The 60,948-nt window shown below is 45.4% G+C and overlaps 1 non-coding gene across 1 annotated transcript; it reads right to left on the bottom strand.

The window, feature by feature from the left end:
* Window positions 1-40,585: 40,585 nt before the first annotated feature.
* On the bottom strand, window positions 40,586-40,664 carry TRNAC-GCA (transfer RNA cysteine (anticodon GCA)). The gene has a single exon. It is a non-coding gene; the product is annotated as a tRNA-Cys (tRNA).
* Between the last annotated feature and the right edge of the window lie 20,284 nt (window positions 40,665-60,948).

Consider the following 60,948-nt stretch of genomic DNA (forward strand, 5'->3'; position numbering starts at 1 on the left):
GGGTTGCTGGTTTGATTCCCAGTCAGGGCACATGCCTGGGTTGGGGGCCAGGTCTCCAGGTGGGGACATGCAAGAGGCAACCACACGTGGATATTTCTCTCCCTCTCTTTCTCCCTCCCTTCCCCTCTCTCTAAAAATAAATAAATAACATCTTTAAAAAAAAAAAAAAGAGGGAAGTGGCTATGCGCCATCCAGGTACACCCACCTCATGGAGCATGATGTATAAACAAGAAAGAATGAGCAAATTCATGATACGAAGTTCGAAGGGCTGGCAAATCTAATTGCTAAGCGAGGCACAGGAAGCACACACAGCGTGAGTCATTCATTTTTAAAAACAATAGCCCTGAACGTGGGTGTGTGAACCGGTGCCTTTGTACATGTGTGTCTAGCTCTGTGCATCTGTGCAGAAGACAGCCAGAGGGACTCCCACTGGAGTGGGGAAGGTGTGACAACAGGACAGAAGCTGAGCCACATGGAAAGGGGTCCTTAGGCCTGTGTTACAGGCTATCTGGGCGCAGGGCTCACGCATGCCGGCGTGCCTGGGTGTTCCCGAGCTATTTGCCAATGCAGCTCAGATCAATGGCCCTGAAATCGGATGCTGTCGGTGTAAATCTATTTCCTGCTTCTAAAAAATAATTTTGTGATTCAAATTTCATCCTTCATTGGAACGGCCGGCTGGCCGATTGGTGGCCCTTTCATCCCCCCCCAGAAAGTGGTGACTAGACGCAGCAGGGTGTAAATGCATAGGTCCGGAGAAGATGAACTCTTACACTAGCTCTGTGTTTTCAGCTTTCTGAAGTGTGGACCTTACCAATTTCTTTGACCTGCCTCCCCCCACCCCACACCCCATTCCAATGCATGGCGGTGACAAGGCATTGAATTACCAGTTTGTCACTAACGCCATAGGCTTTATTATTCCTTTGAACAGAAGCTGGGCTTAAAAAGAAGTTTTTCTTAATAAGTAGCTGTTCATCCTTTGATATGCACATCTGGATCCTGGTCTTATCTGCTGCATGCTAATGCTGCTTCCTGCAGATAATGATAAAAGAACAACTCAAAATAACAAAAAGAGGAATAAAATGGGCCAGATGTCGAAAAAATAAGGAAGACAATGCATATAAAAGCAATGGATTTTCAATTCCAGAGAAGAAATTCTATCAACAATTGAAGTAATCATTTTGATGCTCAATTGATGCAAGAATTTTTTAAAAGGGATTAGGAAAAAAAAAGAAAAGAAAAGCAAACATCACCTGACAGCCACCAGCACATTCTGTTAGAAATTAGGAGGGAAATAAACCTAAGTATGCTATAAATCACTTTGGGGTTTCATTTTGTATCTGCCCTGCTACATTGCCCACCCGCCCCCAACCTTTTCCTCATTTTTGCTGTGACTTAAAACACCATTAATTAAAGGCCAAACCGAAACAGTTAAATTTTTTAGTAATTTTAAGTATTTCAAACATACAGAAAAGTACCGAGACTAACGTAAGAAACAGCCGTGAATCCATGTTTGACCGCTTGTCAGTTTTTTAAGAATAAATTTCCTTCATTCTAACGATTCCTTCCAAAGATGATTTTTTAAAAATTTATACAGCCCTTGTGTTCACTGAAAGATGGTGCTCTTCTTATAAAATCAGTATGATTTTTCTCAGTTTTAGTAATTCTCAGAAAAGCTTTCTTCCTCTACCGATGGTGCAAACAGGTCGGATGTTTTCGAAGTTAGTGTTGTGTAGACACTAACTTTGTAGTGCAGAATTGTTACATATTCAATCTGCATATAGGATTTATAGATATTATGTATGATTAGTGCCTCGATGTTCTTGGTTCTTTACAGCGTCTTTTCAGAAGAAGCCGTGGTTGGCCTGCCTTGTTGATCTGTGCACACAGCATCGGCGGTTCTGTGGCAGACTGTAACGGATATGTGACGTTAATAGGCACATAAACACTCCTGCGTTCTGTGACTTGCCCCATCAGCTGGGAGCGGAGGGCCCGCGGGGAGAGCCAGGGGCAGAAGCAGCCTCTCGGCCGCAGCACGACTGCAGAGTGTGGTTTGGACTTTCTTCCCTAACCAGATAACGCTGGGGAATTGATCCTGCATTAGCATGCAGCAGGCATGGGAAAATGATAAACTCCTATTAGCACTGTCATGGCAACTGAAAAAAATGGCTGCTTTGGGGAGCAAGGCCCACGGGAGAAGAAAAGCAAAGACCTCGTCTCTTTCTTCTATTTGACATCTGTTGTTTAACATACAAAATTGTATTACCACCGACGCCGGCGAGTCAGGCGGGACTAAAGCCTGCCCAGGGATTGTCCGCGCTGCGCGCCAGCCCCCAACCGCCCCCCACTCCTCCTCCTGGCCCGCGGGGTATATAATCTGACCCTGAACGTTTTCACTGGGGGCTGTAAATTCCCTCCCTTTTCATCCCAGGTACAAAGTGTGAAGTGCCCGGGGAAGGTGGAAAGTGGGGAAAAGGGTCTGGGGTGGGGGTGGAGATGGGGGCGGGGGCAGGTGATCCGTATTAAAGCAGAAATGACGCTCTTTCTTCTGTAGTTGCTCTTCTGTGGTTCCTCTCTCCTCCCGCCCCGCACCCCATCCTTCCCTCAGAAACATTTTGGGTTTCTGTATGACAGCCATTTATTTGAGTGGATCCTGGAACCCTGAGGACAGAGAACGCCAGCAGGAATGGTAAACAGAGGCGCAGGCTGAAGGTTTAGCAGGGAAGCACACAGGTGCTACAGCTGAACCTGAGGGGTGGGGTGGGGGTGGGGGTGGGGGTGGGCACGAGGTGCCTGCTTTCTCCTTTGTGCTTCCCCGATCCGATTTGTTTAATAAAGCGCCTGTATCACTCTTATAACGAACGAGCAAAAATATCCCATGAGTGTTTCAAAGGAGGCTACAGAGATCGGTCTTTAGAAGTATGTCAGGGCCAATACTCATGCAAAAATTTCATATTATCCTAATGTACCATGGGAAGCAAGCCCTTTGTTCATATATGTAAGCATATATACATATTTTATATATTCAATATTTACATGTGTTTTAATACAGAATATGCATGTGGATTAAAATATTGCACAGATATATTTTAATGAGGACATTTGGATGAAATGACTCCCCCCCACCTCTTCACAGTTGTGTGAATAGAACAAACCAAGTAGCATTTTGGGTTTTTTTCCTTGACAAAGCACTTAAAGCTTTGTTCGCGGCCATCCTGACGTGGTCTAAAGAGAGACGCTCAGTAAGCCCACTGATCAGGGAAAATCAGCTGCGTTCTTCCAAAAGGAAGCACGTTTATATCATTCCCGCAGGTCGTGAGCGACGCCGGCAGACGCAGGTGGGAGAACAGACGGAACCTGTTGATGAGAGCCTTGCCGCAGCTCAGTGCCGGGCCTGCTCCACAGTTTAAGAGACAGACTGTAACAGGCTTGAGAGCAGATGCAGAAGCGAGAGGACTCGAGGTCTGAGTGAACTGATGCTGTACCACCCGGTGAGCCCACCAGCTGAGCGTGGGGATCAGGCGCGCGGTAACCACGGGGACTTCTGGGACACACGGGAAACCCGGAGGAACCTGCGTGGGGGAACGGAACGTGCAGGGTTGCTCGGGTCTTGCTTTTAACCCTGCAGACCTCTCTTTGAGGAAGGTATTGTTACTCCTGGGTGGTGTACTTCTCAGATATTCCAGTACCAAGTCATTTAGGCTCCGGATTTCAGCTTTCAGCGCCAGCAGCATCATTTCTGTTCCCAGGGTGGGAGCTCCACATTTGCAATTCTAGATTTTTCTTGCTGCTGGGCTTCCCGGCAACTCCCTGCTGTTTTTACATATTTACTGCACATCAAATGAGGGAAGCCTTAGAAATAGTCCTAGGGTGTTTCCTGGGGGTGGACGGTGGGGGGTACCTGTGGGCTTTCTCTCTCTGCCCGTTGAGATTTCGAAAGGCATGCCTTTTTGGAGGAAGGGGTGGTAAGTTCTCTGAGCCAAACTTTTCAATTCAAATGCTCACTTACCTCCCTCCCTAGTCTTCTCCCTGGAGCTTCAGGGGTCAGCCCTGCTTCCTGACAATCCTCTAATAAAGCCATGGTCAAACCTGGTGAGTTTTCCCAAAATGGGGTTACTCTGGCTTTGCTTTCCATGTACACAATCAGACCCTGAAGGTCTAGAAACGATACTGATTGCAGAAGTGCCTTCACTCGAGTATCAAAGACTGGAAAGAACTAAAGACCGGTGGAAATACACACTTTACGTCAGGAGCATCATTTGATGACTGACCAGGTCATACCTCAGTGCACACGTGATCAACCTGGAGACCTTCTTGGGCACCCTGTGACTGCGCACCCTCTTCTCCATGTGGAGCTGATACTGTTTCCTTGTCTATTATTCACTTCTCCCCACCAGGACCCCAGCTCCCTGAGAGCTGGAGCCGTCCAGGGCCCAGGTTGGCGCTTGCCCACCGCAGGCGCTCAGGCAGTGTGTGCGGGCCGATTGCACGAGTGAACGAACGATTTGACTGTGAGACTCGGTCGGCAGGCAGGGCCCTGGGTCCATCTCTGATCTGCCCCTCGTGTTGTACAGAGGGTGGAGGCTGCTCGGAGAGCAGACTGGGTTAGCCGCCGGCACGCCTGCCATGGTGGCTGCTGGCAGCAGCCTTCTGCTGCTCCCATGACACCAGAGGCTGTTTTTTTAACACTCAAAGACGTGTACTGCAGCATTGTTAAAGGCAGCAAAAAACCAGAAACAAAGAATAAGCACTGTCACATTTGTCGGTGGCGGCGGCAGCCGTCCGTCTCGAGAGACGATGGTGTAGCTTCTTAAGAGTCTATCTGCACCGCCGAGAATGGCTGTGCAGTCCGACTCGGGAGTGACACGGTATCTGTCTCCTCCCGTGTTGAATCGACATCTTGCGATGACGCTGGAGTGTCCTCTCCAGTGAAGCTGAAGCTACAGAGCCTGGGCAGGGTGATATGGAGGGTCTGCTGTTGCCCATGCAGCAGACCCCCCCTCTCTTCGCAGCTGAAGGGTCCAAGGGAAAGACGGAGTCAATACAGCTTGGCTTCAGGTGCGCCGCAGGAGTTGCCGGTGTTGACTACAACGTCAAACCGCCTTAGGGACTCCGGCTCTGGATTTTCTGTCGGGGTTTACTCCCTTAGCCTTTCCCCTGAAGAGGTATGCCGCAAGGCAGCGGAGGTTTTTTGGAGTCAGAGTTTTCCTTCTCTGATGTGCCCTGACTGGAAGATCGAACCAGCGACACTTAGCTCGCAGGCCGAGCTCAATCCACTGAGCCAAACCAGCCAGGGTACTGTCACATTCACACCGCAGAATATTATATAGGCATTAAGCAAAAGTGAAATAAAACCTGTAAGGATTGTACTGAAGGAATTTCCACTAAGTAGTGTTGAGTGGCAAGAGTAAAATGCACTGAAGGGCAAAATACAACCCCGTTTTGTTAAAACAAACTGTGATAAACCATTCTTGCCCGGGATTACTTGAACCTGGGGAAGAATACAGAATGATACGGACTTAGCCACAGAGGCAGGTTTAAATGGGAGGCAGGGGTATTACGGGGAGGGCTGGGGGGACGCTGGCACAACTCAAGAAAAAAAAATTTAAATGACTGTGATATTAAAAAACGTATGATGTTTATGTATTTATGAAAATTACATAATTATGTATGCATACGCATGAACATGAATTGCTTTTTTTAACAATGGGTGATGCCCCTGAAGTGATAAAAGGACAATAGAAAGCCTCAAGAGTATTTTTGGAGAGAAGGATTGAAAATTAATAAGCTTTCATTTCCCTTAAGAATTTAGTAAAAAGAGATACAGGGTAAATACAAAGAAAGATGGAAAAAAAAGGAAATGTCTGGGAAGTTAAAAAAAAAACACAGAAATGTCCTAAAGCTAATGTGAAACGTTGATATGTAGTTTATTAGGGGTGAAGGGTCCAGGGAGGCTCAGTGTCTCAGGGTTTTCTACTTTTCTAGATTTTCTTTAACTTTCCTGTTAGAAGAAAACAGGTCAAAAGACAGATTCAGTCAAGTGTCCACCTGAGGGTCATTTATTGCAGCAGGAGGCTTGGTCCCCTGGGTGGACGGGGGCTCCTTCTGTAATGGGGTGCAGAGCAGGGCGGTCCCCTGAAATAGTCCCCACATCCCTTGGTTGGGGGAAGAGAAAGGGATGGGGATGGTTTTGCATTTAAGATACTCTGCCTAACAATGGCAAGTGAATAGGTTAATAGCTGTGCCTTCGTTGATCAGAAAGGACTGCCACCCAGGGAGAAGGTGTACATGACTCTCAGAGCATATAGTGGCTCATGACATGCCAGGGGAGGTGGATGCCCCTGGGTCATGGGGCACTCTTGCCCTGACTAAAGATGGCGGCTGAAAGAAGGTAAAAGATACGGGGGACTGACAAAAGCAGCACATCACAGGGGGGGCCCAATATGAGATCACATAGGAAGTTCTGGGCCGGGCTGAAAGGGGGGTGGGGGGGTCCGGTCCACCATGAGGTCTGATGTGTAAGGAGACGCCACGCGGTCTGGAGTAAGAGGGAGAAGACAGCGGCAGAGCTGACGGGTGCGTGGGAGATGCTTGGAGCTGGACTGTGACCAGGGATGTTGAGCTGCAGATTTCTGCTCTGAAGGACGGATGGTGAAGCCACTCCCCTGGGACGTGTGCCTGCAGGGCCTCCACCACGACCCACTGCAGCACTGCACATGGTTCCCTGGGCTACTCCGTGAAGGCTGAGGACAACGTCCCTCAGATCCCGAAGGAGAGAGCTGCTGCCAGGGGACGGCGACTCTGAGACCCACAAGTGCCCGTGCAGAGGGGGTGGAGAACCGTCTGTGCAGCCGGCCTAAGGACAGATACGAATAAGGGGAATTTCTGGGCTTGGTTTTGGCTTACAGTCTTTTGGGGAGCAAGGGAAGTGCTGGGTCTTCTGGGGGATAGGGCCCCGAGCAGGAATGCTCCCAGCCCCCCCAGGCAGGAACCCTGTAAATGAAAACCTGTTTCCTTCAACACCAATTGTTGGGTCACGTGTCACAGCGCCACGTGGCCGAGCCCCCCGGTGTGCTCCGTTACACGCCCCCATTCTTGGAGAAGCTTCATCCCAAACCAGCGGTTCCTCATCCGTGGGGAATAAACATCAACACGGGACACCCAGTTTGGACCCTCCTCTACCTGACTTCACTCCTCTGTCCCCTTACAAAGGCATTTGCCAGAGTTTTGTCCCATTTCCTGTCTCAGTGGTCGAGCGCATTCTGGACCCGGCCTGGGTTCAAACTCCTCGGTAAAGCGCTCAGGATGGCACCTGGCTCGGAGAGCGGAGCCTTTTTCCTTCTGGGCCCCTCGCTCCCGGTGCCTGGCCCGTGGATTCTACTCCTGCACCTGAGCAGGTGCTTCTGAAATCCGTCTCCACTCCCAATATCGAATTCAGAATTTTTTGTATTGATTACACGCTGGAACAATATTTTAGCTATACTGGGCTAATAGAATATATTATTGAAATTAATTCCCCCCATTTCTGTCTACCTTTTTAAAAGAAAGCTACTAGCAAGTTTAAAACTTCATACATGGTTCTCATTGCGTCATTGCATTGCTCCGGGACAGGGGACAGCGTGCCTGCCTCCCTCTGAACCTCTCCAAAGACCTGCTGATACCACAAATGATGTGATTTACATTTAAAAAGGGCATTCCCAAAGACACTTGGAATCTTCCAAAAACTCCGGCAGGAATTATTATTACCGCTCCCCAGTTAGCAAGGGTGAAGTAAAATGCTCCTTTAGGGTCCACTGTACTTTCTTTCAATTCCATGTTTATCCCAGAGCCCCGAGCCCATGAGAAGGAAGGGGAGGGCTGTGGAATTAATGCATGAGGACCGATTCCTTACAGTTTCTTCGCAAGAGCTGCGAGTGACAGAAAAACTCTGGGTAGCTGAGACTCATGATGTAAATGGTACTTGATAAATTACCTACCATGTGTCTTTTTTTGTACTATTGAGTGGTTTATCATGTGGCAGTTCTTTTCTTCCTATCAAGGACCCCTTTTTGTTTTAAAATTTTAAAATTTATTGATTGATTTTAGAGAGAGGAAGGAAGAGAGAGAGAGACAGAGACACAGACTGGGAGAGCGAGAAACAGATTTGTCGTTCCACTTACTGATGCATTCATTCACTGGTTGCTTCCAGTGTGTGCCCCGACTGGAAATCAAACCCGCAACCTTGGTGAATCATATTACAATGATGCTCTAACCACCAGAGCTAGCCAGCCAGGGCTCAAGTCCTTTAAAAAAAAAAAAAAATCCTCACTCAAGGACACTTTTTCATTGCTTTTAGAGAGAGAAAGTGGGGTGGGGGGCAGGGAGAGAGAGAAACATCGTGAGAGAGAGAGACACCCATTGGTGGCCTCCTGTACACACCCTGACACGGATCAAACCCATAACCAGGCATGTGCCCTGGCTGGGAATGGAACCTGCAACCTTTCAGTTGCAGGATGATGCTCCAACCCAGCAAGCCCAACAGGCTAGGGCACAAGGCCCTTTTTTATAGCTAACATTTCCAATGAAAGTTCCGGCATTGCAAACAGTTATCTTTTGGGGGCTGGGTAGTGATGCTGGGGCATGGAGTTTCACCAAAGCTATTCGATGGTAACGGACAGGTGCACTGGTTTGTTTCTACTCCCTGACCACCAGGCTGAGCTCCCTCGGTCCCACTTGGGCTTGATTTTCATGGCTGGCTTCGAAGAGGCAGCAGAGGTGGTTTCCCTTTGCTCTGCTTTGTCTCCGAATGAACGCCGGTTTCATCTAAGGAGCATGCGTCTCTCCTGAGCATCCTACCTTTCCTCGGGATACAGGTGAGGGCAGCAAGAAGAAAAATATCTACTACGGAAAGATTCAGCCACTGAGAGACTGGTGGCCCTGCCTTGAATGAGGAGCCGAGGGTAATCTGAGTTTGGAATACGTTCCAACAAACGAAATATTTAGGGAGCGGACGAGGGAAGCTAAGACGGAAATGGTCCTGATGCTCGCTGCTGACGTCCGCAGTGGACTTTAATTCTGGGCCAGGGATGAAAGCTGGCATTTAAGGCGCCAATTGCATGTACCATGTCCTTATTCCATGTGTCACTGCAGAAGAGGAGATGCTTTCCATTCAACGATGAACTCCAATGGACCCTAGATGTATTCTGGTTTCCGGGAGGTTAAAATGCGGCTGAAGTGTCTAAATGGGAACCAGTGAAATACAGGGTCAACATGCGCTCTGCCACACCTGGGTGCCTGGTGGTCGGATGTTGGCACCCGGAAACCAGGCTGCTGGAAGGGAGGGTGGTGCCAGAGGCCCCTCCTCCAGTGTCACATCAGGGCCCCTGAGCAGAACGGCCTGCGGGGTACATTTCTCTCATTCATTTTCCCAGCTCCTGCAGGTGCGCTTTCCCATAAATATTCACGTGATGCAAACATTTATTCTTGCCAGGCACCGCGTTAGATACTCCTTACATGGATTAAATAATTTAAGGCTTCCATATCCTTATACGATGGTGCCCGTCATACTCCTCAATTTATAGACGAGGAAATGGAGGCACAGAGAGGTTAAGCAACAAACCAAAAGGGACACAGTGGGACATTTCAGAATAGGTTGAGCAGGTCCAGAGCTTGATGCTCCATTTAAGGGAGATGGTATCTCGTTTCAATGCAAACGAATCAAAGTCCAAAAGACAAAACTTAGAGAGAAAAAACCTTCTGTCTACAGCCCTTCACAAACAGTTGAGGAATTGCGGCCAACTTTAGGGCAGGACTGATGACATTTAAAACGTTTTAGGCTGACCCAACCCGAATGGCTATCTGTCGCCGGCCCGGAGGAAACGTTCTACTTTTCTGTACTTACACAATGGCTCTGTGTTTGAGTTTCAGGAGGTTACTAGCCTCTCAACAATTTGCTTACCCAGAGATGACGCAGACAAGATGATTTTCAAGTGACGAACTGAGATTGTGAGATAAGAGCCGCAGGGCTAGAGTTTAAATTATATACAAGTTTTCCATGGAAGAATTTACAGCTGGGACCTCGGCCATGTAGCTGTTGGCAGGCTCAACAGAAATGAATTGGGGGTAACTTTAAGGATATGCTTTCTGGGGAACTCTGAGTCCAGGTTAACTCTGTAGTCAGTCACAGTATAGAGAATAATAAAAGCAATCTGCTCTTTGCATTCCCAAGGAGGAATCACAGAAGCAGCCAACAATTACCATCAAACCTCAGGTATCGAACATCTCCCGTCTCCTCGACCAAACTGTTCACGGAAAAACTGTCTTGGTTGCCAAATAAGACTTCGGTTCTCTCCTGACAGCCCTTTTGTGCCGATACCTGCAGCATCAGTCACTTGTACGATTCAGTTTTTGAACAAATTGCTTCTCAAATAGCCTTCTGGAGTGAATTAAGTTTGAGAACCGAGGTTCTCCTGTCCATATATATAGCTCTTTGATTTTCCCATGAAGAAACGGTAACTTTCTTCTAAACTACAACTTGAATGCTTTTTCATCTCGTTGAGTGCACTGATGTTTAAAACCCAAAGAATCACACCTGTGGGAAGCATGCTGTTTACTGTACACTCGGCTCAGTTCTTGACAACCAGTAGCTCCCCGATTCCTCCCAGTAACCCAGTAGAGGTGGGAACGTCAGGAAGAATATTATCTTTTTTTAAAAAAAAGATTTTATTTGTTTAATTTTAGAGAGAGGAAAAGGGAGGGAGAAAGAGAGAGCGAGCGAGAGAGAAACATCAATCCCTCGCCTCTTGCACGCGCCCCAGCTGGGGACCAGCCCGCAACTCGGGCCTGTGCCCTGGCTGGGAATCAAACCAGCAACTTTTTGCTTTGTAGGATGATGCTCAACCCACTGAGCCACACGAGTCAGAGCAGCAGAGTGTTATCTTTATTTCATGGATGGGAGGACTTAGACTCAGAGAAGCTCACCAACTTTTCCAAGGTCACACAGCTAATAAGTGGTAAAGCTGGGATTTGAACCAGTATCTATCTGGCTGCGAAGATCTTTCATTTATTTATTTTAATATTTTTCCCTACATGGTCTCCCTGGAATATTATACAAACCATCCAGCCCACGTGCTCCATTTGTTTTGAAAAAAACATAGCCTTTCAATATATGCCTCAAGGAAAAATTATGAAATTTTAGAAAACTAGAAAACAGGTAGCTGTTTTGAACTGACTTGTTTGTGTCCCTGCAAAGTTCTGCTGCCAAACGTGACTGTATTTGGAGATAGGACTGTGAAGGCCTTGAAGTCACAGGGCAAGCCCTAATCCCCTAAGCACTTGTTTCTTTATACGAAGAGGAAGAGACACCAGAGCTCTGTCTCTCCACATGCATGCGGAAGAAAGGCCAAGGGAAGACACAGCAAGAAGGTGCCCTCTGCTAGCCGAAGAGGGGGGTTCCCACCAGAAACCAACCTTGATCTTCGACTTCCAGCTGCCACAACTGAGAGAGAATACACTTCTGTTGTTAACCAGGTGGTTGACTCGTATTTGAGGTTTTGCGCTTTTTTTTTTTTTTTAAATACAGCTATACTTATTCATTTAAAAGAACTCCCTTTATTCCAAAATTGTCCTTCTGTCCTAATTTTTGGTATTACAAATTCTTAAGTGAAATGATGCTGCTCTTTTGACTTAATATTTTTTGGTTTGTACAATGAAATGTTAGGAATCCTAGCCCTGGCTGGGCTGCTCAATTTTGTTAGAGCGCTGCCCTGGTATGCCAAGGTTGTAGGTTCGATCCCTGGTCAGGGTACATACAAGAAGCAACCAATGTATAAATAAGTGGAACAACAAATCGATGTTTCTCTCTCTCTACCTTCCCCTCTGTCTCAAATCAAAAAATAAAAGAAGTTACCAATCCTGTATCTTGCAACACATTTCCTTGGGAAAGTCTATTGGTCGGAGATACCCACAATTCTCGGAGACCCACTGGAAGAGGTTATTTGTCCTCTTTCTTTTGATTCTAATGCTGCAGACATGTTTCTGCACCAGTTGGGCCACAAGATCCTCTGTGACGGTAACATCTCTACCCTAAGCATTTCCAGGACACGGATGAAGGACCAGGGCAGGATAATGTCTACATAGACCATCAACTATATCAAGGATGCAGTGATTCTGTTATATTAAAAAAAAAAGAAAGAAAAGAAAAGAAGATGGCTTGTATAGTGCCAGACACCAAGAACTAACTACCACTCAAATTTTGATTTTTGTTTATTCACATTTTAAAAGTTTATTTATCTGTTCATTCATTCAATCATTCATTCATTCATTCATTCATGCACTCATTCATTCTGCAGCAACCATTTTTGGAGCCTGTGCTTATGTGCATTAGGGCTGCTCACTGAAGTGCAGAAGAGAAGGTAATGATAATAGTTCAAATTGCCTGTCCTGGCTCATGTGGCTCAGTGGATTGAGCCCTGGCCTGTGAACCAAAGGGCCGCCAATTTGATTCCCAGTCAGGGCATGTGCCTGGGTTGTGGGCTGGGTCCCCAGTTGGGGGCACATGAGAGGCAACCACACATTGATGTGTCTCTCCCTTTTTTTCTCCCTCCCTTCCCCTCTTTCTATAAAAAAAAAAGTTATTAAAAAAAAAAAGTCCAAATTGCCAAGTCTCCCAGGCACTTTACATGTATTTACTCATGTAATCTCTTCATGATCTCTGAGGTAGCTACTATGGTTATCATCTATGTTACAGATAAGGGACTAAGGTACATACAGCACTGAAGGTACTGATGGAGACAGGATTTCAACCCAAACAGTCTAATTCCAGAGTCTACACTTTAAGCCACTTTTCTACACCAGCTCTCTGTATAGAACGAATTATACCACAAGGTAATATTTGGTTACCTTTTTTTTCACCAGTTATTATTGCCAAGAATACGCTTTGTCACACCAAATTCTCACGGCAGCTGGAGGGAAAGATACTGTTTTACAGAGAAGGCTGAGGTTTGGGGAGGTCACGTGTCCCAGCCCTGAGAGGTGCTTAAACCACCAGCCAGCTGGGTTTACTTCCTGCTCTGTCATGTCCTGATTGTGTGGCCTCGGTCAAGTTTTTCAGACGTTCTGAGCCTCAGTTTTCCCACCCACAAAATGATGCAAAGTAATTCCTACTTCCTGGCTGTTGAGAAGATAAAATTAGAACAGAACTGGACAAGCTATGGCCCGTGTTGCAAAATATGTTCCACCATCCGTTTCGGTACATCTGTGAGCAGCTAAGAATGGTTTTTACATTTTTTGAAAAGAGATTTTATTTATTTACTGTTAGAGAGAGCCGAAGGGAGGGAGGAAGAGAGGGAGAGCAACAGCAATGTGCTAAAGATATGTGGATTGGTTGCCTCTTGCAAGCCTTCAGTTGGGAACCTGGCCCACAACCCAGGCACACGCCCTGACTGGGTATCGAACCAGCGACCTTTTGGTTTGCAGGCCGGCGCTCAATCCACTGAACCACACCAGTCAGGGCGGTTTTTACATTTTTAAATGGTTGGGAAAAAAATCAAAAGAAGAACAATATTTTGTAACACATAAAAACTATATAAAATTCAAATTTTGGCGTCCATATGGAAGTCCTATGGGCACATAGCCATGCCTACTGACGCTTCGCCTCTGTTTACCTTCGCCCTAGAAGGCGGATGGAGCAGCTGCCAAAGAGACTGTATGGCTTGCAGAACCTAAAGTATCTGTTCTTTGTCCCTTTACAGATGAAGTTTGCTGACCCCTGGATGAGAGGACAAATATAAATTCCACACGAGCTGCTCCATAACTATTAAAAATCCTAACAAATAGGATGACGTATCATTGAACTGTCCTGTGGGTCTGATGTCAGTGTTTAAAATTATAGTAAATTCTGGGTGAATTTGTCATTATCTGGAGGGAAAAGAATGAGGTTTTTATCCATTGAGTGACTCAAGAGTCCAAAGATATTGGGAATCAACACTTATTAATTAAATAGAAATGTAACAGGAACAAATAGCTTAATCCCCAAAGTCTATCACTTCTTTCTCCTCCCACACCCCCCAGCCAGCTCTTATCACCTGCAAATATGTAGATTTTTTTTCTCGTTATAAGCATTTCTATAGATTTTACATTTTTTAAAGTCTGTATGTTCTTATCAGCTGCCCTAAATTAAACTTCTGTGCCCAACAAGGGGACAATAAATAGTCAGTAAAATCACATCTGCTTCTACCAAGGAGAATTAAGGAGACTTTGTAGCAACATGGGAAAGTAATTATAATATAATGATAACTGACAAAATACAAACTAGATTTTGTAGAAAGAGAAAAATATCTTATTTGTATAATATGAATGTAAAATATATTCTAACGTTTGTTATATATATTAACATATACTGTAGCAACCATTTTTAGAGCTACATTTATAAAGTTAATAACATTAAATTAACGTTATTTAATTTTAATGTTATCTTAAACAAACATTAGACAGAAATATCCCTAAAAATGTTAATAGAAATTATATCTGATAATGTAATAATTTTAATTTTTCTCATTATAAGTTTATAAGTCTCTGCATTTTTCTGGTTCTTATAACAAGTATAATATGTTTTTACATCAGGGGAAAACATTAAAAGAAAAAGTCAGAAACATCATTGTAGGATTCTGTAGGTCTAACTGAATCACATACACTTAAAAAAAAAGACTATATATGAATACACTAAACCAGAGTTGTTTCAGATACAGTGAAATTCAATAGGCCATGTTGTTATTTTCTCTTATAATGTAAAAAGTAGAAAATTATATTGTTACTGGTCCTGTATCTTTCCATTTATTAAAAAAATGATAATTCTACATATTTTACTCATAGAAAAGTTTAATTGTTTAAGACAACATAGCTTTAAATAGGAACTTTAAATTATGCTTACATTCCGGAACCCCCACATTATTTAAATAATACCTTTTTTCTTACACAATTACAATAAACTTGCACGTAGCGGTTCCATATTTTTAAAAAGCTAACTTGTGCATCTAGCTTGCCAAGTACTGCCCCACATTGGAAGCAAGGATGCTTTCTGAGTTACCCGTTGTTACACTTCTGAACTGACTCAAACCAGATTTTCCAGCTTATAAGTAACCTTTTCATTATGCAAATAAAAGAACAACCTAAAAAGTAGGTCAGGAGAGGAAACTCTGACTAATTAATTCAGGTAAACATAACGAATGTTATCTTTCCACGTGAGCGCGTGCTTCACCAACCAGGTGATATTCAAGTTAAAACCAGGCGGGTTTATCGGCCAACAGAATTCAAGACCTTAACATCCAGTTGGACTGAACCAGAAAAGAATTTGTGTTTGTTTTTTTAATCAATGGGCATCCTGAATTGAGCTTATGACACTCTAGAACCTCAAGGTTAAAAATGATGCTCATCAGTGTTCACAGAGAACTCCGATCTTTTATACTATTTTAATTTAATTTAATTTTTAGAGAACGGATGGGAGGGAGAAAGACGGAGAGAAACATTGATGTGTGAGAGATACATAGATCGGTTGCCTCTTGCACGCTCCCAACTGGGGACCCGGCCCACAACCCATACATGTGCCCTGACTGGGAATTGAACCGGTGACCTTTAGGTCCAATAGCCAGTGCTCAATCCACTGAGCCATACCAGCTAGGGCTATTTTTATATTTTTATACTATTTTTAGTGTCATGGATTACTGCTTAAATAAACATGCATATGCATTAAAATGTTAAGTTATTGTTGAGTGGTAGGATTTCAAGTATTTATCCATTTTGCTTGTCATTTATTTCTAATATTCTTCTATGAGCATGTAATATATTTATAATAAGTTAAACAACATAAAAATGAAATCCTTAATGAACATATCATTTAGTTCATTCAGTTACTCAGTATGGATCACGTTGGGGACCCTCTTACCTTGCTCCTCTCTTTAGAAGAGGGTTGAAAGCCAGGTAGCAAAACCAACATGGTCCACCCCAAGCATTTTGGGGAGTAATGGACAAATGAGCTCATAAATAGAAAAAGCATTTTGTAAAGTACAAAACCTAAAACAAAATAAGGGATTAATAGTCTTACAGGCCTAAGCAGGGTATTTTTCCTCCTGGGCGAATCCCAACAGAGGGGGCAAACCACAGCTTTGCCTGTGGCTGGGTACGTGCCCACTGGCAGCTGATTTTCACTGTCTGGGTACCGCTGCATTGAGAGAGCAACTGTCCTGCATAATCAATGTGTGCTGCTTGCAGCTGGGCACCAATAACAATTTATTTATGGACGCTGAAACTTACATTTCACGTGAGTTTTATGTGTCAAGAAATATCATTCTTCTTTTGATTTTTTTCAACCATTAAAAAATGGAAAAAGCTATTCTTCGCTCATTTAACATACGGAACAGGTGGGGGGAGAGTTTGCTGACCATACCTCGAGAGTTCTCTCCTGAGACACAGAAGGGGGGCAGTCAAGGGGGGGCGTTTCCCAGGATCCATCATGGGTGTAGCACAGTCCCTGTTTCTACCAAGTCTGAGTATTCCGTTACCTCATTCATAGAAAACAATTTAACTCCTGTCCTTTTAGTTTCACAAGTGTATTTTCAGAGGAAACTGTGTACTCATGTACCACTATCACAATGGAGCATCTCCTTTCAGTTACCATAAATAGAAGATAATGGTACAAATAAATTTGTTTAAAATTAAATTCTTGTTAGGCAACTCGATCCTGCTAATGGCTCTGCCCCTGAAGCATGCCGCCTCTTTGTTCCACAGGGCAGATTAGTAAGTGGGGAGAGGCATTCAGGAGCAATTAGTACCCACGTTCAGTCGGACCGAAGGCGAACCCTTTCCTCACGGAATGTCATAACCAGGTGTCCCCTAAATGATCCATCATAGGAACTACAACATTCTCCAGACCACCGCCTAGAACCCACTCCTCACGCTGGGAAACTGACATCACCGAAGTTTCTCTAAGTGCGTTCCATGGTAATGGGCACAGGCAAGACTTTCTTCAATTCTTATGTACTGAATGTAGAGCAGCTTCATTTCTTTTTAGGACTAAAGGTGACTTGTCAGTTAACTTACGTGAAACTAATGTATGTGAGTGTTTGAGCAAAGGCAAAGGTCATAAAACCTCAGAGCCGTCCAAGAGAGCCAACCATGGGCCTGAAGGACAAAATAAGAATTCTTAATTAGCTTTGTTGTTGTTTGGGGGAAGATATATCACCAGGCTGAGAAAGTTCATTTGCAATCACATTCCTGTGAGTTTTGGGGTTCCTTCCATATCTATTCTCCTGCTTTGGGGCTTTTAGAGTTGAATTTACTGCCTGGAGGTTCTCCTCTATTTCAATTTTAGGGCCAAAGAATGCCTCCCTCTCTGCACCCCCAAGGCAAATAAGATTAAATTAGTATTTAAATTTTGTATTAAGTTTACCAACATTTTCCACTCCTCGTTTTTGCTGTTGGTTTCAGAGCAAAAGCGTGTCTTGTTCTTTTATATCATAATTGCCACTAGGGATTCTAGGGTGTAATTTTGCTGTTACGTAAATTACATCGTTTCTGTGTAAAGCCCAGTAAATAGTACTTATTTCCTTCCTCTGCCTTGGAAACGGACTCCTTTGGAAATGAAACGCAGAGACGAGTGAAAGCAAGGCCCAGTGTCTGCCCAGATCTGGCTGATCTGACTTTCAACCAGTTCATGGCGGAACGAGCAGATACAACGAAGGATGCAATCAATAGCCGCCGAGCGATCTTGGCTGTTTCTGAGGATCCAGAAGCAACGTGACTCACGTGCCAAGGGAAGCTATACTTCCGCGATTCCAGTTACAATAACGTATTATGTGTAACAGCACGGGGAGGGTACCTGGCTCAGGTTCCAGCAATATTAGAATCTGGTGGCTCGGCAACGTGACCAGCTGAAAGGGACAGCTACGCCCGATGGGGTGCTGCGGGGTCAGGGGTGGGAAAAGCTTGCCAACTGTACACTGAGGTTCGACAGAAGCCTAACTTAACTTTTATTCCAGATTAAAAGAGTATTATGTACTTACAGCTGAGAGGGAAACAGAAAACCCTAAAAAAAAAAAACAAAACAAAACAAAAAAAAAAACAGTGTCTTGAACAGACAGAAGTTTATTTTCTTTCCATTAAAAACTAGGTGGGTGGTCTAGGGTCCATGAACTCCTTGGACCCAAGTGGCCTTCCTCTCTTATTCACGGCCGGGCAGACTCACTGACCTCAGGCCGAGGTGGCAGCAGCCAAGTTCGGAGCAAAGCTACACACCAGACACTTGACACTTGACACTTCGATTTACATCCTGCTGCCCAGAACTTAGTCTTATGACCTTACCTAAACTATAGGAGGCTTGGAAATACAGTTTTTCCCTCTGGGTGGACACTTTCAGCCCAGCTGGAAGAGACAGAATCTTGAGGGACAATGAGAAGTTTCTACCGCAACAAAGTTGTCTTTCTGGATGGAGCCCCAAGTTTTATGTGAGTGAAGAAAACATTCATTCATCTCTTCAGTTATTCATGCAGTTGTTTAACCTGACAGATATTTATTGTGCACCTACTATGGTACCAGGCACATTTCTATGGGCTGAGCTACCTTGTGAATAAAACATATAACTCCCTCCCTTCATGGAGCTTACATCCTACCAGCGAATAATAAATCTAAGTCATTAAATTACACTGTATATTAGAAGGTACAATATCGCAAAAAAAAGAAAAAAAAAAGAGGCGGGGTGTAGAAGTGAGTAAAGGTGGCTGCGATTTTATCTTGGTGGTCAGGGACTGGCCTCTTGGAGGAGGTGACATTTGCGCAAAGGCTTAAAGGGCATGAGGGAAGGAGCCTTCAGAAACCTGAGGGAAGAGGCTCCTAGGCAGAGGGAACGGCCAGTGCAAAGGTCCTGAGGTGGGAGTGTGACCGATGTGTGCAAAGAGGCAGGGAGGCCAGGGTGGGCTGGAGCAGAATGAATTTCGAAACGAGGCAGAGAAATAGTAGGAAGCTTGCTTGCTCAGGGAGGGCTCCTGTGGCTACTATAAGCACTTGGGCTTTGACGCTGAGTGAAATGAACTAGTATATAGTTTGGAGCGGTGGAGTTCTAAAGGCACAGGATTTATAAATAAATCAATGTGCCCACCTCAAGGGATGCCATGCTGCCAGGGTGCACGGCTTAAAGTCTGGAGGTCACTGGCTGGACCTGTTCTGCAGCTTTGCAAGAAGCACGGAGACATACTGGCATCATACCAGATTACGTTTTATTCCTGATCAGAAGAGTCTACTGGGCCATCGTGGGTGGCAATAATCATTTCAGTCGCTAGCATTTATTAGGAACTCACTGTGGCCAGCACTGATCTGAGCCCTTATTCAGGTTAGCCTCGTAATTCCTGTCCTCTGTTTTACAGATGAGGGGACAGAGAGGTAAAGTGTCTCGCCCAAGTCACACAGCTGGGAAGTGGAAGGTGGGCTGGGACCCCAGGCATGTGCACAGCCCACAGTCAGACTGCCTCTGAGACAGGTCAGGTGTGACCTGCAAACCCAGTGACTTGGGAAATGTACCCACTGCTGGCACCTGGTTAAGCCAGTGGAAGAGAACAGACTGCTCTAAACAGCCAGGTGGGCGGCCACCTGCCTTCTCTGGTCTGTCAGTCTTTACTTTTAGTTTTTAAAGATTTTACTTATTTAATTTTAGAGAGGGGGGAAGGGAGGGAGAAAGAGAGGGAGAGAAACATCAGTGTGCGAGAGATACATGGAGTCTGCCTCTCACGCGCCCCCAACTGGGGACCTGGCCTGCAACCCAGGCACGTGCCGGGACTGGGAATCAAACTGGCGACCATTCAGTTCACAGACTGGCACTCAGGCCACTGAGCCGCACCAGCCAGGGCTGGTCTGTCAGTCTGGAGGTTAACGTGAGTTGCTGGCCCATCACCCAAGTATTTTCGTGGAGAACTGGACAAGTCCACGAGGGCCATGATGATGGTTGTGTACCCACCGGCCTTCCGGGCAGGGCGGCTGGCACATGACCTGACACAGGGACTCGCCGTGAAGCCACGCCTCCTGCAGCTACCTCACCCTGTAGCTTTTATACTGTGCTTGCTAATAGCACCATGTCCGACTCCAGTGTAAAACAGAAGGAAGAATGAGGCCTAACCTTGCGCCGGGGAAGACCTGCGTTCGGATCTCAGCTCTGGCACAGGAAAGCTGTGTGACGTTGGGCAAGCTGCTTAACCTCTCTGTGCCTCGGGTTCCTCCGCGTGGCTCCTCCCTCGGTGGTTCTGGGGAGGGTTAAATACGATCGCGCATGTGAAAAGCACACGGTAGCTGCTCCACAGACGTCTGCTATTCCCAGCTTTAAACGTACGGAACCCACCTACTACTTTCCGGTAAAACCTACGCGATAACTGTTTGGAAAAGTACCAAGGTCAAGTGATAATCTAGAAATATTTGTACATCAAAAACTTGGAAAGCTGTTTCTGAAAACACAAATTTGTCTAATAGTTGATATATTAGAGTGCAATTTGAACATAACACAAATTTTGTATTTCTTTATGAGCAGTTTCCTTCCCAAGAAACGCAAGTGAATGCTGGAAACGGCACCCAGTTGAACAAGACAGGTAGGGACACCCAAAAGGCACACAAGCACACCTGGATTCCTTCCAGCTCCCTCCATGTGTTATGAGCCACACCCACCCACACCTGGTGTCAGAAAACCCTCTCCTGTCACCGAAGGGTAACTCCTGGCTACGCCCTTCCAGTGCCCACATCCACAGCAAGCTTGAGGTCTTTTTCAAGGTCAAGTGCTATTGTAGGATGTTTATGCAGTATATGAGGTCTATCCAGAAAGTATCCAGCCATGTAATATGAAAAATAGAGATACTTATTGAAGAAGATACAAGATACAAGAAACATTGTACATAGGACAATGATGCCCTAGTCCCCTTCAAACTAGGCACCTTGGGACCTCACACAGCTCCCCCAATCGCCATCAGGTGCCCCGTCATATTTTTCTGAATCTCATTGATGGTCTGAAATCTCTTGCCTTTCAAAGGTGGTTTTAGTTTTGAGAGAAGCCAGAAGTTGCAGGGAGCCAAATGTGGGCTATAAGGAGGCTGAGTCACCTGGGATAGTTGATGTTTTGCCAAAAATCTTTGCACAAGATATGGCATGCATGAGCAGGAGTGTTGTCATGATGAAATCACCAGCTGCCCGTAGCTGCGGCCTCTGAGTCATCCCAATAGTTTCCACAGAGGAACGTTCAAGCTTAACACAAAATCTGATGCAGATTCATTGCTCTACTCACTCAGGCATTTTGAATGCGACGACCACACAGCACACATGCTCACCCAACAGCATCTACCGCCCCACTGACTAGTACAGTGAAGTCGTCATTGTTCACGTACGCACGTTCCAGTCCACACTTGTTGGCTGCCAGGTTACATCGATGTCACACAAACCGTTCTCATTATTTTAACAATGGCTGGACTCTTTCCAGACAGACCTGGTCTATATAGGGTGGGGCAGAAGTAGGTTTACAGTTGTATGTGCAACACAGACTTTATTCTTGTCTTATTATTTATTAATAACTGTATTATTTTCCATACAAACAACTGCAAACCGACTTCTGCCCCACCTGGTCTGCCTCCTAACAACTTAGTATGTGTAAAACTGTGCTATCATTTTTACTCAGTTCCTAGCTTTTCTTTGACACTGATGAGGTTTCCCATAAGCCACGTGGTGTTTATTGGGCAACTTGGTAAAGGACACTGGTTTATAGGGAGGTGCATGACTCCTTACGGAACTGACTCATTACAAAGTGAATTACATGCTCCCTGAAGAAAATCTCAAAAAAGGTTAATAGGGAAAAAAAGGACACCAAAATCACCCCTTGTTCCACCTCTCAGAAGACATCACGTTCCCTAACTTGTTTTCTCTGCACCTACACACAACCACGCATAACATGCAACTACCCACAATCACACACAACATACACAGACCACACACAAATGCCTCCGCCCTGCACAGCCACACACATGCATACGACCGCCTCCCACACACCACTTGGCCAGCCCTCTGCCTCTCCAGACATGACAATACGCCTTCCATGTGTTAAATCTTTACCCACAACCTGACGTTTGTAGGCTGCACCATATTTCATCGTATGGACAAACCATAATTTGTGTTTAAAATCATCACCGATATTTGTTTTATTTAAATCTCAAAAAGAATACATTTGATGTAAATGAACCGAGACATTGTTTTCTATCCCGTAGGAAGGCAAGGTTTCCTGTAATCTCACGCCAACCGTCCCTCTGGCAAATACTTATTCAGAGTCCTTTACCTGCTGGTTCTGAGCTATCCTGACGACTCGACAGAGGGGAGAATCAGGTGCAGAAGCAGCTCTCAGGGAGACAGTGGAGTCGTGAGGGAGAAAGAGGGCAGGCAAACCACCTCACTAGGCAATACGAAATCGCAGGATGTAATCAGCGCCATGCAGGGAGCAGACAGCTTGCAAGGAGATGCTACCACGGGGGACCGCGGGTGTGGGCGTCTGTGTGTGTGCGTGCACGCATGTCTGTCTGGGTGCCCCTCTCAAGCGATGCCACCTTGGTTTTTCCACAATGTAGACATATTATTTTTCTTTTCTAGAAATGGAACGGTGCTTATTCATTTGTACGCCTGCCTCTTTTTGCCTAACAATGCACGCAAAGCAGCTTTCCAAATCCAGGGAGCCCAGTAGGTGAGACCCCGGCTTCTGGGTTCCAATCCTGCCTCTGCTTTCCAATAGCTGTGTGTGGGCAAAGGCCTTAACTCTGTCCGCCTTAGTTTCTTCATCTGCACAATGGGAGCGATAGAAGGGGCGTTAAAAGGATTAAAAAGAGATTATGTATGTGCAACCCTGCACTCAGCAAATGTTAGATATAAGTTTGATTGCTGCCAAGTGCTAATTTGTTGAAATTAGGGTTTCTCGATCTCAGTAACATTGACATTTTGGTTCAGATCATTCTTTGTGGTGGGGGCTGTGCTGAGCATAGTAGGATGTTTAGTAGTTTTCCTGGTCTCTACTTACTAGATGACAGTAGCAGGACCCTAGTGATGACAAGTGAAAATGTCTCCAGACATTGACAGATTTCCCACAGGGAGTCTGGGGACAAAAATTGCCCCTGGTTGAGAACCACGGCTTTAAATATATATATTCACACACATATAATACAGAATATATTATATACTTATATATTTAAATAAAATATAAATGATTATTTATTAAATACGAATACTTTGTCTATATATACTTAATATACATTAATATGACTATATTACAAATACAAACATTCGCTTATAATATATATTTATATATTATACATTATATATACATTTTGTATATTGGAAATACAAATACAATCTAAAATATGTATGTAAACATATATAAAAATATAATTTATTTATAATTAAGGCAAGCATTGATGAGGACAGTAAAAGTTAAAAAGTGAACAATAAAGCCACATATATAAAAAGGAAAAAACCAGAGGAAACAAAGGGCAGTCCAAAATGCAAGCAAATGTGGTCTGGTTTCTAGTTTCCACCAAAGTGAAATGTGGACCAGATGAGGGTAGGGGATGAGTTGGCTCCACAGAGGAATGCAGTTTGCTCTGGGGAAAATAAGCTAGTGTGTGTGTGTGTGTGTGTGTGTGTGTATTTGTGTGTGTGCGTGCTGCAGGAATGGGGTGGTCGACATGATTTCTTGGTCACTGAACTCTTGGCAAAGACTCAGGCAGGCTGCAGAGGGCTGCTTGGGAGGAAGACTGAAGGTGAAGGCCAAGGAGCTTTGGTCTGTCTTGTGGAACGAGTCTCAGGTGGTACGGGACATGGGAGGACATCAGTGAGAACACTTATCCAATGTTCTTGGTGTCACTCCCAGTCCTAAGCACATTACATGTACTGGCTCCTTTCACCCCCATAGGAGGCCCAGGAAGACAATACGACTATTCCTATTTTACAGATAAGAAACTGAGGCACAGCGGGGAGAAGTAACAGGTTCCACAGCTTGCAAGGGACAGAACTGGGATTTGGATGTGGGCCGCTGCCCCCAGAGCCCAAGCTTTTCCCTAGACCAGAGGGTCTCAAAGGTGTCAGGGTGCGTGAGGGCATTTTGACTCCCAGGGGACATGTGGCAATGTTTGCAGACATTTCTAGCTGTCGCAAGTTGGGATGTACTACTGGAATCTAGAAGGCAGAAGCCAGGGATGCTGCTAAGCCTCCTACAGTGCACAGGACGGACCCCACCCCAGCTTATTCCGCCCCAAATGTCAGTAGTGTGGCTGGTAAAGAAAACCCTATTCGAGGCTATTTCAAGAAAAGATAAGGCTATCCATTTCCCAGAACTCTTAAAGTTTATTTTGTCTTCTAAACTGCAAACAATACATACTCATTGGAAAAACAGGAACAAGATCACCATCTTATAAAGGAAACCCTGGAAGCTTTTCTCCTAGAGTCAAGTTTACGAACCCTTTGACATATTCTGGTCTTTTTCCACCTGCAGACAATTATAACCTATCTCCTCCTCTGTTCATCTCCCTTTTTCCTGTATCAAAAACAGGCGCCATATATATTTTTCTGCATATCTTTTTTTTTTTTTTTCACTCAGTGCTGAACTCCAAAGCCCCAGCCTCTGCACCTGCTCTCTCGCTTTCTGGAATGTTCTTCCTCCAGGTCACCACTGGCCTCCATCCCTCCGTATTAGGATCTGAGCCTTGCTTGACTTCCCTTTGGGACTGGTCGCCTTCCCACCTGCATCCCTTCCCTGCTTATTTTTTTAGCCCTCGCTCGGCCATTTGGGCGGACACTTACTTAATTTGCTCACTGGGTATGTCCTCCCTAAATGTCAGCCCCAGGGTGGCAGGAATTGTGTGTCTCTCCTGGGACAGAGCCTGGCCCACAACAGGCAGTCAATAAATATATATGATAATCCCTAAATGACTAGGTAGATGAAAAAACAATGGATTTATCATGTATAACCTTTCAAGTCCATGCACACAAATAAAACTCTACCTCATTCTCCTTTACGGCTGCAGAAGATTCCCTCCACTGTCCCCGGGGTGATGGGAACTCCAGCTCTCTCCATGTGTTCCCTTTGGGGGGTGGGGACGCTTTTATGAATCACACGTGATGAGCATCTTGTTCACGTATCTTTGTACACATGGGTAGGTATTCCCATAGGCTCGGTTCCCAGAAGTGAAACGGCAGATCAGATCAAAACTTTTGATCAGAGTTGCCACCAACGGGAACCCCAAAGGTAGAACACCCTTTTCACTTCATCCTCATCAACCCTGGAGAGCGAGAGCTCACGTTAATTTGTCACTATGGTCTAAGACCTTTCCATGTGTTAACCGGATTAACCCTTAGAAAAATCCCCAAACCATCATAGCCAATATTTCTAGAGGAGCTTAACACTGTGTGAAGTGTTTTATACACAATCCCATTTAGTCCCTGTAACAACGCCCGGGGGTAGATACTGTTGTTATGATCCCTTTACAGACGACAAACCGAGGCACCAGATGGCACATCCAGGAATTTCTTCAGGATCAAGAGAGCCAAAAAGTGGGATGGCCCAGACTGAACCAGAAAGTCCCATTATAGAACCCCAACTCTTACCCATCCTCCTCTCCTGCCTCTTTGTGGGGTGAGAACAATAAGCACCCCCATTTTACAGAGAGGAAAACTGAGGTATGGAGAGGCTTGGAAACTTGACCAAGGCTACCACCAATCTTCTTCATTGTTACAGATGTGATGGGTGAGAAATGGAGTCTCCTGGTTTTAATCTCCAAGGGTATGTTTTACTTTTTCTTTTTTTAAATGGGCAACAATAGATTCTATCATTTGGGTACAGAAATTTTCTTAACTAAAAACATGTAGCCTGATTAAAAAGAAATGTCTGTAAAAGGTGACTTCTTTTTGCCACTTTTTTTTTTTTTTACTCCTGTAATGCCTTTTAAAGTTCATTATTTGTTAATTTCCAAATAAATTATTTTGGAGAGGTAAACCACAGAAATATCTGAATTTACAAGTTTATAAATACCTGAACGCAATGTGGCGCCCGGATGGGCACGTGGACGAGGAAGCCATCCGTGGGGGAGCTGGGGAAGGCTATAAAGCCCATTCAGTGAATAGGACCCGCGCCAATGTCCGCGTCTTAGTTTGGACAGACGTGCGTGGGAACGGAAGGCTGGTGCCCATGGCGGAAGTGGGGCAACAGCCCCTATGCATTCATTCTGCAACTTTTCTGTCCATCTAACATTATTCCAATGAAAAGTTTTAAAAAGAGTCTTTACAGCTCTTTTGTAGATCTGTAAACACACTCCTCGTGTGGCTTTGCAGACACGGGAAACACCTGGCTATGGCCAAGTTTTTTGGTAAAAAGGGGGAAAAAAGACCACTGTTATCCTTCTGCTGCGCAAAGGGTGTATTTAGCCTCAGCTTTTCTTTCTTTTTCTTTCTTTCTTCCTCTCTCTCTCTCTCTTTCTTTCTTTCTTTTTGCGCAGAGACCTTTGTGTTCTGAATTGAGTGAGAGGGTTACATGCAAGAATGTGGCAATGGGGCTCCACTCTCCGGTCATAACCCACCTGTGTCTAGGGAGCAGCGTCACTGTCACCGAGAGGAGGTTTTGTCAGACTGACCTTAGCACAGCACACCTGTGAGGTCTGGGGAAGTCTGCGGGGGGGGGGGGGGGGGGACGGGACACCAGCCCCCTCCCCACCCGGACCAAATCCCTTGGAATTCCTGTGTGGAGTCTCAATTGCATGGTTAATAACAATAATAAAATGATAACCTATAAGAACTCACAATAATAATTTGTACATTAATATGTTGACACAATGATTTATATATTATTAAATTATAAATAATTATTATCTTAGTTGAATTATTACTTTAATGGGCTGTTTGTCTTTGGCTATTTTGCTCTAAAATAAAGTACTTATTTTTTTATTTTGTGGGCAGTAAAACATTTTTTTATGTTTCAAATATTTCAGTTGTACAGTTTATAATATTAATATTATTAAAGTATAATACATAATTATTATTTTAGTTGAAATATCATCATGCGCTCTTCGTCTCTGGGTATTTGGACCCAAAATAAATGACCTATCTGTTAGTTTGTGCACAAAGAGGGTTTTTTTCTTTTAATGTTTCAAATGTGATGTGAGAGAAATGTGGGAAAGTAAACCCCGTTTCCCTGACCTACACCTTCATATTCGCTTCTCTTCGTGGCAAACATGGGACGTGTGAACATCTGGTTGCCCTCTACCAACCGGAGCGTTTCCAGGGCAGATGACAAAGAGGCCGGCCCTCAGCGGGTGCTGGTCGCCTTGCTCACGCCCATACCCCAGGCCCTTACGCGGCGTCTGGCCCCTAACTTGTCCTCGTATTTGTAGGGCAGATGGATGAAGAGAGAAGAGCTGAGATAATATTCTTGCGCTGACGGTGTTTAGCGAGGACCAAAGCGCACCCTCTGCAGGGATGTGAAAGCAGCTTCTCCGCTAATATGATGAAAGGAGAATATTTGCTGCCTTGAATGTTTACGTTTTAGGAATAGTCTTCATTCTAAGCAATTTCCAAGTTAATAATCGGACTAAGATGGGTTCTTTTCCACTTATCGCTCAAATGCAACGATGACCTCTTAGAAATACTCAGATGCTTACCTCTTGCTTTCATTCATGAGACAAAATGTAGGGGTTTGGGTTGGGCCTCTATTCAAATGACATTTTAAAACGGGAGCATATGTTTCAAGGAGTAATTAGCAAAGGTTTACTATAACGACCCTGCAAGCTGGAAAGGCTGTAGGTCACAACTGTTACCAGGGAAAGCAATGAAAAATAGTAAAGCATTAGCAGATAGCATAAACAGTCAAATCTGACCTCCAGAGGTCAAAAGAGAACTAAATAAGTTGGTCACAGCATTGGCTGATTTAAATCAATGCAATCCCAATTTCCTTTCCTGCCGGGGTGGCTTTGGCATTCCACGGTCTGCTACAGGCCAGGAGTCGGGGGGTGGGGGGTGGGCAGGGTAGCGTCCCTCAGCGATATAATTTTACTAAATGTGGGCGGTTTCAAGGGAAAAAAAGAACCAGAAGTATTTTCAGGAACCAAATGAAATTATTTAAACAGCACATTATTTGGTTTTGTTTCTCTAAGAATGATTTATGACGGCAGTGCCAATATAAATACGTAATCCACGGTGGAGCCATTCTGTAGCTCACGTTCCTCACGTTTTTCTCATCCGTGGGCTTACAGTTAAAATGTGATCCTTATCCTGTAAAACTGAAAGTCAGTGAGGTCTGTAGATTGCTAGACGAAACGATAAACTTTTATATTAAAAAAATCTGAATTTTTTCCATTTTCTATCCCAGAAGCATATTTTTAATTGAATGATTCTCTCCCTCTTGCCTACTTCTGCTTCTATTTTTCCACTGAGGATTACTCTTCTTACTCTTCCCCGTACGTCTCCCACACAGATAACATGCAGCTGTTCAGGGTTATTTTTTAAGATAATACGCTGATACCCAGTTTGGATTATGAAAAGGACGCTTAAAGGGGAAATAAAAACTTCTGTGATTACAAAATCACTTTAAGACCCAGGGGGAACTATGCCTCAGTGACAAAACAAATTTGCCACAAATCATTGTACAAAAGAACAGCAGGACCTGAGCTGAAACTCGGGGATGGCTCCTATTCATCGTCCATTTGTTTTGGAAACTCCGCCCTCCCCCTGCCATGTTCAATATCTAATTGGCATTCTGACCCTTCAGATAACTCAACATCTGCTACTCGGGTGCATCTCAGAAAGCCTTTGTTCCCGGCAGGCGGACTTCCAGGGGCTCCTGACTGACACACAGGGTTCATGCATGCCATTGTGCATGCCCCTCCTGGCCCTGCGTGGGGACAAAACTTTTGCAGGCCGATATGAAAAACTGAGCCGCCCCTGTATCCCACCCAAATATTCAACAGATGGAAAATTATGGATGGCTGAAGGAGAGGCTGTGAATTAACCAAACGATTAAGCGTCACTTCTTTTAATAAGCAATTTGAGGCTGTGATCCACACATCTATTTTGACTTGGACTTGTTTATATATTTTGGCTCGATGACATTTGTTTTTCACGATTACGAGCCAAGGTCTGTGCTAACATTTAAGCTCCTGAAATGAATTGTGTGGATATATAATGGAATTTTTAGGGAGAGCTGCACAGATGATTAATTTTCTAACCCAAGGTTTCACTGAATCCAAGACACCCTAGACTGTAAGTTGTGTAATTACTTTAGGTATCACTAAGGAAGAAAAACTTATTCTAATTAACTTAGGACATGCCTTTGATTCTCAGACGCAGGCCTAATGCCAGAGATGTAAAAATGTGAACAAATGTGCCCCTGGGATGATGAAATTTGGTGGCACATGCATAGCCTAGCTGAGTTTTATGGGGAAGATGATGCAATTTATGTTTCTGCAATTTACTAGGAAACCTACCATCTATTTCACCTGTTTCTCTCTCCCTTGGTGACTGTGTTTTGTTAAGAGATATCTGACGGTTGTTCCTTACCCTTCAGTTTCGGTACTCATCTAAGGAGCTCCCCTCAGAAACTGTCCCCCGCCCCCAAAATGTTCCTGGTGCCTCTTGCTGGGATGTGTCTCATGGACCACAAGTCAGAACCACATGTATGGGCAACTGATTTCATTTTATTATTTTAATGGGTTGGCCAAAAAGTTCATTTGTTTTTTTTCTGTAAGATGGCTCTAGTAGTGCTTATGTGTCTTTAACTTCATCTGAAACAATTTTGTTAGATTGCGTTCTGACAGCTATCATGTCAGCGTGCATTTAAAAACGAAAACTTATCAAAATTGGTGAATTTTTATGTAGCCATTCTGATATTGAAGATGGAAGAAAATATGCAACATTTCTGGCACATTATGCTTTATTTTTTCAAGAAAGGTAAAAACACAACAGAAATGCAAAAAATCTGTGCAGTGTATGGAAAAGGTGCTGTGACTGATGGAATGTGTCAGAAGTGGTTTGCGAGGTTTTGTGCTGGAGATTTTCTTGCTGGACGATGCTCCCTGGTCAGATAGACCAGTTGAAGCTGATAGCGATCAAATCAAGACATTCATTGAGAACAATCAATGTAATATCACACGGGAGATTGCCAACACACTCAAAATATCCAAATCAATAAGGTTATTGGTGAAAATGAAAAATATGTCTTTAATTTTACAGAAAAAAAAACTAAACGGACTTTTTGGCCAAACCAATACTTGACAGTTTGGTTCAGGGTCAGGAGGATAATGTGTGGTTATCTTTTGGGAAGAATTAAAAGACCCATAATGAGCTGAGAAATGTTTAGGTCCTTTTGAAAGTATCGACTGTACCTCTCCCAGAAACACCTGCACTTGAAAGTTGTCTTAAGCTTTGGATCTGGCCGGAAGATGCTGCTGATGACAATGAAAGGCTCGGGAGGAGCCAGGAGTAGGGCCTGCGCTCCAGACAAACTATCAGGAATTTGGAGCACCTTCAGAAAAATTTAAAACCTGACTTCTTTTCTTCCCCCGGTTTATAAATGGTTGTGATGGGCGTTACGGTGTTTTGGTTCACATCTCTGCTCTGCCTCTTTCTAGCTCGGAGGGTTTGGGGCAAATGTTTGAATTTATGAAATTTAAACACAGGATTAATGAGTTAATATATATAATGTGTTTAAGCGCAGTGACTTGTATTATTAATTATACAATGAAAGATGGTTATGCTTGTTCTTAGACACAGTCCTTTTGACCCAAAGTTGAAGAAAACCTCATGCTGGTCCTCAAACAGATGCAGCGTTCTCTTGCTAGAGCCTGGAATTCCTCTGATTTCTAAAAGAGTAAAAACTCTCATTATTGTTGTTAACACTACAGCGGTCCCTCTCTATATCGTGGTTCACTTACCATGGCCTCATTGTATCGTGGGATTTAAAAAAATATTATATTTAATTACTTATCGTGGATTTTTTGCTATATCGCGGGATTTTGCGGTCCTGTATACAGATGTTGTTAAGCTTACATAGGTTTAAGAGTGTAGAATACATGTAAGGTTCCTACTTTGCGGGGGGCGTGTGTGTCTAGATTGTAATATCCGCGATAAGTGAGGGAATACTGTATTATTAACGATGTATTCTTCTTTCATTGTTTCTGCTGATTCTTCCTTCAAAACTTAAAGCCGCGTTTTCCTATATCGCTGGCATGGTCAGCAATAATTGACCATTCCTAGGGATACTTTCTATGTGTGCTTCCCCCCCACCCCCCCATTTCTAAGACCGGCTTAGAAATACTATTTTCTAGAGCTCTTAGTGTTTCAATGTCAGCCCTTTTTTTCTGAAATGTGTTGAAAAGCTGCATAATCAATGACCTATGTTTTGGGTTTCATCCATCACTGCCATCTTTTGACGATTATCATTATTTGCCAGAATTTCTGAACAGGAGGAAACACCCCAGCGGCCAGAGATGTTGCTTTAGCTCCACACTCGTAAGCGACCTTTTCCGAGTGCTAACAGTTAGGGGCATGAAGATGAACGAGCCCCGGTCTCTGCTGGGGAGAAACACATGCGGGGCGGGGAGCCCCAATCCAGCTATTTCATCTCTTTCCTTTTAAGGACCTTTAAAATTAGTCATTAGCTACCAGGCATGCACGCCTGGGACTAAGGTGAGGCAGAAAATTTAAGGGGGCACCAGAAACTCAGTCACCAAAATAATAAAGAACATCTTAATGTAATGTTTTGATCGGCCCTTTCTAGCTATGAGGGTTTGGGGGGGATGTCTTTCGTGTCTCGGTCTCCTCGTTTGTGAAACGGAAGTAATATTTATCTCACAGGGTTGTTAAGGATTAAATGAGGTAACATCTATGAAGCTCAGGAGCTAAAAAAAAAAAGTTTTTCAAAATGAACAAAATTTTTAAATTTTAGATAAAGCCTGGATCAGTCAGCAAGATCTCACAGAGTGAGTTTTGAAAAGATGCAAACAGGTCCTTCGGAGCCAAGGAACTACTATTTAACATCAATTATGACTCCAAATAAAGATGGGGCAGCAAAGCTTGTGACTTTCCTCTTTCTCTTGTTAGAATGTGGTTATCCAGGCAGGGTACGGGATCTAAAATTTGGTTGCCTTGAGTTTGAACCCTGGATCGATCATGTAGGGGCTGGGCGTCCTTGGGAAAGTCACTCTCCCTCTCTGAACCCTTCTCAGCATCAAATGAGATCATGCACACAGAGCAGGCACTCAGTGAGAGGGAGCTGGTATTACTCATGACACAGGCCAATCCGAGAAATAAAAGCATCGTGGTTGACTCAGTTTCTGCTTCTCACCCGTGGTACTGGCCATCGCGCTTGGGGGGCTTTTGCTGCATTTCACCCGTGCAGGTGGGACAAGAATGTGTCCTTGACGTAGTGGACACATCCCACTGATGCAGGACTTGATACAGGTTCACGCCCCCACTGCCACTCTCCGGAACGCTTTAAAACGCCTACCATAATTACTATCATTATTAACTGGGTAAAAATGTTTAAAGACACCCCAAAGTGACGTGGATGCTCGCAAGTAGACCTAACCCCCCATAGGTTGGTGAAGGTTTTGAAGAAACCCCTACAAAACTAACTGCAAAAATAATACTTAAAACAAATACAATATACGCTGTCATTATTCTCACGTGGACCTATTCACGACCAGCAACATGAAAAATCATCGTTGTATTTCAACTATAAGAATAGGAATGACCAACATACAAAAAACACACCTGCTCCTAAAAATCATTAACACCTCATTTGTAGATTCAATAATTACCCTCCCCCCCTGACTTCAAAAGGTATCTTAGAATTCATGTCATTTCAGCCTACACACTATAGTATTCATGTATAAAAATACCAGTTTGTTTGGAAAACACACACACAGACACACACACACACAGGGCCATTATCACTTCTAACGAAACAAGCAACGATTCCTTGCTGGTTCCCAAACAGACGCTCCATTCTCCTGCCACAGCCTGGAATTTCTCTGAATCGTCCAGCCCATATTCCCCGGCCCCCCATCACCTCAAAATGCCTCCTTTGCTCTTGATTTACTCCCATCAGGGCCCAACGAGGTCCACCCACAGCACTGCGCTGTCACAGGAAAGCCTCTTCTGTAAGAACTCACAGCAGGTGACTCTCGAATTTCTAACATCTTCTGCTTCCCTGGACCCCCAAGCGCAGAACAAAAACAACCACCGAAAACCCCTAGTTTTCACACATGTTTATCCAAGAGAAAGGGTGGCGAGCCAGGGGCAGTGTGGCTGTGGAAGGGACCGGGGAGGGCCTGTGTTCCCTTGCAGCATGGAGCAGCCCCAGGCCGGCACCCAACCTCACTTCCAGGTGTTGGCCCTCAAGCCCACGCCAGCCATTGTTTGCGGGCCTCCCGCGGCTTAATCCCCTGCCAGTCAAGCGGGAGATGCTCTCAGGGAGACAGGCCTGCGTAGCATCCCATGTGTCAAGGGTCCCTTTGATACCCTTTATCTCCCCTTATCCCTTCAGACGCGCCATGACTCCTGGGCCAGTCACGCCGGGAGCTTAGAGTCTGTGCACAGGGACTGACTCTCCTCACTGGGAAAGGGGGTGGGGGGCGTCCTCATTTTTTGACAGAAATCATTGTTGATCTGATAAGACGTTTTTTAGGGAAATCCAGTGACAAACGGAGAGGGCTCTGAGTCAGGGGTTCGCGAGCAGTTACAGGGCTAAGTGGCTTGGCCTGTCCATTTGGACTCCAATGATGCCTATCGGTCTTGTCAAGACCCCAACCCGGGGACTTCTTTGGTTTATTTTTATTTTTGGAGGGGGAGGGTGATTCAGGAGGTGTGATGCACAAATAGGGTTTTGAAATGCATGTGAGAATTAAGAAATGGCCATATGTTCAAATGTCAATTCTAAAACATCAGTAAGTATTCACCCAAGGAGAAAGACAAGGATATGATTGTACAATAAATATAAATGTGGTAAAATTAACATTAAACCGACAGGCTTGGTTGAATTTTTTTTTTTTTTTTTTTTTTTTTTTAGTGGCTATTGCTGTTTTTATTACTTTTTAATCTTTAATCAGGTTTGTCTTATAATTTTTATTTTTTTAAAAGATTTTTAAAATTTATTTTCAGAAAGAGGGGACGAGAGGGAGAAAAAGAGAGAGAGAAACATCGATGTGTGAGAGAAACATCAGTCGGTTGCCTCTTGCACGTCTCCAACCAGGGACCTGGCCTGCATCCCAGGCATGTGCCCTGACTGGGAATCGAACCAGCACTCTTTGGGGTCACGGGCCAGCACTCAATCCATGGAGCCACATCAGCCAGGGCTGTTTTATAAGTTTAAAATCAAATTTTAATTATATAGGCAATGCATTGATTCAGTTTGTACTGTAAGAACATTCATACTTCAGAGAGGGAGTTAAAAGTTCTCGACTACCCTTCCTTAGCTCCGTTCCCATCTCCCTAACAGGCCGCTACTGCTGTTGGCTTGTTATACGCAGTCATGGGCCTCGATTTCTATACGTAGACGTCCATCTATACACTCTGGACTTAAGTTTTAAATCCTTCCTGGAGTCAGCTTATGGATGCTGAATAACTACTGCCTAATGGAGAGAATGGTAGTTCATCTCCAGGAGCTACTCCTGTAACATAACATGTTAACATCTTGAGTTATGGGTGCTTAGTATATAAAATCTAGCCAACCACACAGATCTCCTTGGTAGATGTGCCCAAGAATCGCTCGCTTCCTTTGCTGGACCCGATTACAGTAGGCTACTGAAGATCATCATGTTAGGGGGCAGTGTTGGAAATGATCATTTTTACCTCCACCTTCAAGTCTTAGCTTTCTAAAATGGTCTGTCAAAGTGCGATGAAAAGGAATGTTTATAAAGCAGGGTCCCATTCATTTCTTACTCCTTCCTGCCCCCACTAATAATTTTTTGCATTATTTTCCTGCACTTCCTCCTCCTATTTACTCAACATATTGACCAGAAGATAGAACTAGAATAAGAGTTCTCAATCAAAATGTTATGTTTCCACCGTGGCTTGTGTGGCTCAGTGGCTTGAGCGCCCGCCTGTGAAGCAGAAGGTTGCCAGCGCTATTCCCAGCCAGGGCGCGCGTCTGGGTTGCGGCCAGGTCCCTGGCTGGGGGCTTGCAAGAGGCACCTGATCACATCTCTCCCACATCGATGTTTCGCTCCCTCTCTTTCTCTTTCCCTTCCCTTCTCTCTAAAAAAATAAATAAAGTCTTAAAAAAATGTTATGTTTCCTAGTGAAAAATAAACAGGGTCTGCTTTAACATTTGATTTTGCATCCTGTGAAGTTTCCCCAAGTGAATTGTCTCCCCCTTGACTACATATAGGTTCTGCTGGTTTTAAGCAATGACTACCACTTGTTAATTCTTTTTTTTTTTTAAAGACTTTACTGATTGATTGATTGATTGATTGATAGAGCTGAAGGGGAGGAGAAAGAGAGGGAGAGAAACATCAATCAGTTGCCTCTCACACATCACCAACGGGGTCCTGGTCTGTAACCCAGGCCTGTGCCCTGACTGGGAATCGAACCAGCAGCCTTTTAGTCCATGGGGCGATGCCCAAACCACTGAGCCACCCCAGTCAGGAACCACTTGTTAATTCTTGAGGCCAAATATCCTAGCCATTAAAATGCTCTCTGTGACCCGAAACAGTCAAACACAGAGGCTTGTAATTCCCTCCTAATATAAAGCCTCAAAAGTATAAATTCACAAAACAACAGTAAAAATAATAAGCACCACTGACTTATGAAAGTCTTCCTGTTTCCACGTGACACTCAGAGAACGTCACACGCACCCTCTCATTCTGTTCATCACAGCCCCACCAGGTAGGGATCACCAAAGAAACGCTAACGAAACCAAAGCCGTGCATGAAGGGGACCCAAACCCTCCCCTTGTAGAAGCCCCCATTTTCAGGGCAAATACAGATTAATTAATAAGAAAATGGATGGGTCAAATTCTTTCAAATGATGGCCAGAGCTAGTAATACAGTGTGGTCGCCTCTCATCTTCAGAGACACACGCCACACGGTCCTTGTGCTAATATTAGCCAGTGCTCTTCTAAAGCCCGACTTTACTCTTTAATTATTATTTATTATTGGTTTTCAATGATAGTCGCTCCATTTTTGATTTTACTCTTTAACTCCCCCTCCAATCCTGTAATTAGGTTCTGAGCCCCACTTCCTACATACAAAGAAATCCAGGCTCTGAGGGCGTGTCCAAGGTCATGCAGGTGACAAGAGACAGAACCGGAGATGGCGTTTGTGACGTTTCCATGCAAGTTTATGCGGAATATGAACATAATCGTTATCGGAGGCTCGCTTCCCCTTCTCCCTCCCCGGCCCCAGAAAACCAAATAAAGCTATTCCAAGTCACCAAGGAAGGAAAGCTTTTCTATGTTTGTCAAAGAGAGAGGGTCACTATGTCCAGCTACTCGACAGCGTTTGAATAACTGCCGTGTGGTCAGTTCCTGGGGGTGCTACCGTGCGCCGGGCAGGCACAGGTCGAGTTCACCGTCGAGGGGGGAACGTGGAAAATAAACCCAAGAATGAATAAATCGAGAAACAGACGGAAGGGCACCCAGGGCAATGCCTGTGGCGAAGTCAGCGCAGCACTTGGGCTGAAAATGACTGAGTGGGTGGCTACTAAGGAGGAAGTTCAGCAGTGGTGGTCCAGGAGGGCTCCCCGAGGGAGGAGGTGGGTTCTAAACTGAAACCTGAAGGATGAGATTATGGAAAAATGTGGGGGGAAACGCATTCCGGGGAGGTGGAGGGGTTCAGCACGGACACAGGCTCTGCTGTGGGCACCTGCTAGGGGGTACTCAAGCAGGGAATGCAGGCCCAGGACCACGGCGACTGTATGACTACATGTCATGTGTTACTAAGAACAAGTTCTTGGGAAGCCGTGGGAGGGGAAAAAACCCAAGACACAAAAATTGTGTTACAGCACGTGACTTTAGGGTGTTCCTGTGGAATCCCCCAAGAGTGAGGCATCTGGGCACCAGAGCTGTTGGACTCTGGAGTCTCAGGAAGAATCAACTCGCATCATCTCCTGCAAAACCTCCTCCCATGGGGTCCCGGACAGAGCATCGCAGCGGATGCTAGTGGGTGTGAACACTTGGGGACAACTTAAACTTTGGCGACAGGGCAGGAAGCACTTGTAATGCATTATATTATTCAGAATTCAGCTTTTGTCGGTCTAAGGATATGCCATTTTATGTGGTAAAGGTCCTGCTAAAACTAACATTGCAAATATTAGAAGAAACCCAGGAGGGAAAACCCAAATTATGTGTAATTAGAGCCTTTTGGGAGCAATTAAATATGGTATTGTCTATACGACTGCATGCTCTTTGATGAGTGCCCCTATATTCTAGGGGCTCCCCTGGTTACCTCTGAAAAGGGTACCCCAGAAGCTGGGGACCCAGAGAACTTCTCCCTGTATACCCTTCTGTGCCTTTTAAATGTTGTAATGAGACTATACTATCTCGTTAAAAATAAAGTGGAAGTTATATAGATTTTCTACTCATTTTTATCAGTTAAATAAGCTGAATTTTTCATTGACATATGGTCTCAAATGTATCTTAAGCTGGTCATTTTTTGTCCCTGAGGTTTTGAGAATACTTTTCATTATTATAATGCCCCTGCATGCCTACTAAGTGCAGACTCTTTGCTAAATTCTTTTGTAAAACAACTTTCGTAACCAAAAGCAGAATGAATGGCAAATTATACAAAAGTTAGACTATTGTGCACCAAGTTTAATCTACTATGTTTCTTAAAGGTTTTTTGTTGTTGTTGTTTGGCGAGACTTATATTAAACCATCACAAGCCCTCAGTAACCTGGAGTGATTTATTTGGGGGGTGGGGGGCAGGTGTTTGGGACGGCTGATAACTCGTGAAAAGCTGTATTCTTTCCTGTTTGTTTTCTCAGGGTGGGTTAGCCAATAAGGATAAATATTAAGGTACCAACTACCCCATCACACTGACAAGCCTGTGACTGGTCTTTTTTTATCCATTAGTCAAAAACACACCGAGAGAGAAAACTAAGTCATATGGCTGGAAAGTGTGCACAGTTCACGTTAAATTAAACTGAGCTTGCTAAGGGACGCCGTGCGCCTTACACATTGTTTTAACAAAAACTCCACGCACACACACAATCTGTTGGACATGTTTCCAAAGGACGACTGTTGGGTAAGGACAAGACAAAAAAAAAAACCTGTGTTGGCCGTTTGGTTTGAATAAGTAGTACAATAGCTATTTGTATATTTTAAAAATCACAAATCTTACTGAATTAGGTAAGCGGGCGCGGTGAAGTTGTGGGAACCAACCGGATCGCTTGTGTGTCTAATGTCAGAAATTTAAGGAAAACAGAAACTGGGGAGCAGAGGGGGCGGAGTATTGGGGGACACCTGTAATAGCGTCAACAATAATAAAAAAATAAAGAATACACAAACTTGGGCATGTCCCATTATATGGTCTTCAGGCCAAAGAAGCAGAGGTGGGGGAGCCTGGGCCCATTTGCCTGATTCTTCTCCTTGTAACTGGATGGTCCAGTTGGATCACACCTGTGTTGTGAAGATTGCCCGGCTAGACTAGAAGCCCCCCCGGCTTCCAGCCTTCACCAGCGAGTAAAGCTCCCAGCCTGCCCTGTGCCTGGAGACGGGGTGCCCAGCGTGCCCCTGAGGGCTGGCTCCCCGGCCAGGTTCAGACTTCTTTCTGCTCCTGGGCCCCCGAGGCCCGCTGGGAGTTTTCAAACCGTTTGCGGCTCATGGTCTAACCCAAGGCCCCGTATCCAGGTGAAGTGCAGGCTGTGCTTTGTCACCCAACCAAAATGATGTCTTGGGGATAGTTTCTCCCATTTTACAGTAAACTGAAAAACGACACCATCTTTCAGGCTTCAGAGATGGAAGCTTCCAGGCCTTCCTGAATGGCACTTTAGTTTTGATTTCTAGGCAATAGAAAATGGTCAGCATATCAGCTGACTCAACAAAAGCCTAGTCCTCTGGCTTTATATCTTTAGATGAAAAATTGTAACAAGAGAAAAAGTAGATATTTACATGCATAGTGTGGCACCTCGGGGGACATTACCGGCAAGAGGATGGTATCTGGCAGAGCATGCCATTTAAAAAAAAAAAAGGGACCCCCTGTGCCCACTTAGGAACATCCCTGGAGATAGGAAAGTCTTTCCTCTTTGCATCTTTTAATGTGAGCGAGGACTGTGATGGTTCCAGCCACATGGCCGTGGGCTGAGGCCCCACGGAGCTCAAACGTAGGCACTGAGGCCAGGTCAACATGACTCAAAAGAGGCAAAAGTTGAAAGATTCTGTTAGTCAACACTCAGGGGGTTGTGGAGGGAGGGCAACACAGTCCATGACTCAGCTTGCAAAGGTTTCTCCATCTCATTAACTTATTATTATTTAAAAGTCAACAATAACGCAAACAGGGTCTGAAGTGCGTTACACACAGTCACTCGCTCAGATCTCAGAGTGACGTTCTCTGTCCCCATTTTCACGACGAGGAAACAGGCACGCAGAAGGACTGCACGCTGGTCTGTAGGCCACTTCCGGCCGGCAAGCTGGACTTGTCTGTTCTATAAGGAGTTTGAAAGGTTGATAAAACTCACAAGTTGGAGCTTCTGGCTTGAAAAAGAAATGTAAAGACCTGGTAACTTCAGAGTTCAGCAAGAAGACGACAAACACATAGACCACCCTGTGGAGAGACACACACAGATGTGGCCCCGGGGTATGCGGGCTTGAGTGGGTGACATTTAAAAAAAAAAAAATCCTCACCTGAGGACATGCTTATTGATTTTAGAGAGAGGGGAAGGGAAGGAGAAATAGAGGGAGAGAAACAAACATCCATCAGTCGCCTCTTGTATCCACCCTGACTGGGACCGACCCCACAACCTAAGCACATGCCCTGACCGGGAATCAAACCTGCAACTTTTTGGTTTATGGGATGATGCCCAACCAACTGAGCCACGCGGCCAGGGCTGGAGCCGGTGCCTCTTGTGTTTCAAGCTATAAGATTTCATGGAAGGGTGGTGGGGAGGGAAGTTGAGCAAGAAGTAAAATATTTGTTGAATGAATGAACGGGCTTTCTGGGCTTGAGCTGAGTTTTCTGGCTGTCAAGAAGGATGACGTGGAGAATGGTTTTCTCAGGAGAAAATACAGGAAACGCCTTAATGTGGTGATCTACAGTGGGGGTTCTGGTGTCGGGCTGCTTGGGTTCAAACATGGGGATTAGAACGTTGGTTTAATTTTTTAAATTCGTAGATGGCCTTTGTCATAATGGGACTCCTCATGGAAACTATACACACGACACAATCCTTTCGCAGCTGTCTTCCTGCTCTGAGTCACAGGGCTAAGGTACCCATTGGGTCGTAGCTCCAAGCTTGATTACCTTCTGAGTCCAAAGGACAAAGGACAATGCCCCTCGTATGATAGTAATATTTATTTATTTGGGGGCGGGGGGAGGGAGAAAGAGAAGGAGAAGAACATTGGTTGGTTGCCTCTTGCAGGCGCCCTGACTGGGAATCGAACCAGCGACCTTCGGTTTTGCAGGCCGATGCTCAACCAACTGAGCCACACCGGTCAGGGCAACAACAGCTGCTATATCTTAAACGGACACTAACACAAGAACGCCTAACCCGGGAGCACTGGGGTGCGAGCTTGGTGGGGGCAGGAGGCCCAATTAGGGGCTCAGTGACTATCCCAGGGACTGAAACAGACACTGAATCCAATCAGACGCCACAAAGGCCCTCGTCTTTCTGTCCCTCAGCCGGTCTGAGCAGCAGGGCGACGTGGAAGCAACGGCTGCTAGTTGCGGAGTTGACAAAAGAATCTGGTTCAAATCCCAGCTCTTCCACTTGCATTAACCCAGCTGTGGGGCCCTTCTGAGCACAGGGACAGGTGTACACCCAGCGGCTGGCCCTGTCCTCTCTCCCAGGGTCACCGGGGCAGAGAGCGGGCTGGTGTTTCGGTCCTGGAGGATGAGTTTTATGAAGGCTTCTTCCCTGTCCCTTCACACACGGGCGTTCTCCATTCTTCTACCTGGTCCCAGGTCCTTGGAGCTCCATGTGACACCTCAGGCTGCTCCTAAGGCCACCAGGGACACTAGGTCCACAGCTGGCCCCGGAATCAGAGGAGTTACACCACTTACAGAGAAGCCACCTTTCCCCCTGTCCTCATATTCCTTATGCTTATTATGGTCATAACTCAGAGAAGCCAGCGACGTTTGTTCCTGGTAAACCCGGCTGGGGCAGCCAGGCTGACGGGTTAACAATTACACCTGGAGCCACTTGAGAAAGTGACAGGCTTCAAATTGAAAGCCCAACCATTCTTTTAAATATGCAAAGGTTTATTTTTTAAAGAAAGAATGTGTGATGGTTTATACTGACTGATGTGGCTCAGAATAACACTGTCCTACCAGAAATCATTGAATGAATCCGAAGACTAAGTCAGGCTGTGCGCGGTGTGTACGCGCAGGTGAGTCTTCTCCGCTGCACACGCCGCCCCTCCCAGGATGAGTGGGAACCGGGGCCTCCCCCCCCCCGGAGGGTGCACCAGCGGCAGCAGCCCCCACGGGCAGGTCCCCTGCCGGGGCCTTTACAAGAATTGTTTCCTTTAGTCCTTTCTGCCACCCCGGCGCACACCGAGCTCACTCAGGAAGTGGCCAGTTATCTGACAAACCTGTGTTCTCGGCCACCACCCAAGACAGTCAGCCAGAAATTACGTGAATGGCAAAGAGAGATAAAGACCCCGAAAGAACTAATCCTGTGTATTTAATGCAAAATGCGCTTTACACACAGTGCGTTTGTGCCGTGCACTGATTTTGTGCGGAAGATGATTGTCACCCCTGTTAGAGGAAGAAGCTGAGGCCTGGGGAACTGGGTACCTCGGGCCACACAGCCAGCGGTGGGCTTACAGAAAGGTCACATTAGCAGTTACCTTAGCTCCAGCTCCTACAACAAGATACCAGGCTGGGGGCTTAAGGGACGGACATTGATTTCTCACAGTTCTGGAGGCTGGGGCATCCAAAACTGAGGGGCCAGCCGAGCGGGTGTCCTCGGTGTGCAGATGGCCACCTTCTCACTGTGCCCACTGACCAGGGCACTGACTCCATCCCCGGGCTCCCCGGCCATGACCTATTCACCTCCTAAAGGCGCCACCCCCAGCTGGCATCACAGTGGGCAGCAGGTCTCAGCCGATGACTTAGGAGGGTGGGGGACACGAACAAGCAGCCCACAGCAGCTGCTGTGTCTGCAGAAATCAGAAACGAGGAATTGATGTCCTTTGCAACAGAGGGGGCTGGACTGCCGACTTCTGAATGTTTACTTAGGTTCTTGCTCAATGTGGAACGTGCTCCTGGGCTCCAAATGTTTGGTGGGAGATACACGCGAGGCTTCAAATTCTTGAAGCCGCAAGAAAAAAAAAAAAAAAGGAGGTGGCTTGATGCCAGTGATGAAAGAGTTAACAGTCTTCTTGATTGTCAGCCTTAGTCATTGCTGAGCCAGGCAAGCAACTTTTTTTTCCCCAGGAAAGGTTATAAGGAAACACAGTTTATAATAATATCTCTGTACGCCTTAATTCCAAGACACGGCCAGCCCTGGAAGGCTGCAGGACATGCGGGGACGGACTCTACGGGGGTGCGCAAAAGCAGGTGCACAGTCCTTCCCATGGAAAACACAATCATTAACAAACAACAATAACACAAGAATAAACTCTGCTCCGCACCCTCACAACACAATCCTACCTTTGCCCACCCCTGTGTATGAGGATAGGTCTCCTTTCTCTTAGGATAGGTTTTGAACAAAAAATGGAAGAATATTCAAACCCACCGAAAAGTACAGGATATAGTATAACAGATGTTTACATCCCCGCGGCCCCAAATCACGAAGTATAATCATGGTGCTGCGATCTCTCACATGTTAAAAGGAAAAAGAAAACATTGCTGATAAGGTTGCCTCCCCTGAAGCTGTTGTCATCATGAATCTGACATGTCCTTGCAGCCTGTGTTATCATGACTTAAATATTCTATCTGTGCACACTGTGTGTATCTAGCCATCTGTATTTTTAAATGTTGTTATTTTCATTTATATGAATAGTTCCTTGTTCCACTGCTTTTGTTTTGAGACACGTGGATACGTATGATTCTTTTCCAAGGGGATCCAGGACCGTATTCCCTCTGAAGGACACATCATGCTGTCTCTTGCCTTCCTCTGACGGGTGCATGCGGAGGCTGTCTGCAGGATTCCGCTGTCCCCGCGGTGCCGGGAGCCTCCTTAGGACCTCGGGACAATTGCCTGTGTTCCTAGGCTGTGTGGTGTGGACCCAGGCAGCGTTACCAGAAATCGGCCCATCGCTGTCCGGATATCACAGAAACCTGTTCCGACCTGGGGCCCTGCCTCCCATTTGGGCACAAACAAGTCACATTTCTAATATCTCCAAGCTCCTGTCTGCAGCCCATGAGACCTGGCGCGACCTGGCAGGAGCCTGTCCCTGTGTCTCCTTCCTGTCCTGGCTGCTCTCTGCTCCCAGGACACACCCTTTCCAGCCCCTGACCTTGTGCGACCCGGTCCCGGCCAGCTGCCCTTCTGCGGCTCTGTGTTCTCCCCGAGACCTGAGCTGGCCGATCTGACTGCCGCATGGCCCCACGGGCCGCCTGCACTTGAAATGTGGCCACTGCGTCCGAGGAATTGGATCTCTAACTTCACTGTAATTGAAATGAAAACGTGAAGACCAACACTTCACTCAGTTATCGGAACACTTTTAAGTATATTTGGTACAATTTGGCTATACGAATCTACCTATCTACCCCTTTTTAAAATATTTTATGTATTTGTTTTTAGAGAGAGGGGAAGGGAGGGAGACAGGGAGGGAAAGAGACAGCCATCAGTTGCCTCTCGTATGTGCCCTAACTGGGGACGGAACCCTGAACCCAGGCCTGTGCCCTGCCCAGGAACCAAACCGGCGAGCTTTTGGTTCGCAGGATGAAGCCCAACCAACTGAGCTACTCTGGTCAGGGCTGACTCTACCTTTTCAACCGTGAAGGTTTTAAAATCTAAATTCAGATCAAATCGTTGTGGAAATTGAGTGTCCAAGCTGAGATGTGCTATTGGTACAAAACAAACACTGAGGTTGAAAAGATTCAGAATAAAAAAATGTAAAATTCCCAGTCAGGGCACGTGACTAGGTTGCGCGTCAGGTCCCCAGTCGGGGGCGTGAGTGAGAGGCAACCACACAGCGATGTTTCTCTCCCTCTCTCTCTCCTTTCCCCTCTCTCTACAAATACATAAACAAACAAATAAATTATAAAAATAAAAAATTTTAAAAATGTAAAAATCTCATTTGTTATTTCTTTCAAAAATCATTTTGAAATGATAACACTTCGGATTCACTGAAGTAAATAAAAATAAAATACATTATGAAAACTACTCACTTGCTTCTTTTTTTACCTTTTGAAATCTGGCTGCTAGAAAACTTAACATATGGGGTTAGAGATAACAAACTATATTATTAAGTACATTTTAAAAATAAAATAGCTAATACATTTAAAATGAAAAGTGTTTGAAACTCAAAATAAATGAAAATTGTAATAGAAATCACATATCATTAAAATAAAATATAAAGGATCTTTAAAGCATTTCCACCCACTTCCTTTCCACCTTTTACTGGACAAGAAGGCTGGCTCCTTCTTCCCACTGCGGTCTTGGCTTGAACCTCTTCTCAAGGAGGCCTTTCCTGACCCTACAAACTTGAGCGTCTCCCGTTCAGGAAGCCGTTGGTCCCCTTCACGTGACCTGTCTGTTCTCATCATCACCACAAGCCCTTCGAGTGGTGTTTATTTCTTAGCTGATTTTCCAGCACTAGAACACACACAAGCAGCTTCCCGACAAGGAGGGGCCTTCACGCTCTTGTCCACGCAGCCTGCATGGTGCTGGGAACGGGACCCGCCTCACGGTTCACGCTCCTAAATATCTGCAGAGTCCAACGCATCCCAACCGTTTCTTAGGAACTTCCCAAGAACTTACAAAACGAACTGCGAATGGAACCTTGAAGTCTAACGCGAGAGACAATGTCAATTTCTACGTGGGACTCCCGGCACAATTGGATCTGATGATTCCCAATTTGTCACCAGCTTCCCTGAAAGGTGCAAACGCGGGGTGGGAAGGAGGGAAAGGAAGATACAGTTTGAATCTAAGAAGGAAGCAAGTTTGCCTGCAGCTTGATAAAAGATCAGGGCCGGAACCACAAAAAAAAAAAAAAAAAAAAAAAAAAAAAAAAAAATCAATCAATCATTCCTTTCTTGATGGCTCTTTTAAATATTTAGCTGAAATTGTCCTCATCTGGGCATCAGCTGTTTTCTCTACAAACACGGAGCCCGGAGCTCACACACAACGCAGGGAGGCTCCAGGGCCCCGCTGCAGGACACGCTTTTGCGTTTTCAATTTAAAGCCTCTGGGTTGCTAGTTCACGTTAACGTGGAGAGAAATATACAACTGGGGAGTTGAGAAAGCAGTTTTTACTCATAAAACCCTTTGATAGTTTGGCCATCTGGTCAGAGTGGAGCCCCGCCTAAAAGAGGCCCAAGGAAGGTTAGAGGGCATACTCTCTCAGGGTCAAGGGGGCCCTACCAGAGTTTGCTCTAGCGGACGCCACTAAAAGGACGCCTGACAAATTATTGCGCATTCCACAGCCTTTTGTGTAAGTGTTTGATTACAGTGGACAGGAATGTTGTTGATATTTTCAGACTTGAGTCAGGCAGGAGGGGGCCGCAGCTCTGCCCACGAATGGCTTTCTGATCGCCTGTGCCCGGCCTGGGCGGGCAGATTGCCCCGAGCGTGGCCTTGCGTGGCGGCCGTGGGAGAGGCTCGGCGGCCTGGGTGCCTCCGGGAGCCTTTGGCTTTGGCAATGGTGCGCAGGGATGCCTTCCCCCGCTTTGGGGTGCTATCCTGCATGGCCAGGAGAGCCCCTCTGCTCTTCTTCTTGCTGCTCAGTAATAAAATACAAAAGGAAGCCGCAATACTTGGTCCTCTGCACTCTTTCCGGTGTGAATGTCAACAGAACTCAGCATATTTATGGCTTTATTTCTCAGAGGGGAGCACAGACAGAGGGAATTTGAGGTGATTAAGTGTCTTTTTTCTCCAGAGGCCTGGACAAAAGCAGAGGAAATCACTTGATTTTATGGCGTCTTTGATAACGCAAGTACAGTGAGTCAGTGGCAGGCCTTTGAACAGCTCTCGGACACATCTTGGGTGGCTCAGACCTGCCAAGAAGGCATTAGCCTTCCTTGAAATTAGGACGGATAAAGACATTATCTGTGAACAGTTCTTGGTGTGGCTTCTGAAGGTGATGGTCATCGTGCATTCCAGGGAAGGACGGTGTCATTCTGGTAAAAGTCACAAGCAGATCTTTCTGCATTTTTAATATACATATATAAAAAATATATATATATAAAATATATATTTTTTGGTTTATTTATAAGATCAGGAGGAAAGAAAGCTGGGATAGGCAGATGCGCAGGTCAGTGCCTGAATAGGCCAGTCCGTGAGTGGGGGCCTCAGTCTCCGGCAGATGGAAGATGCACTGCGGTGAGGGATCTGAATGTTGGGAACCCTTCCACCCCCGCCAAGTGTCCCTGAGAGGGACCAGAAAGTCCCTTGGACCGCTTTATGTTTCTTACAGTGGTATAATACACTCAACATAAAACTTACCATTTTAACTACGTTTGAGTATAGAATTCAGGGGCATATTTAGTACATTCTCAGCGCTGTGCCACCTGCCACACTATTTAGTTCCATAACATTTTCATGAACTGTAAAGGAAACCCCACCCCCTCAGGTGGGGATAAGGCAATAAGCCCATAAAAGACGGTGGGAAACTGCTTACTGGACCTCTTTGTTTACTGGGTTCATCTCCTTCAAGCTAGGATCTCGGGTCAGGAGTGAAATATATACACACAGACGCACACTCACGTATTTAGTGTGTTTGTGAGAGAGGGCGAGGGGCAGGAAGCCGGGGAGGGCCAGGTCACCATGGCCTCGTCACGAGCAAATTTAAGTTCTGCTGAGGCTGAGGGCCCCGCATGTCATTTAGTCATTTCACCCCACGTGTCATATTAAAATATCCCCTTGGTAAGCCTCAGCTTCTCCAGGTACCGAGAGTTCACGGAAATGACTATGACTTACAATACCGAGGAGTGAAAAAGACAAGAGAGAATTAACAGCACAAGAGAGACAGTTCCAGGTGGCTCACGCGCAGCATCGCTGACCCCCCCCAGAGCCAGAGTCTGCACGATGGGAAGAGGGGCCCATTATCCCATTTTACAGGTTGGGACAGTTGAGGCTCCTGTCTAAGTAAAGACAGTGCGGGGGGGGGGGGGAGCTACACAGCCGGTTTGTGCCGGCACACTTCCACGTGAAGCTCAATACCATGAAGGAAGTGCGCGTTTAATATTAAGTCATATACTCAAATACCAGTAACACACAAACCAGATTCAGGTACTTAACTGTATACACAGGCTGTATACACAGGCTGTATACGCAACCCGAGTTCCGGGGAAGTGTGGTGGGCGTCCTCGCCTGCCCAACAGCCCTTCCCTCTCATTCCCTCTCTCACGACCCCGATTTGGGGTGGCCCGAGTGGTGCCGACCTCCTGGATTCACCCAGACGGGCAGCCCTCAATGCACTTACTGAGAAAGGAACGCCGAGGAAACGGGGAAGCTATGGTTTGTTAATTCACTTAGAATGACAAGAATCCCGCCTCGTATTAATAAACACAAACCACCGTTTTATGAATGATGTGTGGAACAAGAATATTTTCCAAAATTAAAAAGAAGCAAGACAAAACACCCGGAAAGCCTCTATGGAGCAGAGAGGCGCTCAGTCTTCTCCAGTTCCGGCAGACCTCGTCGCCGCGGGGCTACGGGAGGAAGGACGGGGTTCTCATGCCCGAGTCTGCACTCAGACCCGTGATGTGTTGTTTGGGCTGAAGTACGAGGGGAAAAAGCTAGCTCTCACTGAGAGGGGTTTGGAAAAGACAGGCCTTTTCAAATAGTCGTAGAGAGTCTAACTTGATAGATACTTCACCCAAATCTGATGAGTGGTAGTTTTTAAAAAAGGTTCGTTGTATACAGACCCTGAAATTTTATCAATGGACTTTGTACAATCTCTGTTGTATCAAAATCTATTGTTCTGATTTGCATTCTGAATAAATCTTTTACCCACACATGATTTTTTTAAACAACATGCACTGGTCAAATGTAAAAAAATCGCTGGTTTATTGAGTTACACAGATCTTGACAACGGCACATTTAATCGTAAAATATCCCCCCAAAATCACATTTGTTAATATCATCCCCGATTTCATTAGAAAAGTGCTTGAGAATTGTGTGAAGTCGTCAAGGTCATGGTGGTGTATATGATATTTCAAAATTCTACTTTTTGCTTGAAAGCCCAAATGGTATCCCCGGCAACAAACGCTGTGCGTTGCTGTCCTTGAAATATGTTTACATCATTCCTCTCCTAGGCAAAGTCTGCCCGATACCAAGGTCTGCGAAGCCGCAGCGCGTCAGTGGTGCTTGGATACAAAAATGGTGTCCCGTGAAAAACGCGGGGAGTTCCGCTCTCACGACTCAGAGACGCACGTGAGCCCCGTCAGTCCCAGCACCACAGAAGGCTGGAGCGCGTTCTTCGTCGGGACTCCCGTGTCATCACACACAAGATTTTTAAAAATGTGTCCTCGGGGACGGATACTTATTAGAGTAGGAAGCTTTACTGTTTCATCAGTATCAGGACCGTTTTTTTTTTTCCTAACCTGAGTGCACGGCAGTGAAGAATACGATGACTACTAGCAGTCTGCTGACCTGCTGTCATTGGAGAGAGGCACCAGCAGCTTTGCCCCCCGCTTGCGTGGGCACCATTAGAGCAAAGGTCCACACAATGAAAACAGGCCAGGAAGGTTTTAGCATAATGACGCAAATTGTTTTGACCACGCAGCCCCCTGACTTGGAGGGTTTCAGAGACCCCAGGACTCCATGGACTCTGCTCTAAGGACCAACTAGTCTGTATCAGTCAGAGCAATTAATTCTGTTACCTTTTGCCAGTGACGAGTCTTGAGGAGGTCACGTGGCCCAGTTCTGGCCAATGAGATGGACATCAGCTGGGGACCTCTGAAAAGACTTCCCTCCCTGACAAAGAGAGGGGGCCACGGGAGGAAAAAAAGCACTTCTGCTCCTTATTGCATTGCCCTTTGCTGGGCGAGAATATGATGCTGGTGTGATGGCGGCCACCTTGGGGCCAGGAGGAGAGAGAGCAGTGAAATCCTGAGGAAGGGGAAACAGGATAAGAAGGGCCCATTTCCTGGATGATATCCCTGAATTATTCAGTCAAATTGGAGACGCAAGATTTTCTGCTTTCTGAGACAATTAAATGCTTTTCTTTAAACCAAACAGAGGCACCTTTGTATAAAAATTATTTCTACACAATATGTCACAGTATCGAGACACCAGAGACTGGCAGCAGGTTTTGGAAGGTACAGGGTTTGAAACTTAGTTTATGACTGAAACCTAGGAATGTATGGGCGTATTGTTCCCTCATTCAGTCAAGAAATATTTCTCGAGTCCTGGACGAGGTAGGGTTAGTTCTGGCTGTGCAGCACAGAAAACTCAAATTAACAGTGGTTTAAACACAGGACGAGTTTATTTCTCTCAAGTACCAATTCCATGGTTATTGGGAACTGAGGCTCCTTCCATCAAGCCATTCTATTATGATCAAATGGCGGTTCCCACTAGAGGAGCTCCAAGTATCACGTCGATATTTACCAGACAGCAAAGAGGAAGGAGAGCGACCACGTGCGTGCCTTCCCCAAGGCCATTACTGGGAAGTTACACGTGATACTCTCATTTACATCTCATTGGCCGGAGCGTAGTCACGAACATCTAGCTGCAAGGGAGGCTGGGAAATGAGGCTTTCTTCTGGACAGCAATGTGTCCTGCCATCAATCAGGGCTTTTGGTTTTAGAGAAGAATAGGAGAATGGCTACTGGGGGACAAGAGCAGTCTCTGCCACAGGTGCCCACCATGTGACGTTTATGAAACACTAATGTCACAGTCTATTAATGCATCAGCTCACACCAGGAAAATAAAGTGCACCTGCCATTCATTTACATAGTCCTTTATTCAACAACTATCGCTTGAAGGGTATTTGTATAGCCTGTAAGATGTGAGACACTCTGGTGATAGAAAAAACAAACAAAAGAAATGTTTATGCAACAATAGAAATAGCCTGATTGGGCAGGGAAAAGTTTATGGTCAAGTAGCAAAAAATGAAGAAGTAAATAAAAAGCTACCACAGACATTTTTTTCTTAAAGGAGTAATTAAGGGTTATATGCAAAGTTCTAGCTATGAGGATGCTCACTGTACTTTTCTAAAAAACCATGAAAAACAGAAAGCAACTAAATACCCAGCTAGGTTAAAATCAACCGTGGCACAACATGAACGATGGTATAAAACAAGAACTGCCGTGAGCATTTACTTATCATTTACTTTCTGCCAGACACTGCGCCCGCTCTTTGCATGTGTTAACTAAGCTAATCCTCACAATGGTCTTCTGAGATAATTTGACTCCCCCACTTTACCGATGAGGAAACGGAGGCACAGAAAAGTAACCTGATCTGCAGGTTGCACAGCTGATCAGTGGCAGAGCTGGGATTTGAACACAGAATCCAAGCTCCTAATCACTACTCATTTATTCACTAACGTTTTGTTGAGCCTCTATTAGGTACCAGTGTGTTCTAGGTGCTCGGGATGCATCCTTATGTCCTATTTGAGGGGCAAATGTTCAGACGGTGAATAACAGATATAAAAATCTAGTATATGATAAACTGTCAGAAGGCTCTATGTGCTATGGAAAAAAAACAGAACAGCAAGAAAAGGAGCCAGGGTCCAGGGGGGCATACGGTGTTATTTATAGTAGAGGGGTCAGAACTATCATCGGAAGCATGACATCTGAGCAAAGCTTGGAAGGCGGTGAGGCCTTACGGACGGACGCCCGCAGCAAGAGCATACAGACAGAGGGACCAGCCAGTGTGACGTCCCGGAGGCAGGCACACGTCTGAGATGCTGGAAGAACAGCCAGGAGGCGGGCGTGGCTGGAGCAGAGTGAGGGAGGGGAGAGTGGAAAAGTGGCCAGAGCTTTAGGGAGGGACACGGGAGGCTGCTGGTCCCATCATCAGGGCCTCCTCATTCATTGCAAAGACTACGGCTTTGACTTCGAATGAGGGGAGAGCCCCTCGGGGGTTCTGAGTGAAGGAAGGTAGAGAGAAGCCTTAGCTTTTAACCAAACGCCTCCGGCTGCAGGGTGAAGACTAGACTCCAAGGGGCCAGCACAATCCTGGGAGACCAGAAACATGGGTTTAGTAACGCACAGGCAGAGGTCTACACCAGAGTGAGCATTTTTTTTAAAGTTACGCAACAGTATGCGCACAGATCACACTATTGTGGGGCCTTGACCAGCGGGGGACGCTGAGCGAAGGGACCTCTGTGCTCCTTGCAATGTCCTGTGAGTCTATAATTATTTCCAATGAAAAAGTAAAATACAAACAAAAATAGTAGGGCTAGAACGGCCCCATCTTTGTTTAAAAATGTCGACGCAAAGAAATAACACTGAAATCTCAACAGGGGTTCTGTCTGGGTGGTGGGATAATAGGTAATTTATTCCGTATATGTATATTTTATACGTTTCTACAATGTTCACTTATTGCTTAGAAAAAAGGCTTCGTAAGGTCATCTAGAAGAGTCCAAGCCCGAGGGTTCTGCACACAGACAATAAGAGAGTGAAGTATGAGGGAGGTTGAGGAAAAGGATTCTTCCTACAAAGGCCGGCCCAGAGCCAAGCGTAAGAGGGTTGACGGATTTGGAAATTGACCTGACCCAACGATGGCCCATTTGAACATCACCCGATTTACAGCCAAGGCTTTAACACACGTGTCCAGCAACCCCCCCCCCCCCCATCATCACATGCCATGCTTGCTTTGGAGGAGGCCATTACCCCCCCCCCCCAGGGGTTCCATTTGTCACCAGAAACTGACATGTTTGGATAACACTCTAGCCTCTAACATGCTCGCCAGCTCCCGGGCTCCTGGGCCAGTCCTTCCCCAACACCTGCCATTACCTGGCTCTGAACCTGAACCTCCCTTGGGCAGGTGAGCCCCCTGAAGGCAGGTTCGGGGGGCTAGCTGGGCTTAGAGCAGGAACTGACAGGCCATCTGTCAGAAGACTGGCTTTAACGGTGCCTTGTACAGAAAGTAACAACTCACTTTTGTCCGTTCTGCATGTTCCCTTAAAGAAGGCACCAGTGTGTCATGAACACACCAACGGGTAATCTATGAGAAGAAGCGCTTTCCAGGGACCTGAAGGGTGCCCTCCAAACCCCAGAGGACTCCTGCACCAGTTACTGAACACTTTTCAAAAAACAAAGCGTTGGATACCATTTTTGTTCTCTCCGTCTGTGTGTCCCTTCTTTATCTAGCAAATACATCCCGATCACCTCCTGTGTTCTAGAGCACATGCCTAGCAATGCAGGCAGGCATGTGTTCTCATGAAGCGTGCACAGTAGGGGCAGTCGGGCACGAAGCAAGCGTACAGACAGAACAGTGTTCCTGCCTTGGCCACGAGAGCGGGAAAGAGAATTCTCAGCGCAGGGAAAGGGTGCGGGTATACCAGCAGCCCTGACTTCGATTTGTGGAGGCTTGGGTGGGCAGTAAGGGCTTCCCAGAATTAGTGACGTTTTGTTTTCCGGATAAGAATATTCATATTTATTTCCATAGGCAGGTGCTTGGGAATACCATTCCAGAAGAGCGTCAGGAAGAAATCTGGCCATTACGCCAACCAAGAACTTTGGATTCAGGAGCCAAATGGAATGGGCAAAAGGAAGAGTGAGAGCATGTGTGGACAGAATTACAACTGGAATTAACAGGCCAGACATCTCTGCACCAGAGGAGGGAAAATGCAAATGACCTGAGTTAATTTTGGGGCAATAGGTCCAGGCAAATGACTGATAACGCAGCGCTCGAAATGGGTGATGTCCTTGCGGATGAGCTCCAGCTCCTGCCTCAACGCCCCCTAACACGTTAGGAAAGTGGACAAAGTACAGGTTCTCTCTGTGATGTGGGACTGTCCCTCTTACCGAGGACATCTGTCACCCCTGGACCCACCCACTGAGTGTCAGGGGCCGTCTCTAGTTAGTGTGGCAGCCACAAACACGTCACCACGCACCAACACACCTCCGATGAGTTTAAGGGCCATTTCTTTGCTTCCTTAGGGTCTCCTTCTGTAGACCAGGGCCACGTGGTGGCCCCAAGGTGGGGCAGGGGGGGAGGGGTTCCGAGGAGGGCACTGGGTGAAACGGGGGCAGTCTTGCCAAGACGTGGTGCGCGGAGTGGGGGGCTGCAAGCCTGTTTCACAGGGGAGGTGGGCTGTGCTTTCCCTGGCACCTTGGGGTCTGACCCCCAAGCAGTGGACCCTGGGTCTCAAGAGGGATGATGGCCTGATGGGGGAGGTGCACCTGGTCTGACAGACCATAGTCAAGAATCAACCCGAGAACAGAGGAGGTCCCCCATCTAGAAGGGGCCACCACTTCCTGGGCGGGGCCTCTCAACCTGGGCACGCCTAACATTTGGGGCTGGATCGTTCTCCGAAGTGCGGCTGTCCTGCACACTGTAGGAGGTTTAGCAGCACCTCTGACTTCTCCCCACGAGATGCCAGCAGCACCCTCCAGGTGAGACACAGACAAATGTCCCTTGGGGGGAAAATTGCCCCCATTTGCGAGGAAATAATTTTGAGGCTGGAGGATGAGCAGGGGTTCACCTTCCTGACAGCCAGGGGAGTCGGTAAGGGCAGCAAACTGCAACGTGGGATCGTCACCATCCCCCAACCAGCAGGCGTCCATTCAGGACTCTGGTGGTTCCAGCGTCCCTCTCAGAGATGTCCGGGATTAAAAGGAGGCTGGGTGTCTGGTGAGGGCTGGGCTGGGGCAGGGTACGAGGGAATGGATTTGGAGAAGTGAGCTGGGCCTGCGTCACCGGTCAGGTGGCCGCTACACTACACCTGTGTCTTTACAAATAGTCATTGCAACATTACTGTGATTGAACAAGAGTGGAACCTTGTAAGCAGCAGTAAGTTTAATGGGTAGAAACATGAAGTACAGCCATATATTAAAATACCATGAGCTCTTGTAAAAAATGTGGTAGGCAGCTCTCTCTGTACTGATGATATGGGTCAGTCTGCACGATGCATATGGAAATGGAAAAAGCAAATACAGATCCGCATGTCTAATATGCTTCCTTTGAAGCAAGAAATACAAAAGTACAAAAGTATTTGCTTGTGAACATATAACCATCTCCGGGAAGACATATGAGAAGTAATAATGGTGGTGGCCTCCAGGGTGGGGATGGATGATTGGGACAAAATGTTTTCACTGCACGGGCCTTTGTGCCTTTTGAATACGGAACCACCACGGGAATGGCGAATGGACTCCCTCTTTTAAATAAATAAATCACAAATGCAAACGACAAACAAAAATCCCAACCGCCAAAAGAACACAGGATTATCAAAGGCATCCTGACCAGTCAGAATTAAGAAAGACTGGCTTAGAATTTTGCTCTGACTTTAAGTCACGTTAGGGAACGAGGCTTCCTCATGGAATTCACTTAAGGAATAAAATGCCTTCCTTCCATGGCTCTGGGGCTGGTGCTGCTGTTTCAGGATCAGTTCTGAGCTCTGCTTTGAGTTTTCGCTGGACACCGGTGTGACCTGGACACACCAGCGTCTCCATGGTTTTCCCTGCGTGTTGGTATTCGCAGTGACTTGTTTTGCCTCTTTGTGGCTTAAAAATTGTTTTCTTTTGTGCTGCAGATGTATTTGGTAATTAAGAACGGGAAAAAATCCTAGCCCTGGCTGGGTGGTTCATTGGTAGAGTATCATCCGAATACACCAAAGTTTTAGGTTCACTCTTTGGTCAGGGCACATACAAGAAACAACCAATGAATGGATAAGTGGAACAATAGATCTGTTCTTTTCTTTTCTTTCTTTTCTTTCTTTCTTTCTTTCTCTTTCTTTCTTTCTTTCTTTCTTTCTTTCTTTCTTTCTTTCTTTCTTTCTTTCTTTCTTTCTTTCTTCCTTCCTTCCTTCCTTCCTTCCTTCCTTCCTTCCTTCCTTCCTTCCTTCCTTCTCTCTCTCTCTCTCTCTCTCTCTCTCTCTCTCTCTCTCTCTCTCTCTCTCTCCTCTCTCTCCTCTCTCTCTCTCTCTCTCTCTCTCTCTCTCTCTCTCTTTCTTTCTTTCTTTCTTCCTTTCTTCCTTTCTTTCTTTCTTTCTTTCTTTCTTTCTTTCTTTCTTTCTTTCTTTCTTTCTCTCTCTACCTTCCTCTCCCTCTCTAAAACCAACAAATAAATAAATCTATCTTAAGATGGGAAAAATTCATGTTATTTAAAATTAATATAACAAATATCAGGTCCTGATTGAAAAAACACAAAGAAGACTTTTAAGAGACTTCGGTCCAGCGGCTGAGACTGTAAGTTATCTTTACTTTCTTAGGAATATTAAGCTCCCAACAAGTAGATTAAAAACTTCACCCTCCATTAAATCCTAAAATAGTGAAAGTGAATGATCCATCCCTGCAGTGTCACGTTACCGGAGGGGACAATGATTATGAATGTCTCTTGGATCTGTACGCTCCATTAAGCCCTGTTAAGGAAGAATACTTTCAAGCTCCAATAGACAATTAATATATTTCTGGCAATGGCATTCTTGAATAGAGGACTGGGATTTTAATTACACGTGGGCAGAAAGTAATACTTTCAGGGCTGGGTAAAAACACTCTTCGGAAGTAAAGTTGGGGGTCATAAAAACTGGGGATTACTTTAGCTAGTCATTTGTAACAGGTAAAACTTCCTGGAATTAAAGCAGAGGGGGTATCTGAGGAGGAGGGAGGAGGAGAGTCTGGTTCAGGGAGGGAAAGGTCTTTATGAATTTTTCCAGGGTTGCAAATTCACAAAAACCAACTGTTTTATTGTAAAAAGGACAGGAGTTAAGGATTAACCTGCCAATGACTTCTAAGTAACCCCTTGAACGGTGTTTATCCCACGCATTTATTGTTACTGTCAGAAGTGCAAACATCCCACAAAAAGTTGGAAAGAAAAACTGGAAAAAGCCACCAAATCTTCAGATGACTTGCGTGGTCTAGTCCAGAGGTTCCTGGGCAGGGGCAATTGTGTCCCCCGGGGACAGGTGTTTGAGACGTCTTTGATTTTCACAACTGTGGGTGCTACTGGCACCTAACGGGTCAGGGGTGCTGCTGAGTACCCTACCATGCACAGAACAGCCCTTATAACTTCGAATTATCCGGCTCAAAATGCCAACAGTGCTGAGGGGGAGAAGCCCTGGTTGAACGCTCACTTGAATAATGCATTAGAGGGCTCTGCTCTTACATCCAATATAATATAAATTCAGAACAACACTCACTTCTTAGGATGGGTACTAGCCCGTTTCATATCACTTCATTCAGACTCAGGAGGCCTTGCCGGGGGGCACCCACACAGCGAAGATCAGCTGTGGAGCAAGGGAATGTGATCTGTCCCCCAAACGGACAACATATCCCCCGTCAGTTAAGAAATAGCTAGAAAGGCATAAAAAGTAGAAATAAGATATTTTGTCCTTTCTTTGGTAAGGAGGGTGTAAGGAAACCCAGACACAGGTGAAAGAGGAAGGCTGGCCTGGCGGGCATCTCTCTAACTGGAGATGTGTTCTTGAAAAGATGAACTTTTTACAGGCTTCCTTGAAATCCAATACAGAATAGAGTTGGCAGGTGTGGAGGGGCTGTAGCTTCATCAGATTCTCATGGGATCTACAACCCCTCAGAAGGGTTCCAAACACCCCTTGTACCTAAACGCACTTCCTTTTCTAGTTTTGAATAAGCTTCACCACATACTTGGCGTGTGGTGAAAATCTGGTCAAACAGTATGAAAGGGCAGCCAGAACGGGAGGGGGGGAGGGGGAGGAGGAGACGAGGGGGAGGGGGAGAGGAGGAGCAGGAGAAGAAGGAGGAGGAGGAGGAGGAGGAGGCAAAACAACTCAGGAACCAAGATGCATTCTATTTTAAGGCAATATTTTAAAAGCTCAAAGTTAATCAAAATTAAAAATTCACAGAGAAAATCCAGGCTGAACAAAATATAAAAATTTTACATAAAAGCGGGGCCAATATTACTGATTTCTGCTTCAAGCTCCAAGCTGATTTGGACAGATGCCGGTTACCGACCGTGGCTGTTCTACATTTCCTGTGGATTCTTCCAGAGCGTCCACGCCAATGCAACAAATATGTACAGATGTGCAGCCTACACACCTGCTTTCTGTTCCAGTACACACGCCGTTCTGTACCTCCCTTCCTTTTTCGTTTTTAAAGATTTTATTTATTGATTTTTTAAAGAGCAGGGAAGGGAGGGGGAAAGAGAGGGAGAGAAACATCGATGGGAGAGAGAAACAGTGATCAGTTGCCTCTCGAAAGCGCCCCAACTGGGGACAGACCTGCAACCCAGGAAAGTGCCCTGACCGGGTATCGAACCTGCTCCGTTTTGCTTTGCAGGATGATTGATGTCCAACCAACTGAACCACGTGGGTCAACCCTTGCTTCTCTTCACTTACTATTATCTTGAGATGGTTCCATATGGGAATAAAACATATTACATAGTTACGTTATAAATATACATTTCATATATCATAATTATACAAGAAAACTCACTATCTTCTTTTTTCAAGTACTGATTTAACCCAATGCTTTATATAATTCAACTTCTTCTGCAAATCACACTCTTTTCCTTTAAAATCCATTTCTCTAATACTGGGTCCTATATTTGTTTGCCAGGCCACATTATATTTAAACAGAAACAAAAAAACAAAAACAAAACCCTCCAGAGAACCAAACTCAGTGAGTTCTCTATTTTTAAAAAGTGCATGACTTCCTCCCCCTGCCCAAGGTTGCTAAAGGGTCTAGAAATGGCAAGATCAGCTTGGCGAGACGCCCAGGTAAACTGAGTGGCCTCCTCAGGTTACTGGTCACTGCTAATTAGTTTAGAGAGCATAAACCCTTCACATTCTCAAATTCCATTTTCAAAGAAACAGGAGGCTGAAGTCGCTGCAGATGCGAATGATGTCACAGAGAGGGACCTCGGGAGCTGCAGAGGAAACTCACAGGAGGCTGGCAGGGCAGCCCCAGCCCAGGCCGCCGCCCTCCCTTGGATAATGTAATTGAGCCAACACAGGGACCATCCAGCTCGTCCCCTCAGGAGCTCACTGGTCTCTAATAAATCCTGAAGAATATGTGCCTCTTGTTTCCGTTCGCGTGTAAGAAAAAACAATAAGGTAAAGAAGAATGCTGGAATTAGGTCTTCTGTTGAAAATTTGACCGGAATATTGTCACTGGGTATTTTCCTGATGTCAATAAGGGCAGTGACTTTGTTAGCACTTACAGAAGATGTGAACCCTAAATGGGTCCTGTCCTGTGAGGATTAAGCCACAGAGGGCACATTAAAAAAAGAAAAAGTTTTGCGAATTTTAAAGTGCTTCCTAAAGCTTACTTAATATATCATCTTATTTTTTTTTAAAGATGGTCTCGTTTTATTTATTTATTTTACTAACCATTTTAAAGTATTCAGTTAAGGCCCTGGCTGCTGTGGCTCAGTGGATTGAGCATCGGCCTGGGAGCCAAGTGTTGCTGGTTCGATTCCCAGTCAGGGCACATGACTAGGTTGCACATAAGGTCCCCCGTTGGGGGTGCGAGTGAGAGGCAACCACACAGTGATGTTTCTCTCCCTCTCTTTCTCCTTTCCCCTCTCTCTAAAAATAAATAAATAAATAAAACAAACAAATAAATTAATTGAGTTTTAAAAAAGTATTCAGTTAAGAAGCACTTAGTGTACTCATGGTGTTGTGCAGCCATCAAGGTACGTGGTCTTTATGCACATATACGTCACATGCGACAACTTTTGCGACGTTATCCTTTAGTGATTTAGCACCCCACAAAGACACTAGGCTCCCACGAGAATCTCCCAGCCCCTAGGGGCCTTTAGCCAACCCAGATTCCTGTCTTTTCTCAACCTCGTCATTGAATTTCAAAGTCTTAAAATCGCACTCAGCAAATTGCTGTGGGTATTTATTGTTTTTACAAAGCAAGTGAATGTCTGTATCTTTGGCTACAAAACCAAAAACAATCCAAGTAACGAGAAAATTTCAATTATAATCATACTTAGTTTTAAACACATCCAAATACTGATATTTGTACACACACAAAGAATAAACTCCTCCCCCCATTTTATCAGGTTCCTCGGTTCGGGTCACACGGTGCTTCTTGTTGAAAATGTCTAGAAATAAAAGTCGGACTCAACAATATTTAAGACCTTTAAAATGCCAGTTCAAAGCCTTTTCCATATCTGATAACCGAAGCTATCACTCCTTTCAAAATGCAAATAAGTTATTTTGAATATTATTAGAAGAAAAATTAAATTACTTGCAGAGCAGCGTGAGAGGGTTACTTTTAGAAATGACGCCTGTTTTCACAGGGACCAGCCCTGCTTTAATTTCTAGACAGGTAGTTTCACAGATTCACAAATGAAGAGAGAGACCGCGGCTCTTTCTCTGAAGCCACAAACAAGCCCCGCATTTCCGTCGGTTCTGGTCAACGCTCTGGGGGAAACCGTTTGTGATCACAGCAGCAGCAGCCAGTGCAAAGTGGTGGTGGTGGGGGACCACCTTAACAAGGCAAGAATTTCCAAAAGTCCACACATTCCTGGCCACGCGGCTCCCACAAATGGAAAGAGTGTCCGATCTGCATCATAATTGACCCTCCAGATTTCCATCCACAAAAGGATGTGGTCAGTAAGTACAAACACCGCCAGGGCAACGGCATCCTTTTTGCAAACTTTCCCCTCCTCCGCCCGCCAGAGTTCAGCCACAGCCATCGGCTTCAGGGTAATCGCTCAACATATCACCGGGAGGCTCATAAAGCCCTCGGAAGAGCAGTGGACGAGCAGGAGGTCTGTGCTATTTTTTCTCCCCGAGATGTGAAATGCTGATAAATAGCCACGTTAGAGGGTTTTCCCCCCAATTCTTGGTTCCTCAACAGAAAAACCATTAGAGGAGTTAACAGCTTTTTGCCCCAGCCCTCCACGAAAAACAAGGGGGAGGAAAAAAAAAAAAAAAAAGAGGGTGAAAATGAGGGAGAGGAAGAGAAGAAAGGAAAAATTGGACAGATAAAAGAAATTAAGCGCGTCATAAAGTCTGCGCTTTATTTTAACTGAGTTGTAGGGGTCCAGCTGCTGCCCATAATCCAGCTGCGAGAGGGGCCCCTGCTGGGTGGCTAATTAAAACAATTACAAATACAAAGAGGGTATCCATTGCATTCCAAGAGTCAAACAAAGAGATAAAGCGTTGCAGATTTAAACTGTCGCTGGCCTATCCTTTTTAAGGTGGTCCTGAAGAGGGGCCTGTGTCCCCCAAACTCGCCAGCGTCCTCTCTCGTGTTTGCTGACATGGGGCCCTTCCTCCTATTGGGCTTATAGACATCAAAACACATCAATGATGGAATTAAAGAAAATGTATTTGTAGACTCAAAAGGACTTCATAGTCCTAGCATGCCAAGATAGTGGATCTGAATTTAAAAATAAAATCTTGTGAGAAAATCGGAACTGTTGTAACAATATAATCAATAAATACTGACAGATTTTTTAAAAAAGTAAAATAAAATAAAATAAAATAAAATCTTGTATGGGAAAAGGCGCCTGCTCTCCTTTTGGAATCATATTTTTAAGACAAGAGAAGAAAAGCTCTCAAGACCT

This window comes from Furipterus horrens, unplaced genomic scaffold (assembly GCF_987537825.1).
Source record: "Furipterus horrens unplaced genomic scaffold, mFurHor1.1.pri manual_scaffold_8, whole genome shotgun sequence".
Lineage (NCBI taxonomy): Eukaryota > Metazoa > Chordata > Mammalia > Chiroptera > Furipteridae > Furipterus > Furipterus horrens.